General features: G+C 50.8%; 1 protein-coding gene across 1 annotated transcript; it reads right to left on the bottom strand.

Annotated features, from left to right (window-relative positions):
* Window positions 1–20,303: 20,303 nt before the first annotated feature.
* On the bottom strand, window positions 20,304–43,710 carry PCDH1 (protocadherin 1). The gene is made up of 5 exons (XM_036241481.1): window positions 43,530–43,710; window positions 34,121–34,983; window positions 29,084–31,279; window positions 23,854–24,073; window positions 20,304–21,650 (listed from the first exon to the last, which is right to left on the bottom strand). Exons 1-5 carry the CDS (start codon window positions 43,567–43,569, stop codon window positions 21,256–21,258), a joined length of 3,714 nt encoding a protein of 1,237 aa, XP_036097374.1. The 5' UTR covers window positions 43,570–43,710; the 3' UTR covers window positions 20,304–21,255.
* Between the last annotated feature and the right edge of the window lie 27,480 nt (window positions 43,711–71,190).

The following is a 71,190-nucleotide window of genomic DNA, read 5'->3' as shown; positions in this document are numbered from 1 at the left end:
ATGGACCAGCCCCCTCCTCTCCCACAAACACCTGCTTTCCTGTCCGACTCAGTCCTCATCCTGCAGCGCCCCGCCCCCCACCCTCTGTTGACTTAGTCTCTTGGATGTAAATTCAACTCAAACTGGCCTAAGCTTTTTGCTCACATAACTGTAAAGCTCAGGGATAGACTTCAGGAATAGTTGGATCCAGACACTCAAACAATGTCATCTGGCATTTGTCTCTCTCCAACTCATGACCCTGCTCTTCTATGTGTTAACTTTACTCTCCGATTGTCAGCCTCTCCAAGTGGTTTAAGCGGGTCCAGACTTAAACCTACCAATGTGGCAAACCCAATGGAAGAAAGCACTCCCTTTTCAATAGTTTCCTGATCTTACCAGAATCATGTGGCCCAGGGATGAAAGGCACATATGGGACAGCTCCAGTCATGTGCCCAACCTGAGTTTTGGGGTCAGGTAACACCAGGCCTTTCTAAACCACATGGACAGAGACAGGGAAGGGTGGGTCCCTAGGGAAAGCCTGCGAGTTCAGCAGCAGAAGGAAGATGGGAGGGTGGGAGGGCAGATCCACAGGACACTGGCTGGAGGAAGTCTTCACTCTCTGGGTGTGGTGATGCAGGAGACTCTCTGCTCTCTGACACTCTTGGGCCTGGTTTCCTTTCATAGCCTTGGGCAAGTTCAAGCAGCTCCCAGATCTTCCTGTCTCTGCCCTTCTCACCACTCCTCTCCCCATTTCTGCTCCCGGTGGAGAACTGTACTGTGGTACGGGGGACAGGGAGGGAGAAAAGAGAAACAAAGAGACAGAAAAGTGACTGAGACAAAGGAAAGAAAGGAGGCAGAAGCTTGTGAGCAAATTTCCAAGGCCGTGCTGGTGCTGGGTACCTCAGCCCACCTCCTCTCCCTGCCCACACCCCCCAGCCTGTGAGTGGTGCATCCTGGCTCAGCTGCCAGCACCCTGGCCGGGCTGGGCTCCAAGCCCCCGAGGCTTTGTCAGGGTATCATTATCCCCATTCTGTGGCTCTCGTCACCTGGAGGTTCTTTCTTCTCCTCTGGCCCACGCCCCATCCCGCACACAGGTGCCTCTGTGCTTGTCCGCCTGGCTCTCAGCTCCTTCTTCAGAGCTCTCTCCACTGCTGCACGGTCCGTGCCTTTGCCCTGCCCCAAGCCCACTCCCCCTCCTCTTGTCTCCCCCTGGCTGGGTTCTCCAATCTTGGCAGAGACAGCCAAGGCCTCCACTCCAGGGAGCCTCCTTGTCCTCCCTGAGAGGACAGAGGTGGAATTGGCCAGAGGCAGCACAGCCGATGACCCGGTGAGAACTGAGCACTCACCCAGGGGCCAGTCTGTGGTGCGTCCAGTCTTCACAGCTACAGGTTGGCTGCTCCTTAACTGCTTGTCCCATACCCAGGACTTTACTGGCTGTCTCATACTGAGCATCCACTTTCCCTGGGTCCCAAGTCTTTGTCTTATCACACGGCTTTCACCTAGGTTTCAGGAGACACTGAGATCTACTCCCAATTCACTGTGTAAACCTTGGACAAGTCTCTTCCCCTCTGGGCATCTCGGCTACCCCACAATGAAGAGGCTGAAACTAGATCCGGGATGTAAATTCTGGCACAGATGCCACTATTTCTAATCCAGCGCCTGTGGCAGACATTGCTAATCAATAACGGCACTCTCTTTTCAGGACACACTCCCAGCAGCTGCTACTCATCATTCAGCTTTTAGCCTATGACTTGAAACTTCCTTCCCATTCCTGGACTGGCTGATCTCTAAGGGCCCTTCCAACGCGGACAGTCAAGGGTTCTTTTGGCCTGGTTGAATCAGTATCACTTTCCCTGTTGCCCATTTCTCCCTCCAGCTCACCTTTTGATTATCCCCACTCCTCCCTCTCTCCAATCTCAACTTATTTCTAAGTTCCTGCTGCTGAGTCCATGTAAACCCTAGATGATGCCTGGGTCTCCAAGGTTCCGTTTATTGTCACTCAACTCCAGGATCCTTGAAAGTTACATTTTCCAAGCAGTCACACTTGGACATGTTGGGTGATTCCCTGGCATTGGCTCAGGAGAGGGAGGCTGTGATGATAGAGACACCAGAGACAGTCAAAGGAGGGGCAGGCATGATGTGACCAGAGAAATATTAAAAGAGATAACAGGGTAGACAGACAGAAGGGGTAGAGTTAAATTTATGTATCAAGGTCAGACTGGTAGGAATAGGGAGGGGGAGTTTGAATGGAATTTATCCTGGACCCCCAAGGTCACAATGGGAGGGAGGATCAGGTAGGACTTAAAAGCCAAGGATAAAGGGAACATATGAATTAGTAGCTCAGCCAACAGACATGAAAGAAACAGAGGGATTCTTTGGTGGGGAGGCGCTATTAAGAATTGTGATAATGAGATGGACTTATGGTGGGTGCTTCATGAGCATAAAAGCATCCACTAGTAATTGATCAGAAGAGTTTGGTACAAAAAGGTGAGTGCTGGCCAGCAGCCAATTAGAAGCTGAAAGCAAAGCCTGACCCGGGTTGCAGGACATGTCTGTCTCATCAGACCTGCCTGGAGCAATTTTAGAATTTCAGGAAATCCTGCCAAGTTTTTCTGAGGGACATGTACACTTGTAAGACATGCCCAAGGGCCAATCAGCCAAAAGCAGAGTGACCACAGAATGGCACTTATCTGTAGACCTGGGTTCAATCCTGGGTCATCTACTTACTATGAGATTTGGCCTCAGTTTTCTCGTCTATACAATGAAGGTAAGTAGCACGGAATGCATAAGGTCATTGGGAATATTAAGTAAGAATGTGTATAAAGTGCTCAGCACAGTGTTAGGCTTGTGGTTGGTAATAAGCAGTAGCTAGCCAGCTGGTAACTTTAGCATTGTTATTATCGTGGGTGATGCATTTAAGGGGTCCCCTGAGTTGCCCCCTAATTCATTCACTGTATAAATGCCAGGTGCTGGCCTAAGTGTTTACCTGTTACAAACTTTAATACTAGGATTCTGCCAGGCATACCATCTAATAATTCCTGTGGGAAAGGCTGCAATGCAAAGGCCTCCTCTTGGGTGGAGACTGTGAGTGGTATAGGAAGAGCTGGACAGCTCCTCTAGGCCCTGAGAAGGGCTCCTTCCCTGCGATGCAAAAGCCAGGTGTGGGGAATAGCATTCGAGCCTGGCAAGAGGCTGGGAAAGGGCCCCAGGATGCTGCACAGAGAGAGCAGCTTCTCAAGGGTCTGCGTCTCCTTCACAGTCATGCTGTGGATGGCCCTGGACAGGCTGCAAGCCCCACCCAGCCTCCTGACCAGGGAAACAGAAAGGCAAGGAGGGAGCTGCTGCTGGTGGTGGTGAGGCTGCTGCAGGAGGCTGCCTGTAACGGGTTAGCAGGGGTCAGCCAGGGACCCGGAGATGAGGTCGATGGGGTAACTTCCCAGATGCCCTGAAGCCGGCCTCCATTCTGCTTTCCTGAGGCTTGAACTGTAAGTGGCCTCAAGTGGAAGGAGCTAGGAATCATCCGATCCCCTGAGTTGTGCCCATGCCTGTGCCACGCCATGCAGAGGAAGCCCAGGCCAGCACAGGAAGCCCAGCCTCCCAGCAGGCTTCTCTCCTGGCATGTGAGTGGTGCCCACCTGAGCCTTGAGACCACGATCACTTTCAAGATGCCCCACTCCCCAGTGTGGCACCACACCCTCGGGCCATAGCACAGAGGCCAAGAGGAAAGACTGCGGAATCACACAGACATGAGTTTAAGTCCATTTACCAGTGTGACTTAGGACTAGGGACAGCTCTGGGGAGTCTGTGCCTCAGTCACCTCACCTATGAATTAAGGATGATAAACATGGACTCCTGACAGGATACAGTAAGAATGATGTAGTTGTGGCCATGTAGCTCAGGTGGTTAGAGCATCAGAGCATTGTCCTGATACGCCAAGGTTGCTGGTTGGATGCCCAGTCAGGGCACATACAAGAAACAACCAATGAATGTATAAATAAATGAAACAACAAATCTCTCTCTCTCTCCCTCTCCCTCTCGCTCCCTCCTTCCCTCCTTCCCTCCCTCTCTATCTCTAAAATCAATCTTTAAAAAAAGAATAATAAATGTGTAGTATTTAGCCCAGGTCTGGCACATAGTAAGTGCTTGAAAAATGTTAGCTATTATTCTTCTAATTAATTATTACTATTGTTTGTGAGGTCCCGGAATGTACTGTGATTGAGTGGTTAAACAAATTCCAGCCAGGAAGTCCGCAAGGGCCAGTGTGGGCATGAATCTTACCGAAGTTCAGTGTGATTTGGTCCCAGTCCTTCTGTCACCCTGAGGAAGTGGCCCAGGCCAGCCACAGAGGGCCACTGCAGAGCCACTTTCATAGCTACCTGATCCGTCACACAGCTGGGAAAGACAAGGTCTCAGTTAGTGCTCCTCCTGGACCCCCTTTGGCCTGTGTCCTGGCCAGGGTCCAGGAGGAGACAGAGAGCTGGGGAATAGATGTCTCTGAACAGTGTTGTCCAAAGTGGGCAGCGGCACAGGGGATAGGCTCAAACCTGCTGGGACTTCCCTGGATCTCAGTCCCGATGGATGTCAGGGCTGGTCACAGGGGGAGGCAACCCACCACTTCTCCAAGCAAGAGCTGAGAAAATAGGAGGGGAGGTATCACTCATGATGACAGGCGGGGATGGCCATGAGGAGACCCCAGACCCTCTTCGTTAGGGACCTTAGCTTAAGAGCCACACCCAGCAGAGGGCTGTGCCCTCTCCTGTGCCCATCCTCCACCGGTAGCCTTCTTTCTTTTCAGTAACAGACTTGTGTTCCTGTGTTTACCTGGAAGGGGGAGGCTGCTGTGTCTGGATGGTTTCGCTGTACATTGGTCCTTCCTTGCCCCCCACCCAGCGGATGCCTGGGCTGGACTGTAGACTTCCGGAGTTGCCTACTTGAATCACAGGCTTTTATTTTTAGAAGATTACAAATGCGGGGGCTGGGAGAAGAGGCCTGGGGGCCCAGAGCTGGGTGGGGGAAGAAGCTCAAGGGCCTGAAGATGGTGACTGTGGGATGGAAGTGGAGTTAGACACTGAGAGGAATAAGAGAGATGGGGGGGGAAGGGAGGTGAGGAAGCAGCGGGGAATCCCACTCCCCCAGCACCCAGAGCAGGGATCAGAGTCTTTACCAGCTGGGCTGGGGAGGGCTGGCATGTGGAGGGGGATGGGTCAAGGGTCACCTTTCTGGCATGTAGCTGGATCCCCAGGGAGGCTGAGGAGCCTGGGAAACAGACTGAGAAAGTGTCTCCCTCCCCTCCCCCAGGCCTTTGGGACTGGAAGAGCTGCTTCCTGCACTGACAGCTCCTCAGTCCCCCGGGCTGGGGACGTCTTAACCCTTGTGGTGCTGGTATCCGGGAAAGCAGAGAGCAACACGGATGTGCACACATGTTCTTATGGGCATGGCCCAAATGCTGTGTCCCACACCGGTGGGGCCTTCCACTTACTGCCTTCTCAATACACTCACCCTGGAGTCCTGACCTCAAGGCCCAGATTGCCTGAGGCCACAGGAATTCCACTGGTTCAGGGAAAGAGGGAAATGGGCGCTTCCCTTAGGGATGGTAGGGACAGCATCTTCTCCTTCACTCATGGATGGTGAGGGGACTTCAGAGACTTAGAGCTTACAGGGTTAAGAAGTTTCCATCCTGCCATGAATGGGAGGCCCCGGGCTGAGATAAACTTGCCTTAGAGTCAGGAGACCTGGGTTGTCAGCCTGTCAGGGTGACCTTGGGAACTTACATCACTCTTCAGATGTAGCCCCTGAAAAACAAGAGGAAATCAGATCAGAGATGGTTTGCTGCCCCAAGGGGCAGACCCTTCCCTTGGCCCTTCATTCCCTGGCAAGGCAGTCCTAAGTTCACAGACACTGACCTGCAGGACTTTCCTCCGCACCTGCACCATGGCGACAGGAAGTCGTCTGCTTTCTCCATCGCTTCCCAGCCCTCACCTTCCACACACTCTTCCAACAAGCTTGTGACAAACAAGTAAATAGATGGACTACCCAACCTTGACTTAGGGGTGGGATGTCATTGTTTTCTTTTTCCACTGTCTCCTCAAGAGCTTTAGACAAGGAGTCAGAAAGACCTGGCCTGGGGATGGGTCCTGACTGTCACTCACCAGCTGGAAGGCTGCAGGCAAGCCACACTGCCCTCCAAGCCTCAGTTTCATTTATTTGTAAAGCAGGGATTAGAAATAAGACATCTACCTTATAAACATGTCAGGTTACATCCAAAGAGCCTTTGTAAACTCTAAAGTGACATACAAAAGCAGGAGGTATTGCTACAAGTAAGCTTGTTCATTCTAGACCCAGGTCAGGGTAGTACAAAGTGGGGTGGTCCCGAGCCAGAAGTATCTTGATAGTTTGGGACCTTGGCAAGTTCCTTAACCTCTCCTAGCCTCAATTTTCTCATCTGAAAAATGGGGATTTTAATAGTACCTATAGCAAAGAGTTGTTGTGAGTGTAAATGAGCCCTCACTTAATGTCAGCGGTAGGCTGTGACTTTAAGCAAAACAACATATACCAAAACCACTTTTACCACAGGCCAATTGATATAAACAAATTAAGTTCCTAGGGTATCTCAATGTTATAACTAAAAGATGTTAGAGCTGGGGATCCAGCTCTAAACAAAATGATGTTATTGGAGGACCTGCTATACCTTTTGTACAGTGCTGGGAGCATGGTAAACTCCATTTATAGTGGCTACTATTATTTTTATACCCCTCCCCATGAATTCCCCTCCCACCTGGAGGAGATGGTTGCTTCCCCCATATCTTCTTTGCATGATGACATATTTCCAGCCTCATTTGGATAAAAATGTATCTCACACAAGCTGCCTTTCTCCTAGCCCTTAGAGGAGGCAGAGCAGGCGGGAGTATTGCCCAGGGGAGGCCAGAGGATGAGGGCACTGTAAGGGGCTGGGTGGCAGCCAGAGGGGACGGTTGAGGGTCAGAGGCTGTCCCAGCATCTCCCACCTGCCACTGCCAGGATTGAGGCCACTCCGCCTGCCAGGCCAGCCTCATCGATGTTGGGAGCTGCTTATCAGGTTAGAGCGGAGTCGCTGTCTCTGGCTGTCTCTGCACATTACCCGACCCATCCGTCCCGCTCTCCTGCGCGCCCTGCCTGCCCCCAGCTCTGCCTGCGCTAACTAGTTAATTGGATCTTGGCTAACCTGGTTATGGGCCAAGTCAGCCCAGCTCTTCCTGCCTCCAGAAGCCTGGCTGGGGGTAGGGCAGAGCGGCCGTGCATGTGTGTGCGTGAGCATGTGTGTCTGTGTGTAAGAGCCTGTCTCTGAGTCCTTGTTCCAAGCCTCCCACAATCTGCCTGGCCCATGGAGACCGGATCATGGTGCCTGGGGTGAGCCCAGAGCATGCCAATGTGCTGTGATGGTTGAGGGCATGGACACTGGGTCACAACACTCTATTCCAAAACTCGCTCTGCTATTAACATAATCTGTATGACTTGCGCGGGGGAGGGGGCGCTGAGCCTCAGCTTCCTCCTCTCTGAAAATTGTGTTATAAAATAATAAAATGTCTCACCTGGGATGGCTGTGATGATTAAGAGAAATAGAACAACTACCTCAGTGCCTGGCACTCAGTAAGTACTCTGTGAATAACTGTGGTTGCCATCATCGTCATTAGGCACAGTGGGTTCCTGCCACTCCCCACCCCCACCCTGGGGGTGGGGTGGGAGGAATCTCAGAGTGGGAGGCGGGAGAGGCTTTCATTCACAGTTCCTTGCAGGTGTTTCCTCTGAGGCAAGACTCCAATCTCCTCCATTGTTCCTTATGCAAATGATATGCTAATGTCACGTTTGTACATCCCTGTGCCCAGCTCTGGGAAGGTGGAGGGTGGGCTGATTCCCCAGGTTTCACTTCAGCCCAGTTGTCCCCTTCTTCCCTCAAAGAGAAGCAAATGCTGGATCTCTGGCAAGACCAGACCTCAGGGCAGAGTGAGAGGGAGAGACCCAGATGGATAGAGAAACAAAGAAAGGCCCCAGTCTTGGTAGGAGATGGACAGCTTCATCATTGCCATAATCATCAACATCCAAAGGGCCTTTGGAAACTGTCAGATTCTTCCCCGCCCTGCTCTGGCTACTCTGCAATTACAGAGGCCCAGCCCCGGGCCTTGGGAAGCGGGGGCTGGGGTGGGGGAGGGGAAGAGAGAGGGATAGCTAAGGTTTGCTAAAGGACATGTGGCCATTCTCTGGTTGTTCTTGTGGGCAGAAGCCATGCTCAGTCCTCCCCCAGCATCCCAGCTCCTGGCAGAGGGTGGGTTCATGATAAAGTGGGGAGACCCATTAAGAAAGTGACCCCAAGTATGTGCTAGTGACAGAGGTTCTTGTCCTGCTCTGTTTTTACTTTCCTTCCAGCTCTTTGTCTTGTTTTCTCAACTATAAAATGGGCATAACAATTCCTGCTTCTCCAGGTTCCCGTGAGAATTAAATGAGATGCTGTAGGCCTCAATGACAGACACCCTAACTGGCAAATAAAGAGCGAGCACAGGAAAAGCTAAGTCCCAGAGCTGCCCCACCGGTGAAGCTTAGTGGTTGAGCATTGACCCATGTAGAAAGAGGTGGTCGGTTGATTTCCAGTCAGGGCACATGCCCGGGGTTGTGGGCCCAATTCCCAGGGGGGCATGCAGCAGGCAGCCAATCGATGTTCTCTCTCATCGATGTTTCTATCTCTCTCCCTCGCCCTTCCTCTCTCTCTAAAATCAATAACAGAAAAAAATAAATCAATAAGTCCCTGCGCTGATCGCTGGCCCACGGTAGGGAGGTCAGACATAACCCGTCCGACTTTGTATCTGGCAACGGGATGTGTGATCAGCTTTCTGAACCAAGGTAAATAATAAAATCAAATGGTGTGTGCCCTCCCAAACTAGGTGGGTTTGAGATTGGGGTCTCCACTGGACATTTAACCTGCCCTCTGGGTTAATGTTGGACGAGATTTATAGTTGACCCTGAACCTTCTGGCGTTGTCCTCTGGATCATATAAAAATAGGGGTGGGAGAGGTGCAAAGATGACACTAGGCACAGTACAGGAGGGGGCCGGGGTGCTGTCAAGGCCAATGTGGAACCAGTCTCTGCCCTACCGGGAACCCTCTGCGAACACTGCCGTTGCTTTGCTGAGATGTCCAGACCCGCAGGCATCTCTACCATGACCCCTCCAGCACTTGGAGCGTACTCCAGAGCAGACCCAGGCCTCAAGACATAGTAGCTGCTCAATAAACACAGACTGGTTTGACTGGGGAGACAGCCACAAGGACACTGCCAAATAAATAACAAATTGTGCAAGCAGCTGCTATAATTAAACTAAGAATAGTCCGTTGTTAATATCAGACACTTGGCAAGGTTAACAGCCATTGAGGGTGGCTATAATGAAGAGAATCACCTCCTGCGCGCTCAGCGCCTTCCCTCCTGCTGGCCTTCTGAAGGGGGCCGAATAGCACCAAGTGCCCTCCTGCCTTCAGATCGGCTAGCTTCCATGGTACCCCAAATGGTCTCTGTCTTGGTGCCCCACAATTTGGTCCTGGCCTCTCCCATTCTCACCTTCTTTCTAGAACCCACCGCCTTTTATCTGCCGCTGCATTACGATGCCTATCTGTATGGAGCCCAATTAGTGTTCTTTATTCTCAAGCCTATCTCCTCCGTGGGATCCTCAACTCCCCAGGGCAGCATTTATCCTGTGTCACGGCTGCATCCCCATTGGTGGAAGGCAGCCCTGTCCTGTAACAGATGCTTCATAAATGTGCTGAAATGGAAAATTAGGGTAAGAAGGAGAGTTAGAAAGAGGTAAGAACAAGCTAGTTCAAAGAAGGGAGAGAGAAGAGAGGGGAGAAGAAGGAACAGAGAGAGAAAAGAAGGAAAGGATAGCAAGGCAGCCTCATCTGTTCTCTGAATCAGGGGTCACAAACCTGGCTCTGTCTTTGGGGCTTAGAATCCACTTGGAAAGAGAAGGTGGCCACACAAAGCTCTGGTTCCTGTCCTGCCCTGGCTCTGGTGGTGTGGCCCTGGCCTGAACCTGCTCTCTGCCCTAGCACTCCCCTGTTCCCCTTAGCAACCCACCAGAAAAGAGGTGCTCCTGGGTGCCATCCAGGGGGTGGGGGCCTAGCAGGAACCAAGCCAAGCCAGGGAGCATGGCCAGGAAGGAGTCAGCAAGGCAGATGCCGCCCCTCTCCTGCTGCCTTGATTAGAGAAATTGAGATGTTAATAATATTCCGAGATGCAAGGTGCTAATTAAAGTTAATTACTGTTTCCTTGTGAAGTAACCTCTCCTCGTGTTTACCAGGAGCAAGGCTGCCAGCCGCTCCCCTGGCTCGTGCCAATCACAATACCCGTCATTCAGTGTCCCCACATCCTCACAGGTGCCCTCAGCTGCCCCAGCCCACCCCAGCTCAGGCAGGCACCTAGATCTGAGGTTCCCAGGCTCTGCCTCTTGGCATGGGACCAGACCAACCCTGCCAAGAAGCATAGGAACACATGGGCACGAGTGGCCATTGGGGCCTGGGGACAGGACTAGTGGCATCAGGGGCTGGCACCCCATCCTCTGCCTCCCCCCCTCCTGCAGAATCTTGCCCTGTCTCTCCAGTACCTGGACCTGGAGCAAATTACTGAACCTCTTAGAATATCAATTTTTCTATCTGTAAATGGGGCTAATAATTCCTACCTTGTATAGTTGTTGTGAAGATCAAATAAGACACTGACTGTAAAATGCTCACCACAATCACATCGCTGGGATTTAATAAGCTCTCAATTAAGGTTAACTGTGATTATTGTTGTCTTTGTTAATAGTCATCTCTCTCCCAAATCTCTTTCCTGTGTGGTCTGGCTGCGGGACTGGGGGTGGGTCAGCTGAGTATACACATGTCCTCTACTCACACTAGGGCACCCCAGGCACACTACACACATTACGCTGCACCAACACACATGAAAAGCACACCCCCTTTATGAAGGGCCTTCACCACCTAGCCCCCGCCCCCCCCCCCCCCCCACATCCTCTTCTCATGACCCTGGTCCCAGGGAAACAGAGAAGAGAGAGGAAGCTGATAGCATTCTCAGGGATAATTCTGCAAAGCCCAGAATGTGTGTGTGTGTGTGTGTGTGTGTGTGTGTGTGTGTGTCTGCTCTTGTGTTCCAGGCTTCATAGGGCTTTGGGGGAGAGGCCACCCTCTTGGGAGCAAAATCAAGTTGCCATGACAACCACTGCAGGTGTGCACCTCCAATCCCCCTCCACCACCACCACCATAGCCACTCTGGCCAGTCTGGGGGAGACACAATCTCTCTGATGGGAGTCCTCCCATCCTCACCCCAGGCTACCTCTCTGTCTCTTGCCTGCCATCTCAGGAAGCCCCTAAACCTGGGGGAGGGTCAAGGAACAAGGCAGAGCCTACAAAAAGATTCCTTCTTCAACCCAAGCTTCCTCTGGGGGCTTAGCGCTAATGAGTTAATATTGCTGTCACCTTTGATTTGGGAGAACAGAGACTTCCGAAGGGGCCTCCCTGGGTAGAACATGGGCGATCAAAGGGTCAGAACCCCTGCTGGCTTTGTGCACCTCCCCTGCCCAGGGAGGATCCCTGGCTCATTCTCTAAGGGTAGCACTGACCAGCCCAGCTTGGGGCATTTCCTGTTTATGGGCTTAGAAGGGCAAGAGGAAGGGACATGAGGCTGGGCATCCAGCCCACATTTGGAGATGAGGGTAGGTTGGAGGGACATTGATAGCACCAGCTGGCCCTGGGAAGCCCCCATGACTTAGCTGTTCCTGGTGACTTCCGTACTCTACCCAATCTGGCCCAAAATCCAAATTTCAAGCATAGCCTTGCTGAGGGGAGACCCTGTCCTTTGTTCCCTATTCCAAGCTTGACCTCCTGCTGCTTAAAGCCCCTCTAGCCCCTGTGGGGGCCTGGATGCCTTCCCTCAAAACCCATGCCTCCTGGCTCTGGCTCCATCCCAGCTCCCTCCTCACACCCACCTCTCCCCCAGTCTCCCTCCTCCCCATGCCACCCACTTCCCCAATACGGCACGTCCTTCCCCATCCCCACCCCAGTCCTTCTCACCTGCCTCCCTGCACAACTGTGTCCCACCCTCCATCTGCCCTTTCTTGCTCTGACTGCAGAATCCCCAAGCAGATTTCCTTTCGTTCACTCATTCATTCATACATTCATTCAGCAAACATTTTTGAGTGGTGGGAAATAAGTTAAACAAGATTCTGGCCTCCTGAAGCTTCTATTCTAGTGTGAAGAGACAGAAATTAAACAAGTAAACAAATTAAATAATAATAGATTGGGATAAGGTTAAGGAAAAGGACAAAAGGGGAGTCATGACAGAGATTACAAAAGCACCTTTTAACCCCTACTTAGATATAGAGAAAGAGAGTCAGGGGGAGCAGACGACAGGGGCCACCTGAATACACAGGCAAGAAAAAACTTGACCATGTCAAAATGCAGTCTCAAAACTACAGCTGTAAGAAATAAAATATGCACATGCTGGTAGGGTTTTGGAGGGATCATGGACAGGAAAGGGTTCATCAGGGCAGTTTTCTGTGGGTGCAGCACTTTGAGGGTTGGGCGCCTGCAGAGGGCATGGGGCATGTGGAAGAGCGCCAAGCCACGTGGAGTCATGAGCACATTCACAAACACAGCGTGGGGACTTTGCCCTTCCCAGCACTGCAGACCCATGAAATATTTAGGCTTCTGGATACTGCTCATCCCTTATTGTCCCCCTCAGCAAGTACACTTCCCTACATCACTTATGACTGCCCCCTTTTCCTCCTCTTTAAACATGCAGAGAAGGGAAAATCAGACCCCAGACTGGAGGAGGATTTGTCCCTACCTGTAGGCAGGAGTGGGATCCAGGCCAAACTTCCCACACAATCCTCCCCCGACATGGGGACAATACCTTCCCTACTTTGTAGCCTTGGGAGTAAGCAAGAGGGGTGAGGCTAGGAACTGAGTGGTAATTTTTGGTTCAAAAGAATGGGAACGCAGCCCTGGCTGGTGTGGCTCAGCAGTTAGAGTGTCAGCCCTTGGACCAAAGGGTCTCAGGTTTGATTCCTGGTCAAGGGCCCTGGTCAGGGTCATGCGGGAGACAACCAATCCATGTGTCTCTCTCACATCGATGTTTCTCACTCTCTCCCTTCCACTCTAAGAATAATGGAAAAATATCCTAGGGTGAGGATTAACAACAACAACAAAAAGAATGGGAAGACAGAGTAAGGAAGGGGTTTGGAAGATGCAGAAATCTTGGTTCCTGAAGGGCCCTGGGGGAAAGGAAAGGAATCGGGGAGTGATGATCGAGGCTGCCTTTTATTGAGCACTTACAACTTACTGTGCTAAGCAGTGTACGTGCATTATCACCTTAAATCCATACTACAAATATGTGATTTATTATCACTATTTTATAGCTAGAGAAACTCATGCTCAGAGAGGTTAAGTAACTAGTCCAAGGCAATCCAGACAGTCCATCTCCAGAGCCAAGCTCCATATACTGTGTCCTCTGCAACAAACTCCTTAGAGGTGACAGGCTAAGTGTGTGTGTGTGTGGGGGGGGGGGGCTAGAGGTGTGTGTGCGTGCACATGCACGCAGTGGGAGAGTCATGCCAGAGTGTTTGCCCCATTCCCTCTTGTTCCCCAAAGGTGAGGCTCTTCTCAGTGTAATCCCCTCCCTTGCTCTCCTCCACTCCTAAGTGGATCAACCCCAGCCCCGGCTCCTAAATGCTTCACCTGTTTATTAGACAAACAATGCTGGCTAGAGATTGAGAGATCATGAGAAAAGGGGAAAAGGGAGGTGAGGAGAGAGGGCGAGTGAGAGCCAGAGTGAGAAACAGAGAGCCAGGGCCAGAGCAGAAAGCAGGTGTGAGGAAACCCCGTGACAGTTGGATGGGGGTGCAGCCTGGACAGTTATAGCCCCGCCTATGGATGGAAGGTGAAAGAACTCCCACTCCCCGCCCGCACCCAGCTGTCTTCACCCACACTTCCCCCTTCACATCAGCTTCTCCTCCCCCTCCCCCACTGTCCTCTCTGGAAAATTCTAATTAGACTAAGTGACTAAGAGGTGGTTTCAGCCTGAACAGCCAATTAGGCCTGGAAGAAGGAAAAGTAGCTTCCCCTAGTCTCCCAGTCCTACCCACCCTCCTCACCTGCCTTTTACCCAGACCACGTACCATAGCCCAAGGCTCTAGACCATTGGTTCTCAACCTTCCTAATGCGCGACCCTTTAATACAGTTCCTCATGTTGTGGTGACCCCCAACAATACAATTATTTTCATTGCTATTTCATAACTGTAATTTTGCTACTGCTATGTCTTAGGCGACCCCTGAGAAAGGGTCATTCAACCCCCAAAGGGGTTGCAACCCACAGGTTGAGAACCGCTGCTCTAGACTACCTCTCAAGTTCCCCTGCTCCTGCTCCTCCTTCACTGCCCACTATGCCCCCATTACCTGTGTCCAGACAGCCCCCAGCCCATTGCTTAGTTCCCTCCTTGAGCCCCTCCATCCTCAGCCCCTGATCCATTCAAGTCTTCTTGGCGCCGGGCTCAAGGAAAGAGTGGGGGCCTCCTTGCGAGACTATCTTTCTGAGTATCTTTATGTCTGCTGTTTCTCCTCTGTCTCTCCCTCTCTCTCTTCCTCTGGCACTCATTTCTAACATCCATGGACCAGGCCTACTGGTTGCCATGGAGACGCAGTGTGCAGCTGGATGGTGAGTGTGTGAGGGGAGCTGTGTACGCTCTGTGGCTCAGCTGGCTGTGTGTGAAACACACATGTGCAAGGAAGCATTCTTTGAGATCTTCTGAAGTGAGACCCAGGCCAAAGTCCCAGTGACCCTAAACCCCTTGTCCATATTCATCTGGGACACATCCTGTCCCTCACCCCATGCAAGTCAGATACTAAATTCTGCTCAGTTCAGGCTCTGGATTGGCAGATTCTGGAGGGGCCCAACCTGCTCCTCCTGTTGGAGGAGAGGATTGGGAACCCCAGGAATGGAACAGGAGTGAACAGAGACCTTTCCCCACAGGAAACAGCAGGGGTGAAGATTAAGCTATGCAGGTGGGCTCACTGATAAGAGGCCAGCAACCACCCCCACCATCACCCCAGGGGATGGGGGTGGGGAGGTTGGTCCAGCAAGCCAGAAATGCCACTTGTTTTTATTTACTTTACCCAGTATTTATCCAGAAGGTTGGGAGAAGTGAGAGACCTAGGTTCCTGCCCTCAGGAAGTTTAGCATCTCAGAGGAATCAGGCTAACTTCAGTGTGGGCTCCCACTAAAGGGCCTTGACATCTGCAGCTTCCTGGAATGCTCTGTTCTGAGCTCTACAGCCCAGTTTCCTCAGGGAAGCTTCCTGGGCCACACTGCTAAGGCAGCCCCTTCCTCTCCCCCACCTCGTTACCCTCCTTCCTGTCCCACTGTTTCCTTCACAGCACTTTAACACAACCTATAATTATCTCATTTGTTTGTTTATTGTCTATCTTCTCCACTGGATTGTAAACCCCAAGAGACAGTACAGACCTTGCCTGTCTAATTCATGCTGTAATGCCAGCCCCTGGCACAAGTCCTGCCACACAGTAGGTGTTAAACATATGTTAAATAAAAGAGTAGACAAATTATTTTATTGAAGCCTCACAATAATCATCTATGATGGTAAGCATTAGTCTCCCCATTTTACAGACGAAGAAACCAAGGCTCAGTCACCTGTCCAAGGTCAAACCACTAGGAAGTGGTGCAGCCAGAGTTCTAAGGTAGGTCCTCTTATTCCAGATGTGACGGAAGAAGGCGGGGACCATCTTTCCTAACCTATGTTGTACCAGATTCCTCTGTGTGTGTGTGTGTGCGTGTGTGCGTGTGTGTGTGTGTGTGTGTGTTTCCAATCCCTACCCAGGCACTCCCAGAGAAACCTGGGGAGAGGAGGAAAGAGGACAGTTAGAATCTGTAAAGCATGTAAATTTGACCTTTTCTTCAAAAGGCTTAGGATTCTGAAATGGCCCCCTTTTGCCCTCCTCAGCTGGACAAGCAGGACCTTCTAGTTCTGGCCCTCGTCTTCTCCAGTTTCTCCTGCCTTCCTAAACCATCTTGCTCTCTCCGCCTCCACCCCCAGGCCTTTGCACACACTACTCCCTCAGCCTGCCACACTGACCCCTTCCTCAGTGGGCTGTTCCATCTGCCCTTTGAAACTCAGCTCTGGCACCACCCCTTCCAGGCAGCCTTCTGGACTCCTACCGCAGGAAACACTTTCTTTGGCTCTCGAGCCTGAATTTACATCTCAGGGCAGGGCTGAACACATGATGTGGTCATTGTTTACCTGTCTGCCTTTCCCATAGAGACCATGTGTCATTCTTGGGGTGTCCCAATTCCCTGTGCTGGGCTAGCACAAGGAGAGGTTCAGGAAATGTTTGTAGAATGAGTGAACCAACCAGAGGCAGGATGTAGTGCCCAAGTCCCTTGACCTCTGACATCTTTTCCAAGACTTGGCCTTAACAGTTCCTCATCCCCCACTTTCTGGCCAAGTCAGGGGTGGGGACCATATGGTTGATTCAATGACTCCTCTGATCTGCAGGTGAGGCCTAGAGGTTAGGGGCCAGTCACCCATTGGTAGAGGGACGGTTGGTGGTTCTGCTAACTGGAAGATTAGTAGGATGCACCAGGTTGCACTCTTAGCCAGGGAGCTGAGCTGACCTTGTGGGTTTAGAGACTGCCAGAGGGGCCCCATCTCTTACCCCAACACCAGGCTCAGGCTCCTGTGTCTCCCAATGTAGCAAGGGGAGCTGGAAAGCCTTGTCTATGGGAATGGATGAAGGGGCACCCCTAAACCCCACCGTACCCCGTGGCCGATCTGGATTTACACAGAAGCTCATCCAGGATTAGTTCCTGCGCTGGCTAATCCCTGCTGTTGAACCGACCCTGGTGTCCTGGAACCAGGCCCAAGCTGTGCAGGCCAGAGAGAAGCACATCTCAGAGCAGAAGTGTGTGTGTTGGGGGTGGGGGTGGGGGGGCACAGGCAGGGCCAGGAAACCGGCTGAACCGGTCTCTGTTCTTGGACCTCTCCGGGGCTAGTGTTTACCCTGGAGCCTCGGAGCAAGCCATAATGAATGAAGAAGCCAGGGCACTCGGCTGGAAGCGGGGTGGAGGGTGTGTGTGTGTGGGGGGGGGACGCAGTCGGAGAAGGGGACTGAGACCTTTTCGGGTCCCCAAATCAACTTCCAACCCTTGTGCCTGAGAGTGGGAAGGAGCGACAGACAGACAGATGTCTCCCGCCCCTTCTCCCATCCAGCTCCACAATTCATACTGGTGGCCAAATGAGGGGGGAGCGGGAATGGATACATACTCATTGGAAGAAGGCAGCACAGGGTAACCTTCCCCAGCTCTGCACCCCAACCTGTACCTCAGCTCTTGGTGGGGATGAGGTGCCTGGAGCGGGGGGTGGGGCGCTTTGAGGTACACGAAGCAAATGTCTCCTCAGTCTGCGTCCTCTTGTCCCCATCCCTGCTTGGCACCCATCGGTCCCAGCATGGGCCTTAGTCCCTCTTCTCCCGAGCGCATCCCGGGGCCGCTCCAGGGCCTCTACCCCAGACCCAGACGTAGCCCCCAATCTGTCCAGGACGCAGGCCCGAGGACCCGGAAGAAGCGAAGTGGGGTCCGGTTTTCACACTTTTATTGTAAAGCTTGGGAATAATTACACGGGTCTTTCATTGACAGCTCAGCAAACAAACCGGAAACGAACCGAACCGGAGGGGGTAGGGGCGGTGCCTGCGCATGCTCGCGGCGGGGGTGGGGGGGTCAGAGAAAGAGAAAGACAGAAAGAGACAGAAATCATTACAAATCAACGGGATTGTGCTCGCAGCGCCAGGGATGGGGTGGAGTGGGGGCGGGGCGGGGCCCTTCCCGGGAGGAGCGAGGCGGTGGGAAGTGGCACTAACCAAGAGAAACACGACCCCAGTGTGGACACCTGACGCGCCCAAACCCCCCTCCCCGACCCCACCCCCCAACACACGAGAGAGACACGGCCCCCCTCCCCACTCAGATAACAGGAGGAGACACAGTCTCCTCCTCCCCGCGGGCAGACACACCCGCCTGGGAACCCCATGGGCGAGACACAGTCCCCCCTCCCAGAGAAGTCCCGCGTGGAGACGCCCCCGAAGAGACTTTCTCATGACCAACACAAGCCCTCCCACAACCAGGAGACAGCCCCCACCCAGGGAAGAAATGGCTCCAGAGGATGGGGCCCTCAGGAAAGAGAGGTACCCCAGACCCCCTAGGAGAAAAGACAACTCAGAGCTGTCCAGTCTTCCCAAAGTGCTGCAGGTCAGAGACCCCCAGAGCGGAGATGCAGGGAGGGCCAGGAACATCCCTTCCCAGACATGCTTCAGAGATCACCCTCTTCCCTGGGAAGAGAGATGGCCCCAAACTGACATGCCTTAAGTACTCCCAGGTACCCTGGGAAGAAAACAGGCTCCCCAGAGAGCCTGGGTAGGGGGGAGACACGCTCCCATGGTCCCCAGCGGGAATACATGTCCCCCCAGAGACTCCCAAGGGGAGAGATAGGGGCTAGGGAGCCCCCAGAGGTGAGGGATGCTCCAGAGACCCTCCCTCAGGATGTGAGATACACTTCAGGGACCCCAGGAGAGAAAAATGTCCCCATATACCCTCCCCCTACCAAGAGACATGCTCTGAAGTAGGAGGGTGGGGGCCGACTAGGTCCCCTCTAGGAAGACACTGACTGGGTCAGGCTGGGTTTGAGGGGGTTTCCTCTGGCCAAATGTTGCCTATTTGTACATAAAACTGTACGTGACACAAGGCATTGGGGAAGGGCTTCACAGACTTAGGACCAACAGGAGTGGTCCCCAGTGCTGTCACCCATCCCCTGCCCACCTTTGGTTTCACCTCTCAAGTGCCCAGGTGGTGACAGACACAGCACACCTCAATCCCAACCAGAGGGCTAAGGGCTCTGCCTTCGCCTATGGAAGGGCTCCTCCTCTGTGCTTCTCAGCCCTCCCAGCCATCTGGGCCACCCCTTCCTTCTGGCTTCTCCATTGTGCAAAATGCTTCTCTGCCCTTCCACCCAGTGCTCAGGGGTCTCCAAGACCAGAGCAGGATGCCTAGGCCAAGAGGGGCTTCTGGGGGGAGTCCACTGACCCCAGGAATGCCACCCGTCTGGACTACCCTCTCCACCAAGCAAATGGGCCTCATACAATCTTCTTGCCAGAATCCTAACCTCCAGGACCCAGGAGGTCACTGCCTCACTAGCCGGGCACCTCATGTTACCAACTCCATCACTATTGCACCTGCCCCGTTTGTGCAGGGGGGAAGGGGCTGTCTCTTTAGGAAGCCCCAGCCCACTTCCTGGGCCTCCCCCAGGGAAAGGAGCCTTTGGCCAACCCCTAGACCTGGTTGCTGCTACCCCAGCCCACTCTACCACCTGCCCTCCATAGAAGGGCTGTGTATGCTGGGGCTTCCAGCCTAACAATGCTCTCCTTCCCAGCACTGTTACTCCAAGCCAAGTTAGGGGCAAGGAGCAGAGTACAGGGTGATTCTTCAGCCCCCTGGCTTTTCTGGGGTGGAGGTGGGATCTCTGGGATTACAGGAGTCAAGACCCCAGCAACACAGCTCCCAAAGGCACCAGACAACCCAGCAGCCTGTATCCACCCCTCCCACCCTTGGGCTGCCCCCCAAGCTTAGACTAAGTCAAGCAAGGGCCATACCCTGAGTCTCCAGCCTCCCAGCCTGGGCCCCTGGGGCACTGGAGAGGTATGGGCCAAGGCAATGGGGGTTTCTGGAAGGGAGAGGGACTGAGGCTTTGAGATGGCCACAGTGGGAGATGGGGGCTCTACAGGATGCCCCTCACACCCTGGCCCCCTGAGGTGAAGAAAGGAATCCCACCTCATCATGGCTGACTGGGCTTTCTGCCCCCCAATCTCCCCACCCACTCCCCCATGGGACCCCTGACCCTGGCAAAGGGAAGCCCAACTGGAAGAAGGGGGCCAGGAGCCCAGGGTGCCCTGAGGCAGCCCTTCCCACCCCGAGATCAAGGCAATGGTGGTTTTACAGGCTGACGGGTCAGTCATGGCAGGGGCTGGGGGCTGGGGGGCAGGGAGGAAGCAGGGTGCAGGTCCCCCCTATTGGAGGCAGCAATCAGCCACCCCCTGAGCAAACCTTCCTGCTCCCAACTCACCCAACCAGGCCAGAGGCACAGTCATCCCACCCCTGTCTAGCTGCCCCCCACAGTCTCAGGGCCCCTCTGTGATGCTCATCAGGATGAGGGAGGGCCAGCCTGAGCAGGGATCTCCCCCCAGGGCACAGCGCAACAGTTCCAAAAAAATAGAGATTTGTATTTTTTTAAAAAAAATTAAATAAAAGCCCAGCTCTGCTGATAGGCAAATGTTACCCCCATCCCCACCCCCACCCACTCATTGTTTCCCTGGCCTGCACCCCCATCCCGCTGAGGCCCCAGGGGTATTTACAACATGGAACAATAGAGGCCTAGGGTGGGGGGCACTGTGGCAGGGAGCAGGGGACACAGGGCAGGTCCCCCCCCAGAGGGGTCCCCCAAGACAACACAACATCAACAAGAAAAGTTGCAAATCAGGCAGAAATGGGGACATCATTCCAAGGTCCATATATACAGACACTGCATGACCAGCAGGGAAGGGGGTGCCCAGATGGGACAGGCATGGGCATGTGGTGGGCAGGTCAGCCCAGGAGTAGTATGGGAAGACAAGGCTTCCGCCCCACTCCCACCCCCATCCCCACCCCACCTTTGGTAACAAAAGCCCTTCAGGGAGCCCCTGGTGGTCAGGAGTTGCCTCTGGGAGTTTCCAGGGAGATGGGCTCCCCAGTTCAGCCCTGCTTCAGTGCTGGAATGGGGCATCTTATCCCCGCCCTGGTCGGCCATGCGGGAAACAATGAGTTAAAAGTGTGTTGCCCACCCTTGATTCCACCATCTGCCCAAAGTACGGGGGTGCTCCCTGGAAGTCGAGGGATGGGAGCCTAGTCACTGTAGTAGAGCTCTCTTGGGCATCAGCTGGGGAAGCCCCATAAAGAGGAAGAAGGGGCTCCTTGGGGGCTGAAGTGAGGGGAGGGGACCTGGACCCTGCATGGGGGAAGGGGCAGCATGGTCATGAGGCCAGAAATCCCCCCCCCCACTTGGGGCCCTGGCCAGGAAGTCCACGCTGGAGGGGTCAGGAGTGGGGCCCTGGAATGGCCCCACGTGGGAGCTGGCCGGTGGCTGGACGAGGGGTTGGCCGCCGGCCAGAAGGGGGCTCACAGGTAGATCTCACGCTTGGCTGTCTGGGCAGATGCCGGTGTGGCTGCGGGTGGGAAGTCCGAGGTCTGGGTCAGGGGGATTTCCTCCAAGGTGGCCGAGTCCTTGCAGGAATCATGGCTACTGTGGGAGAAGGCACTGTAGGAGGGCAGGAGGCGCACGGGGGCCGTTTTGGTGTTCCGGTCTTCCGGGGGGCTGGGGCTGCCGGCGCCCGCAGGCTCCTGCCCTCCTCGGTCCTGGTAAGGCACGAAGGTGGAGAGTTTGAGGGCGCTGCTCTTGGTCCGGCGGCTGGGAGACGACTGGCCAGGCATCCAGCATGTGTCGGAGTGACCAAACTCACTGCACTCCCGGGTACACGTGCCCGTCATTGCGACATCAGGCAAAGGGCGCAGGTCTACAGGAGAGAGCGAGAACAGTCATCAGGCAGGGCCGCCTCGCAAAGCTCTGTTCCATGGCCTCCCACTGGCCCCTCAGAACAGGGGTGCACACCCCTTCCTGCCCACTGAGCTTAGAGGCGCACACACCCTCAAATAGGCACACGCTCCCCACCATCTTCCACATGCTCACTCTCTCACACACACAAAATCTATCCTTAAATAGACACATTCCTTCCATCTTTACCCACCCTCCAACTCTGCTCGCACACACCCACCAACTCTGCCCTCAGACAGGTGCACACACACAGCTCATCTACACACTCCGTCATCTATCTCCAGTCACGCTTAGACACCCAAGTCTACCCTCTGAGAAGGGAGAGGAAACCGCCATCCTCATGTAAGGACTCTCTCTCTCTCTCTCTCTCTCTCACACACACACAGACACACACATAGACACACACATAGACACACACACACACACACACACACACCTGCGTTCAGAGAAGCACAGACACACAAATCTATGGGCATCTCTATCCTCAGACAAAGGGGGGCACACACCTTCCTTCTGATCCCCCTCATGCCTCACCATGCTCCCAGCTGTCCTGGAACCCCACCCCACCCCAGCGCAGCAAGGCCCTGCTTTGAAGCCATGAGAGCGGATGAGCTTCTGTGCGGGGGTTTCACACAGAAGCACACACTCACGCAGCTATAAGGACACTCATGCAGCCCCTCCCCACCTCACTCCAGCCCCCTACACCAACCACCACCCCTGGCCTTGCCCCGGCTCCCTGCCCAGAACACCCACGGGAACAGGAGCTGGCTGCCTGACATCAGCAGTAGCCGGTGTGGTTGCTGGGCAGCAGGGTCTCCATGGGAACGGCTAAGCCATGAGCACTTCCTGTCACAGTTGCCCCTGTCCCGCCCTCACTCAGGGACAGTACCAGGCGGTGACCCCACCTCAGGGGATGTGACAGAGCAGCACTGCCTGGGGTAGGGGCTCCCCTGACACCACCCACCTTGGCTTGGCCTCCAGCCAGTGCAAGGTGAGGAGGGGACAGTTCTGTTGTTAACCCTCAAAGCGCCGAGGCTCTTCAGCTCAGGGCAGAGTTGGGAGACCCACGGTGGCACGGAGCAGAGCACGGGCACTGGGTGGGTGGGGCTGGGTGCTGGGCCGAGTCCCCCAGACCCCAGAGTAGCTCCCACATACCTGGCACTCTGCCTCAGGGCCTGCTCCGACCAGCCGGCTCTGCGCGGGCACAAAAAGGACGAGATGGGCATGAGACAGAGCATGGAGGGGCAGGGTGGGGGCGAGGGCACTCTGAGACCTGGGGCCTGGGAGGTTAGACAAGGGCCCAGTGCCTATGGGGTTGGAGTGGAACTTTTCATCTTTTGGGGGTGCTGGAAGAGTTTGGGCTGAGGGAGGAGGCGAGACCCAAGGATACCTCTAAGCTAGAAAGTCTTTCCATCCCAAGGGGAGGCTTATTCAGTCTGCCCTTCCACAGGCTGCTATGGATACCTTCACACACACACACACACACACACACACACAATACCATGTTCTGACAGTACACCCACCACATATCCCCATACTGATCTTTGCTCCAGCCAGGACCTCCCTTCTGCCATCACCCTCCACACCCCTCCCAGACAAGCCTTTCCCCTTCCCAGACCTCCCACTACCCTGTCCTCAGCCAAACCCTCTCTTGCTCCTTCCCCCAAAGGGGATAATAGTCTTCTCTTAGATCCTCAAAGCATCCAGGGTACCTCCCTTTTCTCAAGGTCCTCTGATCCTGTTATGGGACCCTCTTTACTTCAAGGTCCCCTTAAGGTTCCATTACCATTACCTGAGCCCTCTGGCCACCATTCTCAGGGGTCCTGTCTCCAGGGAAGCAGGATAATAAAGTGCTGAATGCAAGGTCTTTGGAGCCAGAGAAGCCTGGGTTTGAATCCCTCCCAGCTCTGTCACTTTCTATGTATAGTTGTGGGTAAGTGACTCACCCTCTCTGAGCCTCAGTTTCCTCCACTGTAAAGTGGGCACAATAAAGTTCTCAGGTCAGAGCGTGGTTGTGAAGATTAAATAAACATAAAGCACTCAGCACAGTGATTACTGCTGAACATACAATGGGCCCAATAAATGGAGGATATTTCTAACATCTCATTGCCATTTCTGGCTTCTGCTCATCCCTGGGGTGCCCTGACCGTCCTGATGCCCCTCACCGTTCTCGGGGTGCTCCATCTCTCCTATGCTGCCATCGGGGGTGGTGCGTTCATAGTGATCCTCAGGCAGAGCCAGGGGACCAAGTCGGGGCCCCGAGGATGACTTGCTGGATGGTGTCTCAGATTCCTCCAGGCCACTATCATAGTAACTGTGCTGGGACGGGTCCTGCAGCTCCTGGGCCTGGCTGGTGGCGGAGAAGGTGACGCGGCGGTGAGGTAACTGCAGGGAGAGAATTGTCACTGTTGGTCATCCAGGCTGCCCTATGGGGCCCACCACCTCACTAGGCCCCAGCCTCAGCCAGGTCCACCCCCAGATCTTCCAGCCCCCTCAGCAGCAACCAAGAAGAGGCCCAGCCCCCTAGCACAGCATAGCCCCCAGAAGGCGCACACCCTAACAGAGGACTTCCCCTTAATTCTAAGATAGCTGCTCCCAGTACAGCCAAGACCACATACTGAAAGTCCCAACACAGCATAGGCCCCAATGTTAATATAGCCCCCAGGCTGCCACAATAAGCCTAATCCAGTACAACCACCTGTTACAGCATAGCCTCCCGAGACTGGCACAGCCTCCCTTTAATTCCAGAACAGCCAACACCAGAACAGCACAATACCAGCCAACTCCCCTAGTTCAAGCATAGCCTTTAAACACTAGCAAGCCTCCAGATTTCCAGAACAGCTTCCTAAAAGCAGTACAGACTCCTAATTCCAAAATAGCTCACCAATACTACAACAGCCCCCTAATTTCCAAACAGCACCCCCCAAGACAGCTCCTCACCTGTCTCATTGCTCTGTAACTTCCCATTGCCTCCATCCAAATGAGTTCCAACCTCTTTCTGATCCTGCTCCTGTAATGCCACAGGCAGCCTCAGGATTCCCTGCTGAGTCTGCTCCCACTCAGCCCCCAGCCCCCACTTCATCCCCTTCAGAGAGGCCTGGGAGTGGGAAAAGGTGGGAGGGAAGAAGGAAAGGAAGCCAGATAACCAACCAGGGAACCTTGGGGGGCGGGAAAGCGGAACAATGGAAACTCCCTCATCCTCCAGATCAGGAACCGGGATTTAACTGTAAAGGGCAGGGTCCTAGAGAACCTGGGCATGGGGGAGGGGCTTGGCATCCATCAGGTTACAAAGGTTGACCTCAAATGGACTCCTTCTAGGAAACAGGAAGGAGATTCTGGGAAGGGCTGTGGGCTTAGTGGAGCCAGGATTTAGAAGCCTGGACTGGGGGTTGAAGTGGGGGGAATGGAACTGTGACAGGCTTTTCCCAGTGGGCAGTCCTATCTGCCTGCTACAGGTGAATGATCACTCCAGAAACCTGGCAACCTCAGCTTGGCACTTGGCATAACCAGCCAGTCACCTAACCACCCACCTAGGACTGCTACCGGTTTTCCTGCCAACCAGAAATGAAGAGTTGTGGAGGGCACAGAGCCAGGGCCCCTGGAGGGTAGGGATGGGAGCCACCCAGCTCAGGGCCCTGCTTATGAGTCTCCAGGCTCCCTCCAATCTTCTAAGACTTTTTCAGTACTTTGTCTTTCCTCTAAAACCTTCAATAGGAGGTTTTCAAGATAGCCAGAATAGGTGGTTCCGGGACTGCAGACCCATCCTCTTGATACCCTACATAAATCTCCATCCCAGTCAAGGCAGCTGGGGTGGGGGAGGCTGTTAAGACAAGGAGCTTTGGAGACAATGGGAAGGCAGCCCAGAACTGCCTTCTCATCTTGGCTCTCACCCCATCTTCAGGAAGAGGCAACCCTTCTTGGGATCCACATTGTGATCCAAAACACTGAAGGATCTGCATGATGACAGACAAGGTCCCCAAAATTGACCTGGACATTTGGAACTGAGAGGTTGTAAAGGACATCATCGACCTGGTGTTGGAGTGAACAAGCCCCAGGAGGGGTTTGGGAAGCACAGGGCAGTCTGCTTGTTGGGTGCTTCCCTTTCCTCCTTCTCTGCAGAACCCGCACCTGGTAATCTAAGACTTCAGTTCTGCCTACTAGGCATGTCACTTGGTATCTTTTTCTTATTATTCTTTTCTGTAAAATGGAGGGTTGGGTCCTACTCAACACCAAATATTTTCTTTAATTCTCTGCTCTTAAATCTTAAAAAGCCTACATCCCAAAGCTCTCTCAAACTCTAGCCCTGAAGTTCTAGACACTTGCTGGATATTTCCAATTGGCTGTCTCTACTGGCTCTTCAGATATGTCTGTAGCCAATTCATTTTCTTCAATCAGCTTCTGCATGGTCAATGATCTCATCACTATCCAGTCACCCAGACTCAGAAAGATGATGTCTATCTACCTGGGAATCCTGGGAGCGCTCCCTTCATTCCCCATCCTTACCCCATATTCAATTATCCCTTGAGTCCTATGGATCTTTTCTCCTTAAGTTCAGCTAAATCCATCCATCCATCATCCCCATTGCCACCATCTTAGCTCAGACCATAGAGTTTCAATCCGGTACCTTCCCCTCTACTCCCTTTAAGTCTACTAATCACTACAGTGAACTTCGTAAAACTCAGTTTATCCAAAACTGATGAGCTCTCTGGGGCTCCCATTTCCTCTTAAGGAAAGTTTGGCGAGACATCGTGTCTTCTACAACCTACAGTTCTTCTAGTCTAACTAACCTCTCAGCTCTTTCCTGTGCCCTCCACTCCAGCCAGAATACTCCCCTTTCCACCTTCTCCCTGTACCCAACCTCGTCATACTCACTCCTGACTGACAAGGTGAACCTCCACCCAACTCCTACTTATCACTGGGTTTCACATTCTCCTCCCATGAGCCCACTCCCATGTCCTACACAGATCTCCTCATACTGTGCTTCTCAAAAAAGGTGAGAGGGCACCATGGTCCAATAAATTTGGACAACCCAGAGTTATATAAAGTTTAACAGGTTCCCCCTTTCTTTCAGGCTTCATAGAACTTTTAAAGGGTAATGTGATAGTGCAGCTCCTACTACCAAAACTAACTTGATCAGAACCTCTTTTTTTTATCGTATAATGGTTAACTGCCAATTTCATGATGCTTTGTGCTTGAATTCTGACTTCATCGCTAACTAGTTTTCACGTCTGCAAAATGAGCATTATAATAACTTATGTCACAAAGAGTTATGTGCACTGAATGAGCTAATTCACATAAAGTGCTTAGCATGGTACATTGCACCTAGTAAAAACTAAAAAAGCAAGTAATATAGCAAAAGTAGTTGTGGGACAAGTTGGGGAAAGTTTTACTATGACACTTCTCACTAGACACTTAAGATTCTCAGTTGCCTCATCTTCTCACTAGTAACTTGCACAAATGTGACCATTTAGCCTCTGGGTCTAGTACCATGCAGAGCACACAGCAGGAACTCAGCATTTGTGTTTTGGTGATGGCAATGGTATTGCAGTTTGGTTGCGTCTGAATGTTGGGAGAAGGCATGCAATGTGGTTCCACCCACCATTTGGGTTGGAGCCAAGTAAGGGATAACCCCTCAGACTTTGGGAAAGAAAAGGGATGAAAGAGCTAAAGGAATAGAAGAGCTGGTGGCAGCAAGGTAGGAACAAAAGAGAAAGAATGATTGGTCAGGCGTTGCTGGAGGCCACCTTAGAGATGCTAATTTGTCCAGGAGAAATGAGATGAAACTAGATTTCACTTCCCCACGCCCCAGTCCTCTAAAGCCCCCAGGGGTTTTTACTTTGTGGCTACCCTCAGGGCATGGGTGAGTTTGTGGAAAGAAAGTCAGAGAGCTGGCGCCTTGGACCTCCTGGGAGTGTCTCAAGCCTCTTCAGTCGCCATGGAGACAGGTTGCCTCTGGCCTCAGAGACTCACCCAGGACCCGAGGTCCCTCACCCAGACTTTGGTCCCCTCCCCTAAGGCACAGCTAGGGAAGAACCAAGAGAGCAAGAAGTGAGAGAGAGAGAGCCAGCAACCTGGGTGGCCAGAGCAAGGAGCGAAGGAAGGGAAGGGAGGAGGCAGGGCTAGGGCACCTCTGCCCCAATCAGTAGGGAGCACCCTAAAAGTGGGGGTACAGAGCAGATCAAATGAAAGGCTTGAGGATTTCCTCCCCTTTCTCTAGACCCTCCCTCTGGGCAGCCCAGGATGGTGATCATGGTGGGCACACACAGGGCAGGGCCAGCTAATTGCTGGGTGTTGAGTGGTATTGGGATGAAGAGGCTGGGAAAGGGACTTGGGAAGATCTTGACCTGAGGGAAAGTGGCTGGTATAATCAAGAGGTTATCTCCTTCCTCCTGAAACAGGTAGGCTGCACCCCACCCCACAAGGGGCTCCGGTCGGAGGTCTGTCAGAGACTGCTGGATATGGGCAGATAGGCAAAGTCAAGTCTCAGCCAGCGGAGAAAGGGCGGAACTTGGGTGCATCCCCACCTGCCCTTTCTTGGTGAAGAATGTCATTCCCAGGCAGAAGGCCTCACAGACATGGGGTCAGGGGACATGTGGCAGGGCACATGTGGAAGGGACACGGGCATGGACGTGGCATGGGGTGGACAGGACGATGGTAAACGTAGATAGGGTTGGAGTAGAGGGGCAGATCTAGGATGTGGAAAGGGGCAGAAGGAAAGGAAGGGAAAACTGGGTCAGGACCTAAGGACAAAGGGCTGTTTCCAGTCTCTCTCACTCCTTCTCTCAGTTCCAGGAAAATAAGAAACCAAAACTCCAAAAATAGAGAACTTTATTGTCAAAGGTAAGTGTTTGGGACTGGGGCCGGGAAGCTGGGGCCCAGCTCAAGGAGCCTGGGGTAGGGAAGAGGGTGGCACACAGTACACACAGAAGGCACAAATGGGGAGACCCCCTTCCTGACAGAGTCCCCACCCAGTTACCCACCAGGACCCAGGTCTCTCATTCCCTCTACAAAGGCACCACGGCTGGTCTCAAATGGAGATCCAGGTTTGAACTAGACTTCTCCACTTCCTTCCCCCCTTCTGCCTCCAAACCCTTCTGCTCACCTGCCCAGCAAGACCCAGCAGCTGGACAAGTCACAGGCCTCTCCCAGTGGGGAGGGAACAGATCACACCAGCCCTCAATTTTCACTCTGTCTAACCCTCCATGGCAACCAGGACCCCAGCATCCCCAGATCTTTGGTCCTACCTCCCACCGCTGGCTCGGGCTGGCCCCCACATCGGCTGGTGAGCACACAGGACCAAAACACCTGCCGTCACTCCCACACCTCAGTCCAGATGGCCCCGTGGTAGGGATGGGGTGGGGGCCGGGGCGTGCTGAGCTGCAAGGGCTGGCCTACCTGCTTGCTGGGGTATTTGGGGGGATTGGTGCGGTAGCTGTAGTCGGAGTACTGCTCAGAGCCCGTGGACGTGGTGTCCCCGGTGCCCACAAATGTGTTTGCAGGCGGCAGGTCCTGCACCACCTGGTGCTTCTTGGAGGCTGAGGGTGACTGGGGCTGCAGCTGGATGGAAGGCAGTGGGGAGTTAGAGCGGTAGTGGCGGCCCAAGTCAGGGCTGCCTGGAGGGTAATTGAGGGGCAGGTGGATTCGAGGGCTGTCCCCAGGGGCATCGCTCATCAGGTTGAACTTGAGGGACTTCTGCAGCCCAGCATCGTCCTCATCCTCCACTGGCTTCACGGGCTTCGGGGACTTGCTCTTCTTGCCCTTGCTTTTGTTTCCCTTGGAGGCTTTGCTGCTAGGCTTAGGGGTGTACAGGTCCTTGGTCTCCTTCTTACCAGCCTGGTAGCCGCTCTTGGCCTCCCGCTGCCGGCAGTAGCGCACAAGCACTGCCAGGGCGATGAGCAAGGCCACGGCCACAACGCCAGCCACCACACCAAAGAGGATGTTGCCACGCTGCTTGGAGCGTTCATATTCTGGGTCCCCAGCAATGTCGATGTCCAGTGGTGTATCCAGGCTGTGGCCCAACAGGGTCTCCAGCAGCGTGCGGTTGGCCAGGGTCTCATTGACATAAAGGTGGACCAAGGCTGTGCCATAGCGCGGAGGCTTGCCGCGGTCACTGACCTTCACCACTAGACGGTGCAGCCCGTGGTGGCGCCGCTCAATCTCCTTCTCCAGGGTGATGGCACCTGAATGTGACCCAATCTGGAAGAGTCCGTAAGGGTTGCCACCAGCAATGCTATAGGTCAGCTCAGCATTGACACCAGAGTCAATGTCCTCAGCTGTCACCTGGCTCACCGTCTCACCAAGACGTGTCTGGGGGGTCAGTAGCCGGTGGGAGGTGTTGGAAGGCGCAGTGATAAAGGGCGCATTGTCATTTTCATCCAGCACATTGATAGTGACGCCAACATAAGCAGAGCGAGGTGGGACACCACCATCCACCGCCTTCAACTGGAAGGTGTAGGTGCTTTGCTGCTCCCGATCAAAACTCAGGCTGGAGAGGATGGTGCCTGTGCCATTCTGGATAACAAAGTCACCATTGTCCTGCTCCACTGTGAGCTGTACTCGGGCATTCTCCCCCTTGTCCCCATCAATGACAGTCACCATGCCCACTGGACTTAGTGCCGGCATGTTCTCCATCACTGAGAAGTTGTAGCCACTCAGCATAAACTTGGGGTCATTGTCATTGCAGTCCAGCACATTGACGAGGACGGTGGCTGTGCCCTGGAGGCTGGGGCTGCCCCGGTCGGCTGCCACCACCTTCAACTCATAGCTTTCCCGCTGTTCCCGATCAAGGGATGTCTTTACCCGGATCTCTCCAGTCTCAGGTGAAATGGTGAAGAGGCCCTTGGCAGCCGGCTCAGGCTCCAGAGAGTAAACCAGCTCCGCATTGGAGCCCGAGTCAGCATCACTGGCAGTGACCTCGGCCACCACTTCACCTGGCTTGTTGTTTTCCGGGAAGGTGACCTCAGTGACACTCTGGGTGAAGACAGGTGCATTGTCATTGACGTCCACCACTTGCACCTTGAGGGAGTTGGTGCTAGAGAGTGGGGGGTTGCCAGAGTCCACAGCCACAATCTCAATGGTGTAGTCTTTGACCTTCTCGTAGTCAAGTGGGGTGGTGGTCTGCAGGAAGTACTTCTTCTTGCTGTCACTTCCCGTCTCACTGGCCTGGCGTAGTTGGAAGGGCACGTCACCTGCCACCACGCAGGTGACAGCTGCATTCTCTCCCTCATCTCGGTCAGATACCTGCACCAGGGCCACCGCTGTCTCCTCTGCCACATCCTCTGAGATGTTAGCCATCCCATCTTGATGGGTCACCAGCCCTATGCCCCGGATCTCAATGGTGGGGGCGTTGTCGTTCATGTCCTTCACAGTTACCACCACCTGGGCACGGGCACTCTTGGGGTTGGTGCCTCGGTCCTTGGCAAGCACTGAGAAACGTAGGGTACTCAGGTCCTCACGGTCCACGGGGCCCTGCACAGTGATAAGTCCAGTGTTCCTGTCCAGTCGCAGAAGACGCCTCACAACTTCGGGTGCCTGGTGGAACATGTAGTCGATTTCTGCATTGGCGCCTTGGTCTGAGTCATTGGCCTTCACCTGCAGACCAGGGGAGGAAAACAAAGATGGGTTAGTCTGGAATGGCAAATTACAAGATGCCTGTGCTGCCTTTCAAATGAGCACGGCAGACGGGATGGACCTAATGTCACCCTTTCCGAAAGCAGCACCTGTACTGCCCTGTTCCCCATCCCGACACTTGCATATATTCCTGATCTGTTTCCCTAAAGAGCACAGATGCAGCCTCAACAGTGTTACAAGCAACTACTGGAGATGGGACAGGGCAGAGTTAAGGTCTACTTAGCATTTCTCTACTAATCTGCCTAAGTATGGGAATGAGGATCCAGCTGTCCAACCAGTACAGCCTTTCCACCCAGTTAAATTGGCCTTCAACCCTTCTGAAGACCTGAAAAGGTATGATCAATAGAGAGGATGTGTGTGCATGACATTTGTTGTATAACATGCATGCATGCACATACACACGTGTGCCTCTGTGATGGTGGGAGAAGGTATATGTGCTTGTGCACATGTGTGTTTGCATGAGTAGAGACCCACTTGGCCACCTGGAGGACACAGGTGAGGGGATTTCTTTTGAAAGCAACCAGGTAGCTATATGGGTCAGAAAGAGCTGGCCAGGGCACTGTTCTGTTAAACCAGGGAAACCTGTTTCAGCAGCTTCTTCCCCTCCCACTGGGCCGGTGCTGGCTAGGCACCAACTTGAGGAATCCAGCAGAGCCTGCAGCCAGGAGGGAGGGGTTGGTGCAGGCCACAGAGCCTGCTGGCAGCAGGCTGGGCTCCCAGCATCAAACAATGAACTGTCTGTCCCTTTGCATTGGGCACGCCCTCCCATGCCAACACTGATGCAAACTCTATACAAACACGGGGGCAACAGGAACCTGGTAGAAATGGCCATGAGGTAGGTGGGGTGGGGGCTGAGGGGACAGGCCTAACTTGGCAGAGTTCTGGGGAGCAGAGCAGAAGGGTCCTAGGTTCAAATCCCAGCTCCACGACTTCCCAACTAGGTGACCTTGGGCCAACTATTTAATCTCCACAGGCCTCAGTCTACAAATGTATAAAATGCAGATAACAATAGAACCTATTTCAGGGGTTGTGGTGAGGATTAAACAGAATAATACATGTGAGTGTCTAACACTCCCTGGCACACGGCAAGTGACCCCTACATAGCACTGACCCCTCTTTTAGTCCATCCATCCATCCTCCAACTGTCCATCTCTGAAAATCAGCACTAACACAGTGCTGGGCACCACACCTAATGGGTCCTCAAGCTACTGCTAGTCTCTTGTCCTCCCTGCTTGGACTTTTTCAACAGTGGAACACCTGGGCATGGGGTCCTCGATACCCTGGTTTCTGCTCACCCCTGTGAGCCAAACTCTCACCCCTCTAAAATCCAAACAGTCTCTCCTCACCCTTCTTCATGCCCCTCATCTATCTATCTACCCCTGACATTTTCAGTATGATTCCCACTGTCTCCCTGCCTCTACATTGGCCACCCAGCTTCTTGTCTGCCTTTCTTGACAGTTTACCTCGACTTCTGTCTGTTTCCCTCCTGCCTGGGCCCAGTTCTTTCTGGCTCTCTCCCACGGCTGGTCCTCTCCCACCCTCTCTCTGATGCCCTGTGTCCCTCTCATCTTGTCCCTGCCCCCTCTCCTGCTTCACCCGCTGGGAGTGATGTCCGCGGCTACATACACACAGGCTCTGAAACCAGACTGTCGGACATGGCTGAGGTGGGACCTGAAAATATAGGCTAGATGATATCAGGCAAGTTTTCTCATCTCCACGGACTCAGTTTCCCATCTGTAAATGGGGATAATGCTTACCTTGTGCTGTGGGGATTAAATGATATAACACACATAATATGTTTAGAGCAGTCCTGGCACCCAGGCTGTTATTATTCACCATCCCCGACTGTCTCCCTTTTCTTTCTCGGTCTCTCTTCTCTAGGTTCCAGTCCACCAGCCTCAAGAAAAAAAAGGGTCAAAACTCCTCCCCATGCCCCACTTCAGTTCAAGGACATAGGACGAAGGGTTTCCTAGGATGGGTAACGGTGTCCAGGACACGCTGAGCCCTCCTCAGCTCCCTCACATCAAAGACAGACAGCTGCAGCCCATGGCGAAGGAGAAAGGAGCTGGGGCTGGCTGGAGGCCAGGGCTGAGATGACAGTGGGAGATACACCCACCTGTCTGCAGGGACGCTTTCTCTGCTCCCTCCCAGGCCCTGTCCCTACCAAGCCGCCCAGCCCCTGGGGCAGTTCCCATGGAGAGGGGCGCTGAGAACTTCAGCAGAGGCAACCAAACCCCTCACTGTGCCAAGCACCAAACACCCATGGGCACCCAACGCCTAGTGGAGAGAGCCAGTGCACAGACATGAGTACAGTTTTCTAGAACTCTGAGGACTTGCCTGGCTAAAATGATCTCATCTGACGTTGTCAAGAAGGAGGCAAAGTAAGGCTCTGTCCGTCGGCTTCAGGAAAGTCTCATACGACTAAAGGGCCCTGGTTGGGAAGATACTTTTCTCTGGAGAGAGTCTACTTGGACGAAAGTGACTCCCTGGTTCCCGCCTGGCTCACATGGCTGGGGAAGGTAAATGACTTGCGAGGGGGTCTTAATTCTCACAGATTTCTTCAACTTGAGTCTGCTCTGGGGGTGGGGGAATTACCAGTCACATGCTATGTCGCTGTCATTGAAGTAGCTTGATAGAGGAAAGTACTATCACCTGCTAGGGTGGGCTAGGCTGGGGACGATAGGTCTCACCACAGTATCCCGGTGGTCTTCCCCCTAAGTGAAGGGGATTCTCACCAGCTTAGCGTGGGCTCCCATTTCTAAAGGTGGGTCACCCTAACAGTGAGGTGGAGGGGACTCTCACCTGGATGACCGAGTGGCCTATTGGGCTATTCTCAGATAGTTCAGCTTCGTAGGAGGGTCGCTCGAATTTGGGGGCGTTGTCATTGGTGTCAAGCACAGTGACACGCAGCAGGGCGCTGCTGGCACGTGGGGGGCTGCCACCATCCTGCACCTTGATGGTGAGGTCATAGGAGTCCCAGCGCTCCCGGTCCAGGTTGCCCATCACGATGAGCTGTGGCTGTTTCCCATCCTGGTCCTCCGCCACCTGCAGCCCAAATAGCTCCTGGGCCTCGGGCCCGGCCTGCAGCTCATAGGATGCCACACCGTTGGGGCCAGCATCACGGTCTGAAGCCACTGGGATGGGGAAGAGTGAGCCAATGTTGGTGTTCTCAGGGATGGGCAGCGTGATGACCGGTGAGGAAAAGTTGGGTGTGTTGTCATTGATGTCCTGTACCTCTATCTGGCCCTCGAGCAGGCGAGGACTGCCATTCTGCATGAGGTCCGTGATCGATACCTCAAACTCCAGGATGCAGCGTTCACCAGGGAGCTGGTTTTGGCATTCACGGAGCCCCTCGCGGTCAATAGAGGTCTCGGTGGTGAAGATGTCACCTGTCTTGCCATCCACCCGAAGGTACGGGGCGCCTACCTCTAGTTTGTACAGGTGGCCCACATCTGGAAGACCATAGTCGGCTGCGAGGCTCCCGATGAGGGTGTTGGGTGGCTGTTCTTCCTGCACCCTGTACAACACCTGAGTGGTGTGGCCTGGGGATGGAGCCAGCAGGAGGAGCAGTGCCAGCAGCACGGGGGGCAGCGGCAACCGTTGCCCCCCAGGGCCTGGGTTGGGCCTCAGGGGCCCCATCCTGGCAGGCTCCAGAATCAGGAGAGCTGCAAGAGAAAGAGGCAAAACCGGCAGTTAGCTAAGAGGAGGAATCTGGCCCTGAAAGCTGCCCAGAGCCAGCCCCTCACTCTTCATCTCCCACCTACCCCTACTCTCCTGTAGGGAGAGACCAGCCCAGCACAGAACCCTGATTCCAGACCCAGAACCCTGAGTCTCACCCACAGCTGGGTGTAGCGTGGTGTCTGCCCCAGCTGGAGGAGCCGGTAAGGGACCTAGAACAGGTCCCGCCCATGGAACGCCCTGACCCACCTGACTCTCCCTGCTTCCCGCCCTGCTTTCTACTCAGTGCTTTGCCCAACACCTCCTTCTCACCAGCATCCTGCCTTAGTCACCCATGCTAATTACCCTGATACTGAGATAGAGAGAGACAGCTAGTGGAAGGGTGAGGCCTCAAGCACCCCCGCTACACACACACACACACACACACACACACACACAGTAGGAAAGAAACACAGGTACCTCTTACTCCCCAGACCCTGGATCATTACTGCCCACACTGAGGGGCACCCACTGGGGCTGGTGGGGAAGATGTCTTGCTTCTCTCTCTTCTGAGATGCCAAGTCAGTGTATATGTATGAGGTGTGACATCTCAAGTCCTTCCTATCTGACAAAAATCACCCAGAGTGCCCAATGTCCCCAACCCCATAAAGGGCCAGCTTGAACTGCGCACCGACTAAGGCCTGAAGACAGGGTTGATGAGTAAGTGCTGACCCTCCCCAAACTAATCCCAAAAAACACGCATGCCCCTGAGCAAGTGTGAATGTATACACATTCAGTTCCCAGGCTCCCCCCTCTTCCTCTCTCCCTTCGACTGGGGGGTGTGGGAAAAGACACCTGTAGGTGTGTGGAAGATAGTAAAGGTGGAGACTGGGGTCAAGCCCTGACTGTTGCGTCTCAGTGGTTAGAGTGTCGGCCCACGCAGTGAAGGGTCACAGGTTCGACTCCGGGTCAAGGGCACATACCTGGGTTGCAGGTTGGATTCCCCGCCCACTCAGAGCACATGTGGGAGGCAATCAATTGAAGTGTCTCTATCACATCGATGTTTCTCTCTCTCCCTCTCCCACCTCTCCTCCCCTCTCCCTTCCACTCTCTCTAAAAATCAATGGAAAAAATATCCTTACGTGAGGATTAACAACAACAAATAAGATTGGGTTCAGGACTGTGGTCAGGACTGACTAGCCCTGGAATTGGAACTGGGAGCTGCCCTGGCCTGTCCTTAGCAACGGGGAGCCCAGCAGGTCTAACTGGGACAGAGGTGCCAATGACACCACCACCAGCCTTTCCCTGACCACACCCCCTCCCCTGCTCACAGGTCTCTCCATATGAACATTTGGCTCTCTTTGGTCCCTATCCCCACAAACATTTGGTTCCTATTTCACACCTGGCCTCTCCCCACCTTCAAATCCTCCCAATGAGTCCTGTATTCCTTAGCCAACCACAAGCTGCACCCTCAACACCACAATGACCCATTCCTTTGGCCTGTCTCCCCCCAGCTTTGAGGCTGTGCATTTGCAGACCCCAGCCAGCTACTGTCCCAGTCTTGACTCCCTCCTCCTCTCCAACAGAACCACGACCAGCCCCTCTATTCAAGTCCAAAGTCTTTGGCCCAGCATTTTCAGCAAATGGCTCAGGTTCAATCTCTTTTCCCCACTTGCACCTGGATTACCTGCCCCCATCTGGAAATCCTACTTTAGGCTCTATGACAGACCACACTCACCCCACTGAAGGCCCCAGGAATCCTTCCCAGGTCTCTCCACCCCACAGTGACCTCTCCAGCCTCTAACTCATAGCCGCTTATTGTCTGCCCAATCCCTCAGCAATGAATCACTGCTGACTGGGACACCGCCCGCCCGGTCTTCAACTCCAGTATCGTGCACCTATTCCTGTGTCCTCTGCCTCTCCAGGCAAACACCAAACATCCTGAAGAAAGCGACAGGGCTCCCTACATTTATCCCCCAGCCCCACCCATGCTCCTTCACAAATCTGGGCACACTACAGGTGCTCATTCATGCAATTACAATGTGCCAGGCTTTGTCCTGGGTACTGGGACACAGCAGGGGACAGGACAGATGCAATCTGCTGTGATGGAACTGACAATGGTTCTAAGTCAATGGCTATTTGTCAGTTTTGTGTGGCTGTACCCATTTGGCACATGTAAGACAGCAGGGTGGAGAAGAGCAGGGACTGTGACATGAAACAGTCTGAGGCAAACCCCAGCTGCTCACTTCCTGGCTGCATGAGCTGGAGCAAATGACTTACAGCCTCAGTTTCCTGATCTGTAAAATGGAGAGCATACTACCTATTTCCTAGTTTGAAATCATGAGGGCTAATGCCTAGCACACCATGAGTACTCACCAAATGTCCCTAAAAGCACAATTGTAGTTATGTAGTTGTTTGGGGAATAATCTGTGAATTGTCTGTCTTTCCTACAAGACTGAGCAGAGAGCAGGAGAGCCTCTGCTTTGTTTACACCTAAATCCTCAAGATCCTGCCCTGACTCGGCATACAGCAGGCACTCAGTAAGGGCTCCTGAATGACTGATTAATTTAGCTCCCGAGCTTAACTTATCTTGGCACTTTTGAAGTGGTCCTTGCTTATTTTCTTGCCCAGTTCCCCTACTGAGAACTTGCTGGGGTCAAATTTAATCTTTTTCTGTTTAGGTCCGTAGTAGACTCAGCAACTGCTCACTGAACACACAGATTCCTTACACAAGTCAAATACTTCACTTCCTCCCCATGGCCTGCCCAAAGCACAGTCCCTCCCTGGTCATTTCTCATAATGTGCTTAAAGTATGTGAAACCGTTATCAGTGTGTGTTTATTCCCAACTGCAATTGTAATCTCTTTAAAAGAAGGAATTTGCCCTGGCCAGTGTGGTTCAGTGGTTACATCTGCATACCAAAAGGTCTGCATACCATTGGCCTGCATATCAAAGGATCTCAGGTTCAATTCCCAGTCAAGGGCATATGCCTGGGTTGCAGGTTTGATCCCCAGTACCTGTCAGGGCATTTGCGGGAGGCAACCAATAAATGTTTCTCTCCCTCCCTTCCTCCCTTCTACTCTGTAAAAATCAATGGAAAATGAAGATTAACAAAAAAAATTTTTTTAAAGAAGGAAGAATTTCCCTGCCCTCCCTGGGCCTCTATTCTGGAAGGGACACAGAAAACAAAAATAAAATAAACTGTGTATACAAGAGAAATTTATCTGATGTTCCATTTGGATTCACTCTTCAGCCATTTCCCCTCTACCTTCGTGGACCAGGCACAGGGCTCATCTTACCATCATGCCCCAACCCAAACACACCTGTCTCTAAAGAACCTCATTCCCTTCTGAGCACCTTATTCTGCATCCCCACCCCTGCCCCAGCACACGCACCGATCACTATGTGCACCAATCCCATGGCAGGGTGGGGGTTACAGTGGAATTTCCTTAAAGTTGACAAAGAGAAATAAGACAGTGACTGCTTGCCTCTGTTCACTCTCTTTAGATCAAGGATTCTTAAGCTTTTTGAGTCACATCCCCTTTTATGAATTTTATGAAACTACGGTTCAGATTTTTCAAGAAACATGAGTGCTCACAAATTTTAGCTACAAATTCAGGGGTCCATGGTTTGGCAGAGTTAGAGTGACTTTGATTCGTAGCTGGGGCTTCCTTCCTCATCTCAAGGTCACAACCTTGGGCTCTAACCCCTCAGCCCCTCCCAGCAGTACAAACACAACATGCTTGTGACCTCCCCTCATATTCATTCTCTCTCTCTCTCTCTCTCTCTCACACACACACACACACACACACACACACACACACACACACAAGAGATCCCTTACCAGCCAGCCAGCCAGCGGAGGAGCCAGGGAAGGACTGTGGTATTCAACTTTTGAGTTGGAAAGAGAACCACAAAGGAATATCCAAGGCAAGGAAGGTACGGGTGGAGGGGAGTTCCTGAGAGGTAGAAAAAATGTGGGGGGAAATAGGGTTGGGGGATGGTACCCAGAGTAGGGGCAAGAGTTGAAGAGGGTTGAGGCCCTAGAAGCACCTGGAGAGTTCCTTTAAAATGAGGATTTTTCTGGCCCCACCCTTAGGAATTCTGATTCCGAAGAAAGGACCTGGAGAAATCTCCAGGCAACAGGAAGCAATGCTCTGAACTTCTAGAAACAACTTTGAGATACACTAAATCCTAGGAGTTAAAAAGTGCAAACTGCATCATCACTTTTACCATCATCTTTGCTGACATACCAGGACCCAGTCAGTTAACACTCCCTGATATTTCACTACATTTACATACATTATTTCATCGAATCCTCCCAACCTCTGAAGTGAGTACTGCTTATTACTACGCGGCTCCCCATAGCACAGATGATAAAACTGAGGCTCAAAAAGAATAATTAATTGTCTTAGGTCACAGAAGTAATAAGTAGAAGTCAGAATTGGAGAAAGAAGAATGCCTCTTCATATCCCAGACTTGTGGAAAGGCTGGGTGGAAAAGTCAATAGAAATCACCCACTAAGACTAGAATATGACATTTGCTATGTACACCTCACCCCAACACACACACACACACCCTCCTGGGGCTGCCAAACCTGCCAGGCAGAGAGGGAAACAAAAAGAGAGAGCCTAGGGTTTAAGGACTGAAGAACCCCAGGCCTCCCAGGCTGCTTCGGGGACCCTAGGGATGCAGGGAGATTCAGAGCAGGCATGAACAGCAGTGAGGCAGCCCTTCCTCACCCCTGCTTCCACCATCCCTGAACTTTGTCCCAGTGGTTAGTTATTGAAAGTCATTAGTCCCCTAGGCCGGCAGCCTTTGAAGCAGTTGGTGCCTTAATCTTCTCCTCCCCAAGCTCTGGCTGCCTTCCTGGCAAGGTTGTCCCCACTTCATTCCAGTGACATGGGCACCAGGACCTTGAGAAACCCTCAGCAGGGACACTGACTCATTCTTCTCAGGCCTAAGGAACACAGTGAGGTGTGAGGTGACAGAGTCCAGGGAAGGCCAAGGAAAAAAACGACATCTGTGTCAACATCTGGGGAGAGAGGTGAGCAGTGGTGAAAGTTCACCTGGAACTTTCATTTCTAGCCCACCTTGGGGACCAGGGTCTACTTTCTGCTGAATGCTGTGGCCACAGAGAAAATACACAGAGACAGCTCTCAATATCCTAGTGACCAGGTCAGCCTCCACCCCTGCACTGTTACACAACAGGCACTGACACTGTGAACACAAAACACCCAAGAACAAAGTGGATGTCTGGGAGAGGATAAGTAAGCAGGACTGTGTGGGGTGGAGCTGTTCAGAGGTCTCCCACAGTGAACAAATGCCAATCCTTAGGATCTCTCCCTTCTCTTCCACAACCCTCTACTAACCTTTGCAGGGCTTCCAAGCACCTGCATTCTTCAAATTGTCGGGGTTCAAACCATTGCTCCACCACTTCCTAGTTGTGTGACCTTGGCCAGATGACTTCACCTTTCTGAACCTATTTCCACACTATGAAATGGAAATAATAAATCCTGCCTCTTGAAGTTATTTGGGAGGATTACATGAGTAAGAATGGATGTATCAAGGTTTATTATATTATAAAGGATATATAAACATAAGAATGGAGATATATATATAGCTATATATCCTTAACATTGACTAGAGCATTTTATTCCCAGCATCAGACACACAGTAGGTACTCACTGGTTCATTAAATGGATGTATCGATTCCCTGCCAGTTGGGAAGACCAATGAAGGCATGGTATGTATGTTACTACTAGACTGCATTCTCACCAACCACCATAGGCCCTGGCAGATAGGTGCTCCAAACATTGCTGAGAGAATCTCTCTCTGCAGCACCAACTATCCTTGTTCATGGTAGGGGTTGCCCTCATCCTGTATCAGAAGGGCTTCCTTCATTTCTTCTCCCCAGCCTTGATTCCCACTCAGCACAACCCCACCCTTTGCAGGCCCTCTTCTGGCCCTTCCATCTCACTCTTCCCAGCAGTTAGCTCACTCTCTCTGTCTATACCAGCTTCCCTGAAGAAGCAGCTACAGCAGCAGCTCCTCTGCCAGGAGGACGCCAGACCAGCATGACACCCCTTTCCAGATGATCCCTTTTGGAATTGGGGATTGGGTGCAGGGGAAGCAGGGAAACCAGGCCTGCTCCCCTGCCACACTGTCCCTGGCTGTCTCTGGAGGTCTTTCTCAATGCCACCCCATGCCCTGGTCTAGGTGTAATTACAAATTTCAATCCTTCCAGAACCCCACATCAAGAAAGTTAACACCCTGCCCCTCCCCATACACACACGCAGACCTCTGGGCTGTCACAAACACCTCCTGGGTGCCCTCTTTCCTGGCAGTAAACTAGAGCTGGCCCAGAGCAGGTAATGGAAGGCTCCCTGCGTCTTCCGGCACGACGTCCTGGACTCTACCGGCCAGGGTAGCCCCCAGCCTACACTGCCGTAGTCAGCGGGCGCTCCCCGCACATACTCCTCCTAGAGAATGCTGGAGTGCTGGGGGTCGGGGACAGGGGGTGGTGGCGGCAGTTCCTCCACAATCCTCGGGCTTGGGCGGCTCCGCCCCCACCCCGGCGGCGCCGGGCCTCCGGGAGCTCCAGGCGAGGTGGAGGCACCGCGTGGTGAGAACGAGCCTTGGCCAATGGGCCCTTGGGCTCCCCAGCCCAAGGGGCGGCTGATGGGAACCTCTCCGCCTCCTCCGCATCTCCCGCCTCTGCCTAGGGTCCCCTGGCAAGCCCGCGTCGGCCGGAGCCCCGCAGCAGGCGCCGGGAGGGGGCGGGGAGGGACCCGGCGCCGGAATCACAAAGCCGCGAGCCAGGCGGAGAAAGGACATTCTCATAAAACCGACCCCCTCCTGACGGACGGAAAAGGGGTCTTGACCGCGCATTCGGTCCTCAAAAGACCCCAACACCGCCCCGAATATTTCCAGCTAAAGGAATACTTGCTGACCACTCCTGAGATCATCAGAAGTCTGGGCTACCGAGAATAGCTGGGGGGAAGGGGTGCGAGTTCATCTCACCTACCAATTTTGTTCCTACGCGTGCCGCGATCTCCCTTCTGGCCTCAGGGCCCTGCGGGCGCCGCACAAGACTCGGGCCTGCAGTCGGGAACCCGCGGAGGAGGTGCCCAGGTGCGAGAGGGGAACAGGTGTGCTGGGGACCCAGGTGGCTCGGAGAACGAGCTAAATGGTCTGAAGAGGGTCACAAACACCGCCCCAGGCTTGCACCCCTCTGCAAAGGGACGTAGGGCCCTGAAGCCCTAGAGAGGCGGGATGGCGCGGCCAGCCCGGTCCAGCTTGTTCCGGGAATACCCAGCCGGCCCAGCCCCGGAGTGGGGGTGGGGGAGGCGCCGGTAGGGAAGCCGGCCCCACCGGCCTCCAGGGTTCCAGCTGTGCGGATATCTACAATAACAATGTGATTAAGGTGAAGGGGCGCAAGGGGCTCGCCGGGTGGCCCCGGCTTCCCCAGACGGAATCTGGCCTCCGAGGCAGAGGGGCAGAGTGTGTGTGTGTGTGTGTGTGTGTGTGTGTGTGTGTGTGTATGCGCTGCAAGGTGTAATGTGACACTGTTGGTGTAAGGTGTTCGAGAAACCCACTGTTAGGACGTGTGAAGCAGTGGATTTTGTGTTTGTGATCGTGAGGCGCTGTTGCAGGTGCCACTCACTGTGTTAGGGTGTGTGCCCTCAAGGCGTGTGCTGAGACACTGGGTTATGTGTTTATGTGGGTGCAGTCGAGGGGTGCAAGCCGACCTTTGATGTGCACTTATGTTCTGGCCAAGGAATAGGTAACATAATTTGTGTTAGGGTGTGTTTCTTAAAGGAGTGTGTATGAGGCTAGGTTTTGAGTGTTCATCTAGTGAACTGTGGCCCTGACTCTTACATGAGGGCATGGGATTGTGTTTGCGTCCAAATGTCATATCGGTTGTTTTCTGTTGCTCTGTATGGCCACGGTTTGTGTGTCCCTGCCGCTAAACATGCAGGAACTGAAGCGGTTTCTGAGCTAGTGACGGTGCCCCAGTGGGCGCTGGTGTGCGGGAGGTATGTCTTGTGTGCACATATGAACGGATGTATGTATGTGTGTACATATGTCCGTGGTCTGGTCCTCAGGGTGCCCGCGGGGACCTGGAAGCGCCTGAGTGAGCAAAGCTGGTCGCCCAACAAGTGTGTGTGTGTGTGTGCGTTGTGGATGAGGGTCCTTGCTGTTTCGTCCCCCCCAAAACTGAAGGCTGCGCGCTTCCCCAAAACCATCTCCATCTCGCGCGCTCCTAGAGTCTCCTTATCCCCGCGGCTCCAAGCGAGCGTGGGTGCGGGACACCGAAGCTGGGATCCGGTTTAGCACCCCCTCTCCTCGCTCCGCTTCTCGCCACGGACCTTGGAGGCCGGGGGCCCCGGCTGCAATCCCTACTTCGAGCTTTCAGCCTCTCCCACCTCTGCCCCGGAGTGCTGAGGGCCCCACTGGCCTCGCTCGGATGAGCGCCCCTCCCGCAGCTCCCGCCGGCCATGGCCGCTCCCGACCGGGAGCTACCGCCGCCTTCACCGCCGCCGGATCCTTACCCTCCTTGGGGCAGCGCCGGCCGCGGGCCTTGCAGTCCATGAGCCACCACCAGCCCCGGCCCGGGCTGCGGCTCGGCACGGCTCGGGCTGGCGCTGCGGTTCAGGCTCCTGCTCCGGCTGGCTTGGGCGCAGCAGCCCCGGCGGCTCCGCGTCCGCGCCGCGCTCCCGCTCCCCGAGTGTGAGGCGGCGGCGGCGGCGGCGGCGGCGGCAGCAGCAGCAGCGGAGCCAGCAGCGAGCAGAGCGCACAGCCCGTCCCGCCCCCTCCCTCCTCCTCCCTCCTGGCTCGCCCGCCTGCCTCCCGCCCGCCTCCCCGCCCCCCCTCACCCCGGCCGGGAGGTGGAGCTCTGGACCTCTCTGGTCCCACTGGGAGGGGACCCCGAGTACCTCCCCAAAGCCAGGAGCCCCCTTTGTTATCTCCCCACTACCCGGAGACCGGATATACAGGCCGCCCCCCTCCCTCTCTCTTCACTTTACACTTACCCTACCCGAATCCCCATCTGAGACCCTTCCCGAATTCCCTTCCTAACCTCACTCAAACACCTGTCCCTACCCTGTCCCCCGAGAAGTCGAGGCAGGGGACGTGTCTCCCCCAGTGCCTTCATCCATGAGCATCTGCTCCTCCAGATCCATCCTCTTCCCTCCAGGACCCCCAGATCACCCCGTGTGGCCCTCCCTTCCCACTGCGTTCCGGGGGAAGTCCACCCCACCCCCTCTGGCCGAAGCCGCAGAGCGGTCAGCCTCTGTGGCCGCAACTGACAGTGGAGGTGGGGCTGTGGATGGGGACCGTTGGAGGTGGAGGGTAATGGGACCCGGGTCATCCTCTAAAATGAGAATGGGGGAGGTATGCAAGTGTGAGAATGAGGTGACGCGCCCGAGTCGGGCTATTTGAGGGTCCCCCAATCACCTGCCCTCAGGGCGGCAGGGAGCTGTGGCCCCACACATTTACCAATGACATACACACATTCACACAGAGTCATACGGGTCCCTGTCCCGCGAGGCCGTGCAGTGTCACATGCCCTCGCAGTGCCACACGTTCCCTGTCACACTTACACTCAGAGTCACACTGTCACACGCAGTGTCTTACACATTTCAATACTCGTTTCTCTCGGTCAGCTCTGGCTCTCTGGCGCCATCTAGAGATCTCGGAGCAGCTTGGGAACTCCCTTGACTTCTCTCAGGGTTTGGTACTCCAGGCTCCCGAGTGTCCCAGTTCAATATGACCACCTGTGTTTCGCCACCTAGAGGCGTAGGCAGGGTGTTCTAGGTCAGAAGAATGAGGAAGGCTGTGTGTGGAAGGACCTATTATTGGATGACTGGTTGCTGGGCCTCTATTTGCCATAGCCTCTAACTCTTCTTCCTTGTCCTCCCCCATTTCCCATCCATACCACTCTTCTATCCCTTGTTTCTTTCCTCTGCTTCCTCCCCTTATACCTGGCCTCTCTGTGAAATATACTCTTCAGGGTAAGGATGGGATCTCTGGCCAGCTAAGGAGGCAAACAAGGACTGCCTAAGATCTCTTCCAGAGTAGCCCCCTCAACTGGACTCCCTTTCTGGCCTGGGCCCTGATGTAGTCCCCACTCCTAACCCTCAGCCCCAGAGCCCAGGTAAGGGGCTCTGGATGAGAGAGACAGGGTGACCTAGTGAAAGGAGAATCTGTCCTGTAAGTGGCTTCTCTCTGTCCATTGCAAAACTTACACTCTCCCCATCACTGAGCACAGCTCCGAGGAAGGAATCAGTGGCCCAGAGAGAAGAAATCTTCCACAGAGGAGCTGCCCCAGCCTCCCTGCCCCCAGCATGTGCCTGCTGCCCACTGCAGCAAGCCCTCCCTGGTCTGCTTGCTGGGAGCCATTCAAAGGCTCCTCTGTTCTCCTCACTTGCTCAGAGCTGAGCAAGATAGGCAGCCGCAGAGCTGGGCAGGAAATGCTAATCTCCCAGATGTTCTCCTTCGTCCTCCCTGCTTCACTACCATCAAGCCCAAATCCTGCACCAAGTGGTAGGAACAGAACTGGGCCAGGGCAAACCAAGGCATGCCCGCTCTTCTCCCTGCCCTGTCCCCTCCTACCCATCTACCAGGCTGGGCTCTGTGGGGGACCTGAGACTGCAATGTAGATATGGGTATCAGAGCTGACTTTCCCAGGAAAGGGGAGGCTGGCAAAGGACAGGGACTGAGAGGTGGCATTTGAAGAAGAAGCTAGCCTCTTGCCCCCATACCAAACTGAGAGAAGGACCTAGTTGACAAGTAGAGAATTGGGGCGGGGGGAGGCTCCTGAAACATGGTGCCTGAAATTCCAGCTGAGACTGTGGCCTGGGATTGAAGCCTGGGGGATGCTAGGTGTGGGAGTGGTTGGTATGCTTGTGACCTAAGGCTCTTGCTGTGACATGTGTGTACCTAGGATATAGCTAAGAGGACTAGGATGCTGTAGGGCCTGGCATTGTAAGGGAAAGGCTGTTGTCTCTGATTGCAGCTGGAACACTGTTGTGATGCTGTGATACTGTGTGCCTAGGCTACAGCCAGAATAACCAGATTACCGGAGAGGCTATTGCCAAACTGTGTGTGTGTGTGTGTGTGTGTGTGTGTGTTCACGTGTGCATGTTGAGAAGAGGGCTGTAATTGAAATGCCATTGGGCTTGAAGCTATAGGTGTGAGGCTGACACACCTGAGACTGGTGATAACCGAGAACCTGTTCTCTGTTCATATGATGTGGGTGGGACTATAGCTCTATCCATTGCCTAGGTCCTAGAAGATAAGAGGCTGTTGCTAGGAGCCTGTACTTGGGAGGAAGGCTATTACCTGGGATAAGAGCAAGCTACTGTTGTGTATAAGACTGTAGCTGGGATGCTATTGGTCCTGAAGCTATAGCTGTGATGACAGCATACAGGGATTGGCTATAGTTAAGATGCTGTTGCCCAGGCTTGTGGCTGGGCTGTTACTGTGTGCAGGACTCTAGCTGGGATGCTGTTATGCCTGCAGCCATAGCTCTGAAGCTCCAGTGTAGCTGGGAGGCCATTTCCTGGTAATATATCTGGACCACTGTGGTGTTGGGGGGGGGGCTGAAGCCCAGACTATGTTGCCTAGGAGATGAGAAGCTGTTTCCTGGGATGCTGTTCTGGGAGGCAGGATGCTACCTGAGATGGGAGCTGATCTGCTGTTGGAACTGATCTACTGTTGTGCTTGAGACAGTTCCGAGTGGCTGTTGCTGCATCTGTGGCTGACTGGGTGGGGGAAGGCAAGTGAGCTCTGCCTTGAGATCTGGGAGATGCCAGGAACTCGAGGCTGAGCGGGGGCTGCCGCTCTGGGGAGGCTTCAGCAGCTGCTCTGCTGTGGAGCTGGGAAGCCTGTTTTCATTACTGTTTTAACTCTTTTTTTAACCTTGTTTTTCTCTCGGCTGCACTTTCGCTCACTCATTAATTTTGGTATTTTTCTCACGGTGTCTCAGCCCCTGTCATGGCTGCCATGGCAACAGGAGGCAGTGTGCACAGTGCCAAAATATCTGATCAAAAAATAACCAAAATAAGCAAACACCAAAAAGGCTGTGCTGGGGTCTATAGTCAAGGGAAAGCCAATGGCTCAGGTCCAGGAAATCCTAGGTTCCCAAGGGATGATTTTCTCTCCCCTCACTTCCCAGGGAAGCGTTTCTAAACCTTCTGATAACCTGGGAGGCTCCTTCCCAAGGGACCCCACAACACATTCTCCCAGGACTCCAAGATTTCCCATGGTCTCTGCCCAAGAGGCAGCTTTGCCTGAGGTAGGAGCATGGGGAGGGTGTGAGAGCTGGGACTCATTTCCCAGGAGCTGAGAGTCAAGTCTCTAAGGAGCTCCCTACCACCCTAGCCACACACACCCACCCCTCTCCTGACCCCTCTTTCCTTAGGCTTCTGACTTCTCTGCTCCAACCCCTACTTAGCCACCTCACTTTTTCCTTTCCATAGTCAAGTCCTGAAAAGATGGACAGAAGAGAGGCAGCTGCAGCCACCAGCCCCAGCCCCAACCCCTCAGTGGTGGCACTCCTAGGCTGGCCACTTCTAGCTCCAGTTGCCTATGGGACATTCCTGAACAGCCCTGAATACCCACACCCACTTAGATTTCCCCTCCTATTTCCTGGGGCCTTCCATTTTCTGGGAGGGGGGGGAGGGGTGGCTGCTTCTTTCAGGTGGGCATATCCTCCAGGAAGGGTAAAATGATAGATCCTCATGTAAATAGAAAGGGGCAGAGTTCTTGGTCTTACCTGTCTTCATTACTTGTTGGCCCACTAATTTCCCTCTGAGGGAGCTTGTCTAGATATCTGGAGCACTGAGAACTGGAGGAGCAAGAAGGAGCCCCTCAAGTCTGCCTCAGTCACATCACACAGTTACATCTCTGGCCCCTCTTCTTGATGTCCTCCACTCCCCACCCTTCGCAGTGAAAGTCTCACTCCCAACAGGTTTCCACCCCTTCTGGGAATAGCTAGAACTCACCTTCTGCTCCTCACTTTCCATTCCTATCTCCCCCTCCCCCTCAAGAGCAGTACTGGCCTTGGCCTCTTGGCAGAGACTCCCTGGGCTTGTTTCTATAGAAACCGGGTAGTCTGTGCATTGCGGGAATGGCAAGGGAGACAGGAGCAGGGAAGAGAGACCTGACCCAGAAGAAGGGACATGGGTACTGAGAGACGTGGGGAAGCTGCCCCATCCAAAAGGAAGGTGGGACCTTGATTTGGGGAGGGGAGAAAAGAGGTAGCAAAAGTTTCCTAGATTCTGTCCTCCTGAGGAGGAGGCACACTACTGTTTTCTCTCCTGGTACAGGGAGGTGGGGTTTCTCTCTCCCATCCCCCACCCCCACCCCCAAATCATTTTTTACCGGGAACTACCTGATCCGGGATGGATCTCTTTCCCGAGCGCCACCAATCTCTAAGACAGGGACCATAGGATTCCTTCCTCCCTCAAACGTGCTCTGGAGGTTGGGCAGCCTCGAACCCGGTGGCCGCCGCTGACCCCGTGGCGTGCGGCTCTCAAAGGCTCCATTCATCTCTGGGGGCTGAAGGCGCCATTGTCCCCGGCGGGGGGGGGGGGGCAGTGGGGGGCTCGACTCAGAAGGAAGGAATGCGTCTGGAGAAGTTGCCCCCAGGGCTCCAGTCTCCAGGTCCCCACCAGATCTCCATCGGGACCCCTTCCCGACCCCGAGCCCTTTCCCCCACTACCTCCCAGCAGTCTTTGCGCGTCTCCGGGGGTGGGGACTGCCGGGGTGCCAAAGAAGCCTCGCCCCACCCCTCCCGCTAGCTCCAAAGAATCTTTACTGGGGCTGGGAGCTGTCCAGCACCTCGGGTCCTGACGGACCGCTAATTCGCCTAGGTGTCATGGGACTAGAGGGTGTTCAGAGCCAGCCCTGGGGGCTCAGGACCTCTTCTTCACCCCGGCTAAGACCGCAAATCACACCTGGCCTGGGTGGGCATGAGTGCAGCTCTAGACATGGGATCCATCGATGCTGAAAACTGACCCAAGGAGCAACTTGACCCTTGCCCGATCTGAACAGAATCGAAGGGTCTAGTGCCTCCAGGCCACTCCCTTGGAATTCTCTTTCAAACCCGGCAAAAGAAAGAACCCTGAGAGGTCAGGCCCTTCCCCCACCTCTCCCAGTGCCTCTGTTTCTGTTTTCCTCCCTCTCTCCTCCATCCTCCTCTCTTTCCCTCCCTGCTGGGTTGGGGGCTGCTGAATTATCATTTCTCCGCTCTGCTAATGTGCTCCCTGCTGTGGGGAGGGATCATAATTCTAGGAGATGATTAAGTTTCAAATTGTTTTTCTTTGTGTTGTTGAAGATGAGGCTTTAATATGGTCCCTCCCCAGACAGGGGGCTGGCCTGGCCCTGCCGCCTTCTCCCATCCTTTCTCTGTTAGTCTTCTCCTCTCTGATAGGCCAGGTGTGGGACCACGTCCCTGGGGTCCCCTCTAAACTTTTGTGTATGGAGGGATGTACCTACCCTTAACTCAGAGAGGAATACATGTAATGCAATGATGAGAAACACTGCTTTTGAAGTCTGACAAGTCAGAATTCAAATCCTGACTCTTCCATTTACTACCTGTGTGACCTTGGATGAGTACTTAAACTGAGACTCGGTTTCTTCATCTATTAAATGGGGGTAATTTAGTAATTTCCTCAGAGTGCTTATGTGGATTTAAAGTGAAAATGTATGTAATGTGCTTAGCAGAGTGCCTGGCTCATGGTAAAACTTGACAAATGTTGGTGGTTATTAGTATACCACCATATTCCATCCTGTCTAATCCTGCCTCCCCATCCTCCCTTTGTTCTTCAGTTCAGTAAATGCATATGTAATACCTACTATTTTCCAGGCACTGTGGATTAGAGATGAAGTTTTCCAAGAGTTAGGAGATCAGTTTTCTTGCTTATCTGCCCTCAAACACTCCTTCATTCACCTCCTTCCCTTCTTTCAATTAAAGTTCACTCCCATTATACCCTCCCACCTACTTCCAGCTCTTTCTTCATTATTCCCACTCCATTCTTCCTTCTTTCCCTACAGTTTTATCACTTCACCTTGATTCTTTTTTTTTTTTTAATTTTTTTTTATCCTCACCCAAGGACATTTTTCCATTTTTTGTTCAGGTAGAGTGGGAAGGAGAGAGAGGAACAGAGAGAGAGAGAGAAACATCGATGTGAAAGGAACACATCGAGTGGCTGCCACCCGCACAACCGACCAGGGCCGGGGACAAACTGCAACCGAGGTACGCGCCCTTAGCGGGAACCAAACCCTGGTCTCTCAGGACCGCAGGCCAATGCTCCAACCGCAGGCCAATGTTCCAACCGCTGAGCCAAACCGGCCAGGGCTTCACCTTGATTCTTATCCTCCTAACACATATGCATCTTTTACCTTCTATATTATTCTTCATCTCATTTGGGGCCATCGTAGTAAACAAAGGGGTTGAATTTTCAAATTAGAGGAGAGAATTCTGAGTTATAGTGTGTGTGTGTGTGTGTGTGTGTGTGTGTCTATTTCTTTGCCTACCTATCCACCTACCTGCCCTCCCTCTATCTTTATTACACCCTGAATGAGTAAGAGAAGCTGGTTTATGATATTCTATTTTTGTATCTGCTCACTGGCTTACTACCCTGCACCATTCTTGCTTTTTTTATTTACTTTTTAAATTTTTTACCATAAGAATTTATTTATTTTTAAATTTATTGTTGACACTACTACAGATGTGCCTCATTTTCCCCCCTTTACCCACCTTCCCCGAGCCCTCTCTCCCCCTCCCTCTGGCCATCACCACACTGTTGTCGGTTTCCATGGGCTTAAGCTATGCATATATGTATCTTGCTCCACACACACACACACACACACACACACACACACACTCACACACCCACCGCCAGTTTCTGAAAGAAGTCATTTCACAATTCTTTGAGGGCTTGGTTCAGTGCAGAAAACAGAAACTAATGTAGGTATTTTAAACTGAAGGGAATTTAATATAGGGAATTAAGTATTTACAAAAACATTTTAAAAACTTGTGGAATGGACTCCTAGAAACTGTACCAAGAGTTGGACATAGACAACAAAGCTGCGGATGGGGTGGGGTGGGGGGGATGGGGAGGAGCATGTTAATGGGGGGAAAGGAGAAATATCTGTAACAAAGACAAATTAATGAAAAAGGAAGGAAGGAAGGAAGGAAGGAAGGAAGGAAGGAAGGAAGGAAGGAAGGAAGGAAGGAAGGAAGGAAGGGAGAGAGAGAGAGAGAGAAAGAAAGAAAGAAAGAAAGAAAGAAAGAAAGAAAGAAAGAAAGAAAGAAAGAAAGAAAGAAACTGTACCAAGAGACCCAATAATACTAGAACTAATATATAGGCCATGATCAGAAAGATGGGGTTCAAAAGGCCACCACTGGAACGACTGAATTAAAGAACACATTGCCAGCCCTGGAGCATCAGCCTGCAGACCAATGAGTCTTGGGTTCGATTCCGGTCAAGAGTGCATACCTCAGTTGCAGTTTGTCTCTGGCGCTGGTGGGGTCATGTGGGAAACAACCAGTTGATGTGGCTTTATCACATCGATGTTTCTCTCTGTTTGTCTGTCTCTCTCTCCCTTCCTCACATTCTATCTGATAATAAGTAGAAAATATCCTTGGGTGAGGAATTAAAAAAAAAGGAACACATTGCCAGAGAGTTGCCTTCTAGGAATTAGAAAGAAGAGACTGGGAAGCTGGAGTGGCTCTTACAAAAGAACCCCATCTCCAGGATCCTGTTTGCCAGCAGAAAACCAAAAATAGCAGAAAGAAAGCCTCCTTTCTGCCTTCTAGTCACACAAGTGCACTTAATTTTAAGGGAACCAGAGAAATGTATTCCAGCTTTCTAGTCTCTGTAACAGAGTAGAAGAAAGTAGGAATAAAGGATGCATGCCAATTGACCATATTCAGCACTAATTGATGCCCTGTCCTTTAGGAGTTCACAGACTAGAGGAGGTAACACTAGGATCAATGCAGATCGAAAGAATGAGCCAGAAAGTGTCTGTGGCAAACCAAATTTTATCCACATGAGGTCTGAGACCTCAGTAGTCTTAAAGTGATTCCAGACGTAATTTGGAGCTGTAGAGTTCCGGCTCTGCTAGTCGCTGGAGGAACAAAGCTAAAGTCAATGCACTAGGGAGAGAGAGAGAAGCAAAGAAGAGACCGTGACCCAATGTCCAAGACAGTTATCACTTCCTGGAAGGGGATGTACACAATAATCCAGGGTCCTGAGTGCAGTCCCAGGAAAAGAAGGCCCATGCTCAGTGGCAGCTCCTTCCTCACACTGACTGGTTTTGGTTTCTCTGGCCCACTTGTCACCTGCCTCGAGACCAGTGATGAGTGCCCAGGATCACTATGGGAGTAGAGAAGTACAGAGGGAAGACTAATGTGGGCCCATCTTTCAAGCAGGAGGGCCCAAGCCCAGGAGTGTTTTGCTGGGAACATCGAGGAACTGGCACCTTCCAGCTGCCTGTATCTGCTTCTTCCTGTGACTCCAAATGTTTTGGCATCTCTCCTCTTCTCTGACTCCAGGAATCAAGAGCCCGGTCCAGGTGCTTCTAGGACAAGAAAACAGTGGCAACTTCCAAGATCCCAAATAAAATCCCAGTCCACAAATGATATCAGTTTGTATCTGCTGAATGAGTAGGAAAGTCTAGGGATAAGGAGTGGGCTGGCATCTCCTCAGGTGCTTAAAATGGAAGGTAGTATATCCTGGTGGGTAAAAGCATGGCCTCAGGTGTCCTGTCCTGGCTCAGCTGCTTTCTAGTTGTGTGACCTCGGGCCAATATCTTTGAGCTTATTTCCCATCTATAAAATGGGAATAAAATGTACTTACCTCACAAGATGGTTGGAGAATTAATTGAAATAATTATATATAAATATGTATAAAATGTTTAGTCCAGTGCCTGGCATATAGTAACCATATAGCTGACAGTATTTTTGTTATTATTATTAATACCATATGTTCTCAGCTACAAACATCTTTCATCTTACCAGGAAATATCTAGAAGAGGGGGTTCCTCATGCAAGGCTGGCTCCAGAAATACGAGGTCTTAGTTACATTGTGGGAAAGTGGGGAGCCAGACCAGGCCACAATGTTCCTCAAACCTGTTTTCTCCAGCTAAGATGTCTCTGTCTCCTTGAATCCTAGTATTGTCCCTCGGTGGTTCCACTGGGTATTGCCCAGGCAGGGAAACATGATGGCACCCTGGCAGTGAGGAAGGGAGAGACTGGTGATATTCAGAGGCTCAAATCAAAAGAGTTTGGGCCCTGGCCGGTTTGGCTCAGCGGTTAGAGCGTCCGCCTGCGGTCCGGAGAGACCCGGGTTCGGTCCCCGCTAAGGGCACGTACCTCGGTTGCAGTTTGTGCGGGTGCAGCCACTCGATGTGTTCCTTTCACATCGATGTTTCCCTCTCTCTCTCTTCCTCTCTCTCCCTCCCACTCTGTCTGTACAAAAAATGGAAAAAAGTCCTCGGATGAGGATTTAAAAAAAAAAAAAAAAGAGTTTGGAACCATCTGCTCTGAATTTTTGTGCCCCTTTACCTCCTTCTTTGTTCCTTTTCCCAAACCCTTCAACTTTATTTAAGGTTTATTGACTATCTGTTATGTACCAGGCAATATGCTAGGCCCTGGATGTACAGTGAAGAGCAGGAAGGCAGCCCCTAACCAACTAAAGTGCTCAGTCTATAGGAACCACAAACAATACATATAAAATCACAAAAATAATTACTTAATTACAATTATAATAGGTGCATCCAAGGAAAATAACAGACAGTAATGAAAGTAGGTAATGGGGGGAAGTTAAGTTCCTTTATTAATCTGGGGAAAAAGGGGAGAGGCAGTGAAGGCCAAATCAGACCTGAAGAATGAAAAAGAGTCAGCCAGCCAGGAGGGGAGGAGCCCTGGGTAGTGTGAATTTCTGCCAAAATGTTAGATGATAACTTTATGGTGTGTTGCCTTGACCAGAGGTATTTGATTCTTAACTCGGGACTCCCAAAGGGATAAATATTTAATGGTGGGATTTTTAGAGGCATGTGACCCAACTGATAGGGTCAGGAGGCCTTCTCAGCAGCATCCAAACCCAACCATGTGTCCAGGAGGCCTATCTCTGTGTACATAGTGTGTGTGTGTGTGTGTGTGTGTGTGTCGAAATACATGCTTGTGACTGTGAATGGCAGTGCAGGTGTGTGTGGATAAATGCAGAGCTATAACCAGTAATTTTGACATTGGGGCCAAGCAGTAGAAACATATCTTTAAATCCACAGATACACCACCTCAAGGGGGAGTTGGAGGAGAGAAGAGAAAGAAAACTGTTCCCTCATAGGCACATAGGAGCCCTCAGCAGTTGGTTTCTTACCTTTGATCTTGGCCATCCCAAATCATTTATGTTTGCCAAATGTGGGGGACAAACCAGCCAGACCTGCTAGGCTAGGGAAGCATTGGTGTTGAAGAAGAGGAGAGAGAAGCTTTAAATTTTGCATGGTCTTATTTATTTATTTATTTATTTATTTATTTATTTATTATTTATTTATTGTTCAGATAGAGTGGGAGGGAGAGAGAGAAACATCGACGTGAAAGGGACACATCGAGTGGTTGCCACCCACACAACCCAACCAGGGCCGGGGACAAACTGCAACCGAGATACGTGCCCTTAGCGAGAACCGAACCCAGGTCTCTCTGGACCACAGGCCGAGGCTCTAACCGCTGAGCCAAACCGGCCAAGGCTGCATGGTCTCTTAGAAACTTATTATTTAAAATGTTGGCACCCTCCATATTTTTGTTCCTGGACTCTTGCTGAGTATACCTTTATTGAATCTTTGAATATATTCAAGGATATATATGTGTGTGAATATTGACTTCATGTGCTTATGTGTATATGAATTGGTGTTTGGGGACTACACTGGAAATTGTGATAAGAGCACTGTGAGTTTGGGGCCAGAACACCTGTTTGTGTGCTCATCCCCTCCCACTATGCCTATCTCGGCTGATCTCACGAGAAGCAGAGGCTGGTGTTATCTGCTGGTCAGGGCTGAGTCCCTTCATATTAACTACAGACTGAAAATATACTGACTGCAACAAGGCAAACAGAAATAATATGCTCATATTCTACTTCATTCCATGAAGCAAGTACAACCTGGGCCCATTGTAGTGAATGAGCTTCAATAATTCATCCCAGCTGCCAGTGTGGTATTGACATAAAGCTAATTTAACACTGGGGGAGCCAGGGGACGTAAGGAGCAATTATGCTTCACCTGCAGCAGGGTCATTCTGCTAGCTCTCTGGTGCTTGCTGAAAAGCAAAATCCCAGAGTGATAAAAGGGCTGGGGAGGTCACTTGTCCCCTTCCCTCCTTGCAGTTGAATGTCTGAGGCTGTTAGCATTGTGTTCTATTTTCTTCTTGATAGTATTCTAGCATAGAGACTTCCCACCCTCATCTCAGCATTTGAACTTCCCAACAGAGAAGGGACCAAATTCTCGTGTTTATCTCTTTCCCACTGGCACTTTCTATGGGGTTTGGCAGTTGGAGGAGCGAGGCTGAGGTTTGTTCTGGGAAGGGAGGGGGCCCGTGGTTAATGTCTTAAATGACATCTGACAACCCCTTTGATTTTCTTCTGTCTCAAAAATAGAAATCACTCATTCAACATCCAGAGAAATGTTTATTGAGTTCTTCTCTTCATTTATTCAACAAATGCTTACTAAGCACCTACTGGTACTAGGTGAACCAAACAGTCTGGATCCTTACCTACATGGGTTGGCTGTATAGTGGGCGAGAGCGACATTAAACAAATAAACACACAAACGTGTATAATTGCACATTTTTGTTAATGCTACTTATTTCTATTCATGTATTTATGAAACCATCAATTCAATGAGAAGAAATAACAGTAAGGAACAGCTTTGGAATGGGAAGGCCTCGCTGAGCCCTGAAGAATGAGTAGCCTGAGAAAGAGAGTGGGAAAACTAGATGAGGAGGAAGCAAACAGGCGCATGTTTAATGTTTTGCTCCTTGCTGCAAGCAAGATGGCTAAACTTGACTAGAACCTGGGGGAAGAAAAGGAATTGCAAAAGAAAGATCTGAGTTCAAATCCTGATTTTGCCATCTTATAGTTGAGTGGCCTTGGGCAAGTTACTTGAAAGTCTCAGTTACCTCATCTATAAAACGGAGATGATAACATTTCCTATTTTATAGAATTGTGATTAAAAAGTTCAATAAAATAATGTTCTAAAGTGCTTATCAATGCTTTGCACATGGGAAGTGTCAATAAATTAATATTATGGCCATTTTGATTTCCCTCAAACGTTTCAAGTTCTATATTACTCCCAGGCTTTGGCACAATTTGCTCCCTTTGCCTGGATTACATCCCCTTCCTGTTATTCACTTATACTCATCTTTCAAGTAAACTGAAATGTATTTCCCAAGGACTTTTCTGACTCCTAGATCAGTGTCAGTGGCTCTCAAACTTTGCATGTAAGAGTCACTGTGTGTGTGTGTGTGTGTGTGTGTGTGTGTGTGTGTTTATTACAAAGCAGATTTCCAGTTTTGACAAAGTACCATGGCAATGTAAGATGATAACATTAAGGGAAACTGAAAACGAATGAGAGATACACAGGAACTCTCTGTACTATTTTTTGTGCAAATCTAAGATTGTTCCAAAATAAAAGTTTATTTTTACAAAAGCAGATTCTGCCCGACCAGTGTAACTCAGTGGTTGAGCATGGACCCATGCAACAAGAGATTGCCGGTTTGATTCCCTATCAGGGCCATGTCCAGGTTGTGGGCCCAATCCCCAGTGGGGGGCATGTGGGAGGTGGCCAATCAATGTTCTCTCTCATCGATGTTTCTCTCTCTCTCTCTCTCTCTCTCCTCTCTCTCTCTCTCTCTTCCCCTCCCTCCTCTCTCCCCCTTTCTCTCTCTCTAAAATCAATAAAGAAAAAAAATGTTTAAAAAAATAGTCTAGGTGCTATATTAAGATCTTGAATGTGAAAATAAAAAAATGTTTAAAAATAAATAAATAAGCAGATTCCTATGCAAATCAAAATCACAATGAGATATCAGCTCACATTATTAAAACAAACAAGCAAAAATAACAAGTGTTGGCAAAGATGTGGAAGATGCCCTTGTGCACTGTTGGTGAGAATGTAAAATGGTCACTTTGGCAAATAGCATGGTGGTTTCTCAAAAAAATTAAAAATATGATTCAGCTATTCTATGTCTGGGTGTATACCCCAAAGAATTGAAAACAGGGTCTCAAAGTGATGCTGTATGTCCATGTTCACAGAAGGACTATTTTTTCTTCTTTATTGATTTTAGAGAGGCAGGGAGAGGGAGAAAGAGATAGAAACATAATGAGAGAAAACATCAGTTGGCCACCTCCTGCATGCCCCCCACTGGGGATTGGGCCCACAACCTGGGCATGTGTCCTGACTGGGAATCAAACTGGCAACTTCTTGTTGCATGGGTTGACACTCAACCACTGAGCTACACTGGCTGGGCAAGCACTGTTCACAATAGCCAAAAGATGGAAGCAACTCAAATCTTCACTGATACATAAATGACTAAACAAAATATGATACGTACATACAAAGAGAACATTATTCAGCTTTAAAAGAAAGAAAATTCTGCCACTGGTGTGGCTCAGTGGTTGAGTGTCGACCCATGCACCAGGAGGTCGCTGGTTTGATTCCCGACCATGGCCATACCCAGATTGTGGGCTCGATCCCCAGTGGGGGGCATGCAGGAGGTAGCCAATCGATGTTCTCTCCTATCGATGTTTCTATCTCTCTCTCCCTCTCCCTTCCTCTCTCTCTAAAACTCAATAAAAAAAATTTTCAAAAAAGAAGAAAAGAAAGAGAATTCTGCCTTGCCAGTGCGACTCAGTGGACTGAGCATCATCCCATGGACTGAGAGGTCCTGGTTCGATTCTCAGTCAAGGCACATGCCTGGGTTTCGGGCCCTATGCCCAGTAGGGGGCATGCAGGAGGCAGCCGACTGATGTTTCTATCTCTCTCTCTCTTCCCCCCTCTCTCTAAAAAATCAATAAAAACATATTAAAAAAGAAAGAAAGAAAGAAAATTCTGACATGCTACAACATGGATAAACCTTAAGGATATTATGCTAAATGAAATAAGCAAGTCACAAAACAACAAATACTTATATGAGGTATCTGTGTGTGTTGCATGCCATTGAGCCAGCTCCAGTTCCTGGTGAGCCTGTGAATGAGTGGTCCACAATGTCCTGTCCTCAACAGCTTGCTCAGCTCCTGTAGACTTATGGAGTCAATCCATCTCATATTTGGTCTCCCTCTTTTCCTGCTGCCTTCTGTTTTTTCCTGGCATTATTGTCTTTTCTAAAGAACACTGACTTCTCAGGATGTGTCTGAAGTAGGACAGCTTCAGTCTTTGCCATTTTTGTCTCTGGCAATGTTTCAGGTTTAATTTGCTTTAGGACCCACTTGTTCGTCTTTCTGTCAGTCCAGGCATCTACAGAGCTCTCCTTCAACACCATCTTTCAAATAAAATATCTAGAGTAGTCTAATTTATACAGACGGAAAGTAGAATGGTGGCTGCCAGGGTTATGGGAGAAGGAATAGGGAATTGTTGAATGGGTATAGCGTTTCAGTTTTGCAAGATGAAAAATTCTGGTATTGGTTGTCTGTCAATGTGAACATACTTAACACTATTGAACCGTACCATTAAAATGGTTAAGTTAATAAATTTTTTTATGTGTGCTTTACCACAATAAAAAAAATTTAAATAGATTTCTAGGCCCTACTTTCAGAGCTGTTGACAGTGCAGAAATGAAAAAGGTGATCCTAAAATTCATGTGGCATTACAAGGGACCTTGAATGTCCAAAACATTCTTGAAAAAGAGTAACTAAGTTGGAGGAGTCACATTTCTTGATTTCAAAACTTACTACAAATTTACAATAATCAAAATAGTGTGATACTGTCATAAGGATAGACATATAGATCAATGGAATAGAATTGGGAGTCCAGAAATAAACTCATAGATAAATGGCCAGTTCATTTTCAACAAGAAGCCAAGACCATTCAATCAGAATAGAATACTCCTCAACAAACAGACAAATGGTTCTGGGACAACTGGACATCCACCTGTCAAAAAAAGAAGAAGAAGAGGGAGAGGAGAAGGAGAAGAAGAAGAATTGAATCCCTACCTCACACTATACACAAAAATCAACTCAATGTGAATCAAAGATCTAAATGTCAGAGATAAAACTATAAATCTCTTAGAAAAAATATAAGGGTAAATTTCACGGGGTTCTTATCACCTTGTATTTCATAATGGTTTCTTAAATATGATACCAAAAGCACAAGGAACAGCCCTGGCCGGTTTGGCTCAGCGGTTAGAGCGTCGGCCTGCGGTCTGGAGAGACCCGGGTTCGGTTCCCACTAAGGGCACGTACCTTGGTTGCAGTTTGTCCCCAGCCCTGGTTGGGTCATGTGGGTGGCAACCACTCGATGTGTCGCTTTCACGTCGATGTTTCTCTCTCTCTCTCTCCCTCTCACTCTATCTGAACAAAATATCGAAAAATGTCCTCGGGTGAGGATAAAAAAAAAAAAAAGCACAAGGAACAAAAGAAAAAAATGGAAAATTGAACTTCAGCAAAATTAAAAACTTGTGCATCAAAGGATACCATCAAGAAAGTGAAAAAATACTTTTTCTTTCCTTGCAAATTATATATCCAATAAGGTTCTGGTGTCCAGAATATATAAATAATTCTTGTAATTCAATGACAAAAACAAAAACAAAAAACAAACAACCCCATTATAAAATGGGCGAAGGACTTGGATAGATATTTCTCCAAAAAAGAGATGCAAATGGCCAATAAGTTCATGAAAAGATACCCAACATCATTAGTCATTAGGAAAATGCAAATCAGAACCACAATGAGATACCACTTTATACCTATTAGAATGGCTATAATTACATTTTTAAAAAGAAAAATAACAAGTGTTGGCAAAAAGTGGCAACGTTGGAGCTCTTGTACATTCCTAGTCAGCATGTAAAATGGTGCAGCCACTGTGGAAAACAGTTTGGTAGCTCCTTTAAAAGTTAAGCAAAATTACCTTATGACCAATTCCACTGCTAGGCATATACCCAAGAGAAATGAGAACAGGTACTCAAACAAATATTTGCACATGAATATTCATAGTAGCAATATTAACAATGGCCAAAAGATAGAAACAACCCAAATCTCTATTGATGGATGAATAGATAAACAAAATGTGATATATACATATAATGGAACATTACCCATCAATAAGAAGAAATGAAGTACTGATATATGCTACAACATATATGAATGAACTTCAAAAACATTATGTTAAATAAAAGAAGCTAGAGACAAAAGATCATATATGATTTCATTCATATGAAATGTCCAGGATAGGTAAATCCATAGAGACAGAAGGCAGGTTAGTGGTTGCCAAGAGACTGGGGCAGGGACTGGAGTGACTGCTGGATGGGTATGTGGTTTCTTTTTGGAGTGATGAAATTGTTTTGGAACTAGATAGAAGTGATTGCACAACACTGTAAATATCCTAAATGCCACCAAAGTATACACTTTTAAATGGCTAGTTATATGTTATGTAAATTTTACTTCAATTCTTAAAAAATAGCAGATTCCTGGCCCCACCTTCAGAGCCTTTGACTCAGTACATCTGGCACAAGGCCCAGAAATCTGGATTTTCTACAAATACCTCAGGTGCCTCTTATGCAGGTGGGCCAGGGACCATAACATGAGAAACATTACTAAACTGTGTTAAGCCTCCTGTTGATCCTCTCCTATAGATTCCTGAGCCTCTCTTTTTGTAACATACCTCATAACTGAAATTATTTATCCTGCACTTCTTTCCCCCTAGACTATAAACTCCTTGAGGGCAGGGCCCAGGTTGTTTTTATTCATCATAATATCCTCAGCATTTAGAAAAGCACCTGGACATGACGTGTCCTCAGCAGAGATGGGGTGAATGGAATTACTGAACTGGGTTAACCAGAGGGGTCAGAGTAAAAGGGGGAAATCCTAAGAACTCTCTAGTCCAAGAACCTAAAGTTCAGGTGGTGGGGCCAAGGCTCAGCCTCCCTTCTCTCATGACTTCCACAACATGACAAAGTACATCAGCCCCCAGCGTGGGAATCAGCACACTGTGGTTGGGAAAGGAGGCTTCCCCAGGATCCCAAACTGGGCTCTCCTTATTGAGGCACATTAGGAAGCTCATGGTCAAGCCTGGGCACAGCAGTCTCAGTTCTGAGACCCTCAGTCAGGCATCCAGAGTTGTACACCTCTGTTGGTGTCTCCTGGCTAGAAGACTGGCCACGTTTTCCTGGCTGCCTAGCTGATCCCAGCACCATTTGGCTGGGTGACTGCTCTTAATCTTGGCTGTTTCCACAGTGCCTTAGAGCACAGAGTCAGCAGAATAATTTCCCTCACTGTCACTGAGCTGGGCCTGGGCCATCCTACTGTCACCTGTGCTGACTTCTAAGGCCTCATCCACACTGCAGGAAGCATGACACAGCCAAGAGGGTGTGGGGGAGACATCCTGAGGACTGGCTGGAGCCTCATGCCTGGGCCTCTCATATAGGGCCTGCACAGATGTAATTTTCTTCTCACGCCTCTTACCCCTCTCATCCAGGCCCTTTAGAGTCCTCTTTCCTCCTGTGTCTTTTCTGAGGCAGGGTGAAGTTTTCCAACTCTGCATTAAGCTTATGATGGTCAATTAACCCTAAATTACGCCCCCCCCCCCATTTATACTTTCACACAAGATATCATAAAAGTAAGACGTCAAGACCTGGCTGGTGTGCGCAGTGGTTAGAGCATCGGCCTCACACCTAAGAGTCTTGGGTTCAATTCCTGGCCAAGGGCAAATACCTGGGTTGCAGGTTTGATCCCTGGCCCAGTAGGTCAGGGCATGTGCAGTAGGCAACCAATTGATGTGTCTCTCTCACATGGATGTTTCTCTCTCTCTCTCCCCCCTTGCTCCCTCCCTTTCACTCTTTCTAAAAATCAATAAAAGAAAATATCCTCGAGGGAGGATTAAACAAAATAAGCCAAAAAAAAAAAAAAAAAAAATTAGGAAGCCAACGTGGTTCAAAGGCAAAATCTTATTTTTATCATTTTCTTAATTTTATCACGTGGCTTTCTCCAAGGCCCCAGATCTTTCCCTCAACATGAAAAAAGTCACTTCCGTTGAGTACATATTATACACCAGGCAATGGAGCTTAGTGCTTTACATACATTACCCCGTTCAATTCTCACATTACACTACAGGTAAGTGATAGTCTATAAACTTAGTTGTGAAATATAACAGATATACAGAAGATTTCTAAAACACATACTTATCTCTATAACATTAATATTACATATTATTACATATATTTATAATAAACATTCCCTTGCTTTTTTTTCTTTGCATTCCTAAATCACATAGTTCAGTTTTGCCTATTTAAAACTATATATGGCCCTGGCCGGTTTGGCTCAGCGGTTAGAGCGTCGGCCTGTGGTCCAGAGAGATCCGGGTTCAGTTCCCACTAAGGGCACGTATCTCGGTTGCAGTTTGTCCCCGGCCCTGGTTGGTCATGCGGGTGGCAGCCACTTGATGTGTCCCTTTCATACCGATGTTTCTCTCTCTCTCTCTCTTGCTCTCTCTCCCTCCCTCTCTATCTGAACAAAAAATGGAAAAAATGTCCTCGGGTGAGGATAAAAATAAATAAATAAATAAATAAATAAATAAATAAATAAATAAATAAATAAAATTATATATGAATGAAATAATGAAATAATAGTATATATAATACATATATTTGAGAGGTTTTATATATATATTTTATCCTTACTTGAGGACATTTTTTCCATTTTTTGTTCAGATAGAGTGGGAGGGAGAAAGAGGAAGAGAGAGAGAGAGAAACATCGATATGAAAGGGACACATTGAGTGGCTGCCACCCGCACGACCAACCAGGACCAGGGACAAACTATAGCCGAAGTACGTGTCCTTAGCGGGAACTGAACCTGGGTCTCTCTGGACCACAGGCCAATGCTCTAACCACTGAGCCAAACCAGCCAGGGCTTGAGGGGTTTCTTTTTTAGCATGAGTCCTTGTGGAATTCATTTATGTTGTCTCATGTATCTGAAGTTAATTGATGTTTACTGATGTACATTCCATTGACTGAAATATCACAATGTATATCTCCCTTCATTATAGGTGGGTATTGGAGTTGTCTCCCCTTTTTGGACATCACAAACATTTTGTACGTGAGTTCTGGTGTACATCACCATAATTTTTTAGGGTATATAATTTATAATGGAATTGCTGCATTACACGTTATGAGTATCTTCAGCTTTAATCGACAAGCCCAAAGATTGCTTTTCAAAGTGGTTGTGACAAGTGGTGAGGAAACTGAGGCTCGGGAATGCTCACCAGTAGCTCAGGGTCACCAGCTCTAAGGCAGGAGCTAGGGTGTACACCAAGTCGATCTGACTTCAAAGCCCAGGCTCTTAACCAGCTCACTACCTATGCTCTGTTTTAATTTAAGTATTCTCAACTGGTATAACTAGAAAGCCAGTCATAACTCAGTAGCTTAAAAAATGTGAATGTTTATTTCTCTCTCACATAATGGTCTGAAGAGAGTGTTTTAGATCAGTAGGCTGTTCTGTTCCACATAGTCATTAAGAAATCAAGGTTACTCTAGGGCCTTGTCATAGGGAGCATGGTTAAGGCCAGATTGCTGCCGTGTTTGAGATTCAACTGGTGAAAAAAGGGGAAGCATGTGTCAAGGTTTATATATGTGTAAGGTTCTATGAACCCGGCCCTGCAGTGGTCCATATCATTTCTTCACTTAGTCACCTGGCCATCCAGGCTCAATTCTGCTACCATGGAAGAAGCTGAGGATGGATTTTGGTGGATAATTATTCATCTCACTACTGTGTATTGCCTCCCAGCCCTTCTACTATTTCAGGGCTTATTTCAAATAATTTTCCTTTCTTTTCTATCTCATGGCAATCTCAAGGGTAAATCACGTAGCCAGTGAATAGGCTTTTGTTCAAGAAGGCAGTGGTTTCATTCTAGGTGGTTGTCAGGCAAAATGAACAGAAGTGCCCTTCCATACCATCTGATTCTTTTCAATAAACATATTTTGAGGACTTATTTCCTGTAAGTCACTGAGGACATTCAAAAACATCATATCACTTACCAGAAAACAGAGCACATGATGAATGGTAAAGAACATATGTACCTATAGGGTGAGCTTAGAACTAAATCAGAGTCCCAGATATGCAGTCCTATGCTGCCCTGCAAGGAGAGTCCTATGCAGTGCAGCTTGGGCTGAATGGGATATACATAGGGAAGGAATGTGCATCCAATATATGCTTCACAAAGGAGGATGTGATGGAATAACCTTCCACTTTGAGGAATCCTTCCATTCTACTCAGGACTGGAGATACAGCCTTGGACCTTGGCAATGATAGGTCTTAAGGAGCTTGGTCCGTGGAAATCATGGTTTCTCGCATGCAAATGTTCCCAGTCCATGGTCCATGGGTCTCTTGATAGCTAGAGGCAGCCTCAGATAGAAGGGCTGCCCTGAAAAGGAATGAGTTCTCTGCACCTGTCAGGGAAGCCTGTAAGGATGAGGTGGGAGACCAGATAGATGAGATGACCTCTACATTTCTTCCAAACCTGGGCCTGTGCTCCAAGGCTAAAGGGATATTGGTCAGACATTCTGAACCACTGACTTCTAGTCTTTTCTTCTGCCAGGCAGATGGCACATCCTGGGAGAAACCTGGATGAGCAGCTGGGCAAGGGGTGGAGGGTGAGATAGGATACGGATCAGAAAGATCTAGGAGTGTGTCCTGGCTCTGTCTTAGTTGGGCAAATCTCTTAACTACTCTCATGTGTGAAATGTACCTGTATCTGAGAAAGAAAGAAAAATTATCTCCATTTTATAGATGAGGAATCTGAGGCTTCCAAAAGTTAACTTGCTAAAAAATGCACCATATGAAGTAGAGTCGGAATTCAAACGAAGGCCATCTGACTCTGGAGTTGAAGCTCTTAATTACTAAGATTCCCTAGTGGGGTGTGGGAGTGTGGGATGAGTTTGGGAAAGAGGAGATCCTCTAACACATTTAATGCAGACATCCACTGTTAGATGTTTCCTGGCTTCCAAATTGTTAAACAGCGAGTAAGTGTGTTTTAGTGTGAAGGGAATACATAGTGTGAGTGGGCTGTAAGAGAAAGGAGCAGAGACTCGATGTGACTAGACTCATGCTGTTTCTTTCTCGGCTTCACAGCTTCAGGCAGGCCCAGGCAGGAGGTCCTAGGCACCTGCCCCCACCCCACCCCACCCCCTGGATGGGGACACAGAGCAGCCCTCCCTGCAGCGTGCCTCTGACTCCCTTCCCCCAGCAGCCAGGGTTGGGAAGGGGGCGGAGGGAATGGAGCGGTTGCACAGTTTATGCTCCTCCAGAGCTTCGGAGCAAGATTTCCCCAAAAAGCCATATTAAATAAATAAAAGGAAATTCAGCAGATGGGAACATGAATCAATGAAAACTCCCATATGAGTGCAAAGATTTATGTCAAAAAACAAAACATCAACATCTGGGAGCTGCCGCGTCTCCCCTTGGCTGCTCGTTTGGAATGGATTCTCGGTGTCGCTTTCTGACTCTAGCCCTGGGAGAGGACAGAAAGAAATAAAGAATTAAGCCCATTTAAAAAAAATAGGCATTTTTAATCAGAAATGAACGCTCTTTTTCCCCTGAAGACTGGAGGCAACGTAATCCAAGCGGCGGGGCTGCAGCGCTGGGCCCCGGGATATCGGGGAGAGAGAGCCCCCTGCCGGACGCCGAGGGGCTGCCTCCCTCTCCTCGCGGCGGCTCTCTGGGGTCCGTTACTCCCGACCGCACAGCTGCCGCGGCAGCGCGAGCGCGCACATCCCGGCGCCCACTGCACTGCGGCCGTGCGGCGCCTCCGCGGCGCCCGCTCCCTGACCGGTCACGTGGGCGGGGCGGGCCGGGCGATTCCGCGCGGCCGCGCCTCCCGCAGTTCGGCCCGCCGCCAGGGAGCTCATCTGGCCGGAGAGAACCGCCGCGTGGATTCTCCCAATTCCGGGGAGAAGGAGCTGAGACATGCGGTGCAAGAGTAACCTAGGCCGTGAGGGACCTGCAGCTCAGATCAAAGACCACACTTAGCTCTTAGGCTGGGTCACTCAAGTGTTAATTGGGCAGGCTTTGGAGCCTTCCTATGTCTGGGTTCAAACCCAGCTCTGCCATGGCCGACCGTTTGTCCTTGAGCAAGTTCCCAGAGCTAGGGTTTCATCATTATTATTATTTTAAAAAATTTTTTTTTCCTTATTGATTTTTTTTTTTTAGAGAGGAAGGGAGAGGGAGAGAGAGATAGAAACATCATGAGAGAGAATATCGGGTGGCCGCCTCTCCTGAATGCCCCCCCACTGGAGATCAGGCCCACAACCTGGGCATGTGCCCTGACTGGGAATCAAACCTGAACCTCTTGGTGCAAAGGTCATGGCTCAACCACTGAGTCACACTGGCCAGGAGGGTTTCATTATTTGTACCGTGGGAATAGCACCAGCCTCCTATGGGAGTTGTGAAAAGTAAATGATAAAACACATGTAAAGTACTTAGCACAGTGCACACATACATAAAGTTGAATAAATGTTAGCTATTGTCATTAGGATCAAGGCTCAAATTAGCATAACCTACAAGGCTCTGCATAACCCATGCTCCCAACTCTGTGGCTCCCAACCCATGCTCCCAACGCCCCTCCTCTGGGCTCCAATGGCATTAACGTTGTCTTCTACCCAGCAGTCTAGTTCCCTTCTGCCTCAGGATCTTTGCATGTGCTATTTACCTGGAAGGCTCTTTCCCACTCTCCATTTCAACACTGCCTGCTCTTTATTTGGGCCTCAGTTTACTTGTCACATCATCCAGGAAACTCTCCCTGATTCTTCCCTCCCCAAAATGTAGTCTCTGTTCTATATTCTCATAGCAGCCTGGGTTTCTCCTTGCAAGCAATGCTCCTAGTTGAAATGTATAAACATTATGTGTTTAAAGTCCATCACTCCCTAGACAGTTCACTCCATGAGGCTAGGAGCCCATCTTACTGCATTCAGCGTGGTATTTCCAGGTCCCGGGACAGTGACTGGCCTAGGCCCTCTATTTATGGTGAATAACCCACGGTGGATGGTGGGACCCTGAGACCAGAGGGACTCTTGAGTCTTCTTTCTATATTTTTTCACCAGTTCCTTTCAACAGGAAATGTATTTATTAAGCTTATCTATGTGCCAGGTCCTGTGTTGGACACCTCGGACACAGAGCCATACAGTTCTATCTCTGACTTAATGGAGTTTGTAGTCCAAGGGCAGAGTAAGACCTGTAAACAGAGGACAACACAGATAGGGGTGTAGATAGCAGTCAGGGTGTGTGTGAGGAATGGGAATAGCTGTTCCTGCAAGGACAGCGCCCTTGGCTCTGGGTGGTATGGGTGGACGAAGCTTCATGCTTTACCTGCATTATCGTACTAAAACTCACCACTCTTAAATAAGCCTATTATCATCCCTATTGTACAGAGGAAGCATAAAGAGGTTAAACAACTTCCCAAGAGTCACAAAGACAGTAATGGCAGAAGTGACATTCGAACAGGGGCACATTCTGCTTCAGAGCCAGAGCTCTTAACTACTGGGCCACTCTGCCTCCTAGCAAACCGCTGTGAGGTTACTCGCCCTGCCCACAACCCCCATTCTGCACTGGGTGAGAGTGGGACATTGCCCCTCCCCACATCCCTGCCCGTAGGAATGCTGCCACCCAGAAGCAGAGAGGGAGGGGAGAGCGCAGGGCTGAGGGGCAGGTGAAAGCTGCTCCCCACATTCAGCTTATTAAGAAATGTTCACATGGCAGCAAAGGGGACCTGCAACTGCTCAGTTAAAAACAAGAGAGCCTTTGGCTGCAGTGAGGCCAAATCCCCAGCTCTGGAGGGAGGCCCCAGCCTAAGCCGGGCTCAGTGCCCTGAGGGTGCTGCTCTCACTTTTTACACCCACCTCCAAGCTCCTCTGATCCTGCTGCATCTCCTCTCAGCACCTCTGGGGCTTTTTTTTTTTAAGGTTGGATTCATATCCCTCATTTGTTCTCTTAAAGGCAGCCCAGCCTGCTCCCCCGGATTCCAGAACTCAGCCAGCAAAGGGTCTGGAGTCTTACAGTGGGATTGTTCTGAGTCTTCCCTGCTGAGGTCTGGCCGAAGTTAGATGGTGGGGTTCCTTCAAGGATTTGATGAGACCACCCCTCTTTTTCAGGGCATCCCACCCTCTAGCTCTCAGAAAGCTGCATCTTCCAGCAGTACCTGGAGAATTCTGACAGGTGGATCTGAGGTTAGAGCAGGACATCTAATGGAAAAGTATAGCAGGTGACGTAAGACTAGAACTCAGGTAAGAGAACAAGGAAAAGGCTAATAATCATTGCCATTTGTCGAGTGCTTTCTGTGTGCCAAGCACTGTGCTAACTAAGTGCTTTACATGTGTTTGCTCAGTGGATCCTCACATCAACCCTGTCAGGAAGGAACCAATATTATCCCTATTTCATGGATGAGGAATTGAGGCTCAAAAAATTCTAGTAACTTTCCCAAGTTCACACAATTAGAAAGTGGTGTGAGATTCAAACTCAGGCCATTAGGACTCCAAAGTCCAAGTTCAAGACTGCTCTACTCTCATTTAGGGGTCAACAACACAGAAGGTAGTTCAGGAAAAAAGAAATCAACAGAGAACTGAAACGTGGGCAATGCTCATACTCAGGGTCAGGAGTCCAAAGAAGCAATTGTTACAGAACAGAGTTTGTCTACCACTAGACAGAGCCAAACTCTGGACACAGAGAATTGCAGTGAAGAAATGTTGGCTATTTTATTGATGAATGATGCCATCCAGGAGAACGGGAAGCTAATGCTCAAAAGTTCAAACTCCCCATGTAGGTTACAGATTGTATAGGGCAAAATCACATGACACCGTGGGTTAGGAGTTCCGTGTCATGCTGGGAGCTGACTGGTCGGAAGTGAGGTAAGGGTAATGAAGCATTTCTTCAAGCCTTGAGAACAGCACTGAAGTCTGTTCTGGTTTCATGGGAAAGTAGACAGGGGCCATTCCACTTTAAGTCTCTGGAAACATAACTTAGGTCAAGATGTTATCTTTAGTCTGCCAGAGGTCCCAACCTCATGACCATTATCCAAGCTACTGTCTTCTGTTGTCTTGGGGGTTGTTGATTATCCAGGGGAAAGGCTAGATTTCTAGAGCCAGGATTTAAAACTAAATTTAATTGAAGTCGTAAGGATCCTCAGTTTCACAGTGACAAAAACAGAACAATCAAGGGGTAAACATGGGAGACACCATACAAGGGAAGGTGGAGAGGGGTCAGATTCAAGGGCCTGATGAAAAGATGGCGATTTTTATAGGACCTAGTGACTAGCTGGGTGTGGGAGTGTCTGACACCTTTGGGGTGTCTGTGGAGATCTCAAGAAATCCACAAAGAAAACTAGAGAGAGGATTCACTTCACTGGCTCCTGAGTCTACAGTCCTGGTCTTTCCTGGGTTCCAGCCACATCCTGCCTTTGTGGTCTGTTAGAGGCCCCTCTACTCCTTTGTATTCTGATAAAACTTTTTTAAAAAGCTACCTTCAATGAGTTTCTAATATTTGCCATGATAGTCAAAATTAACATAAGGGAGGGCAGAGAAGGGAGCTGAGCCAACCCTGAGTTCAAAGTTTCTTTCCTGAATAGTTTTGGGAAATAGTACAATTGACAGAAACAAGAAAGTATGATGAGGAAGTGGTTTGCATGTGAAATTTAAGGAGTCAACTGAGTCAAGTGCTCTGGAGATTGAGCAAAGGCTCACTGGTGGTTAACGAGATGGTCCTGATGGCCCTACTGACAGCTGTGTCAGAACAGTGATGGAAGCTGGGAGACAAAGCTGAAAGCTACAGAGTTGTGAAGGAATGGAGGCAGTATGTGTGTTACATAAGAAATGCAATAGAGCCCAGTTGGTGTGGCCCAGTGGATTGAGCAGTGTCCCATTGACTGAGAAGTCCCCATTCAATTCCAGGTCAGGGCACATGCCTGGGTTTCAGGCTCGATCCACAGTAGGGGGTGGGCATGAGGCAGCCAATTCCTGTTTCTCTCTCATAGATGTTTCTATCTCTCTCTCTAAAAAAATCAATAAAATAAAGTCAGGCTGGTGTGGTTCAGTGGTTGAGCATCGACCCATGCACTGGGAGGTCACCTGTTCAGTTCCCAGTCAGGACACATGCCTGGGTTGTGGGCCCGATCCCCAGTGGGAGCGTGTGGGAGGCGACTGATCAATGTTCTCTCTCATCTACATTTCTATCTCTCTCTCCCTCTCACTTCCTCTCTCTCTAAAATCAATACAGCAAAAAAAAAAAATTTAATCAATAAAAGAAAAGAAAAAAGAAATGTAATAAAAAGAATGAAACAGGATGGTAGCAGAAAAAGGCAGAAGGATCAGATAAAGGACCCCCCCCCCTTGCCCCCAGATAGAAAAGGCCTGTGTATATTTTATAGAAAGAAAAAACTAGCAGAAAGATGTATGCTTAGGCATGAAGGTCAGGATAATTAGACAAGATAAATAGACAAAGTTCTGGAAGAGACAGGAAGAGAATGGGACTGAGAGCAGACTGAGAGCAAACAGAATTTGGCCTTAGAACAAAGGGAAGAGTCAGACCTCTGCAAATGAGTCTCTGTTCTTGTCATTTCCTCTAACTCATATTCAGGCCTTACATTTATTTGTATAGCATGCAACTCAAAGTCCACAGCTGCACTCACAGCTGCTCTCAAGTTAGATCCTTCCTCATTATCGCCGTTTGACCACATTCCAGGCAATTTATGTTATATTGTGAGAAGGGTACAATTCTGCCCTGGCCGGTTTGGCTCAGCGGTTAGAGTCTTGGCCCGAGGAATGAAGAGTTGATTCCGGGTCCAGGGTTGTACCTCGGTTGCATGTTCGATCCCCGGCCCTGGTCAGGGTCGTGCAGGAGGCAACCAATTGTTGTGTCTCTCTCACATCGATGTTTCTCTCTCTCTCTCCCTCTTTCCCTCCCATTCTATCTGAAAAATCAATGGAAAAATATCCTCGGGTGAGGATTAAAAAAAAAAGAAGG

This window comes from Molossus molossus, unplaced genomic scaffold, assembly GCF_014108415.1.
Source record: "Molossus molossus isolate mMolMol1 unplaced genomic scaffold, mMolMol1.p scaffold_m16_p_4, whole genome shotgun sequence".
NCBI classification, from domain to species: domain Eukaryota; kingdom Metazoa; phylum Chordata; class Mammalia; order Chiroptera; family Molossidae; genus Molossus; species Molossus molossus.
The sequence above is the reverse complement of the archived record's forward strand: the minus strand, read 5'-3'. Positions and strand labels throughout refer to the sequence as shown.

Excerpts from the sequence above, each read along its gene's own strand:
- PCDH1 (XM_036241481.1), bottom strand. The coding sequence starts at position 43,569 with ATGGACTGCAAGGCCCGCGGCCGGCGCTGCCCCAAGGAGG. Across the intron at positions 34,984-43,529 it reads CCGGCGCTGCCCCAAGGAGG|CTCTCCTGATTCTGGAGCCT; the intron begins GTAAGGATCCGG and ends TTTCTCTTGCAG. Across the intron at positions 31,280-34,120 it reads TAGGCCACTCGGTCATCCAG|GTGAAGGCCAATGACTCAGA; the intron begins GTGAGAGTCCCC and ends CCTGGTCTGCAG.